The following is a 72,089-nucleotide window of genomic DNA, read 5'->3' on the forward strand; positions in this document are numbered from 1 at the left end:
AAACAAAAAAATGATATATGTGGTTATATATTTATCTCTGTATAGATATATATCTATAACAGCATTATTGCCAAATATCCATGCTTCATATGGAATATAGCCAAAGAAAGGCATTCTAGATAAAGCATAGACATGCACTGTCATATAAAGGTTTAGTTTATATTCCTTTTAATATGTTTTTGGAGGAAATATGTAGAAACAACATAAATAACTACCATGACTTGTAAGCAAGTTAATGAGAAGAAGATTGTATATCTCTCCGAATTTTATATTTGAAAGAAAAGTATATGGTAATATTAGGCAACATCCCAGAGAGAGCAGTTAATATAATACTTCCTCGTGTGTGTGTGTGTGTGTGTACAATTAATTTTTGTATTATATAAAATCATTTATAGATAAACAATAATAATCAAATATGTACAAATTATAATATGATTTTTTATGATCTTTGATAGAAAGGAAAAACATTTTTGATAATCTTAGTTTGTGCTTATACCTGAAAACATTGTATATGGGAAATAACATACATATTTTTATTTATATAGTTAGGTTGTATAAGCCATAGCTTCATACTAAATAGACTGTGATTGAGCAGAAATAAGCACCATTTTCTAACTTAAAGTTTCCGTTATTATTCTGATCAATTGGTAGGTCAATTCCCATGAATCGCCTCCAGGGAACATAAATCACTTTCATGAGGTTCCAGGGGAAGTATCACTTAATGTGCAATCAAATATATTTGTACAACAATAGGATAACATTTGAGAATGGTCAGCTTAAAGTAATAAATATGATGAAGCAACAACTTCAATTTATTTCTCATCTTTGGTAATATGAGAACAACCATAATTCTACAAAATACTCAGTGAACAAGCTCCTAAAATATTTAATATGGGGTAAGTGCCCTACTCGATATGTGTAATAATTTTCCAAGAGATACGTAGACACATAGTCTTAAAGGCATTGATTTTGAGATATCCACTTCCACATTCTATTCACTTGTGAAACTAATTCTCCTGAGAAAACTTCTGTGATGTTGTCCTTTCTCGTCTTTACAAATTCCTTTCTGTCACTTAAAAAGTAGGTATATCTCTCAGACATTTTTTGTCTTAACAAGATGCATTGCCCAGGGGTGTAAAAAACTCAAGATGCCAAAAAATGAACAATTTGAAATAGTTGTATCAATAGTGAGAAAATGAATGACTCTAATGAGCGAGTAACAAATCACCTTGTCATGTAAAATGTTACCAACTCTTTGCTTTCTACGAAATTGAAGGAGGAACTAATAAAATTGTCAGCTACTAAATCATTAAAAATAATTTTGATTATAAACCATTATGTGATTTTTGGCATATAATTCAGAAGGTGATAAAAGTAATTGAGTTATGTTGCTATAACAAAATTTCCTCAAATTCTAGCTACTTTTATTAATGAACAACATTTCTTAAGATTCACATTCATAATTTTGGAAAAAATAAAGTAAAATAATTAATGGCAGAATCTTTGTCATTGTAGAATAATAAATGAACTAATTGATGGAAAGGCCAATACATCTTATTGAAATCAAATTCCAAATTAATAATTAACATTAATATTAATAATTACTTAAAGTATATACACACATACATATATGTGTGTAGTAATGATCAGTTGCATATTGATAGTAATTGTAATGTTAACTGAATCAGAAAGTGCAATTTCAAAGTGGGAAGTCCTACAGTAATAAGAAAAAATACATATTTCTGGGATAAAATATAGAGCAGTCAGGCATACATGATATTACATTAAGATACAATTCTGTGAGTAAAATAGTATAGAAATGTAGTTTGTGGAAATTGTGAACTCTATTTAAATTATATATACTAAAATATTTTAAAACAGGAATGTAGCAATTTGTTTTAATTGTTTATTTATTTTTAATTGTCTTTTTTGAAAAGACACATAGATCACAAAAAATATTACATTAAAAAATGTAAGAGGTTCCCATATACCCCCCCCCCGACCCCCCCTCCCAGTCCTCCCACATCAACAACCTCTTTCATCATTGTGGCATATGCATTGCATTTGGTGAATACATTTTGGAGCACTGCTGCACTGCATGGATTATAGTTTACATTGTAGTTTATACTCTTCCTTAGTACATTCAGTGGGTTATTGCAAGATATATAATGTCTAGCATCTGTCCCTGCAATATCACTTAGGACAACTCCAAGTCCCAAAACTGCTGCCACATCACATCTCTTCTTCCTTCTCCCTGCCCTCAGCAACTACCGTGTCCACTGCCTCCGTATCAATGATACAATTTCTTCCAATGCTAGAGTCACAATAATTCTATAGTAGAATACCAGTAAGTCCACTCTAATTCATATTGTATTCCTCCCTCCTATGGACGCTGGGATGGTGATGTCCACTCCATCTCTAAATTGAAAGGGGACTTAGATCCCACATGGTTGATGGATGTGATTCTCCTGCTTGCAGTTGTAGGCACTCTCGGTTTCCTGGTGTGGTGGTTGACCATCTTCACCTCCCTGTTAGCTGAGCTGGGTAAGTCCAATGAACTGGAGAGTAGGAGTTGCAACTCTGCTGAGGCTCAGGGTCCAGATGGCACATGGCCAGTCCAGAGATTCAAGCCTCCTGAGTAAACATCAACCCCTGTGCCAACCACAGGTTGACTAAAAGTGACAGAAGAGGCATGTATACAAAGGTCACATATGAGTCCAACTTCATCACACTCAGGAGCACAAATTCCAGAGTAGGGCCCCCTGGCAAGGCACTGAACTCCAGAGCCATCTGCCATGACCATAGACCCTGTCTTCATAGCCCTCAGGAGCACTAGTACCTAGGGTTGTATCCACTTTGATTGTCCCTGAGATCCTGCTGAGATGTGCATAAAAGCAACCCCTCTGATGACTTCCTGACTCTTTCTGAAGTCTCTTAGCCATATAATCTCATTTGTCTTTATCATTTTCCCCTTTTATTCAAGGCCTTTTTCTAGTTGCATCACCAGCTGGTGATTGGTAGTAATGTCCTGTTGCCAGGGAGGCTCACCCCCCCAGAGTCATGTACCATGCTGGGATGATGGTGATGCATTTACATGCTAAGTTTGGTGAAAACAAGGACACAAACTGATATATGCACACCAATGTTCATAGCGGCCTTATTCACTATTGCCAAAAGTTAGAATCAACCCAAATGCCCATCAACAGGTGAATGGACAAATAAAATGTGATATATAAATACAATGGAATACTACTTGGCTGTAAGAAGGAACACAGTACAAACACATGGGATAATATGGATCAATCTTGAGGACCTTATGTTTAGTGAAGTAAGCCAGGCATTAGCAATTTTATTTTAAAATGCCAGTATCTACCTAAGTTGGACATTATATCTTAATCCATTATTTGAATTATAATACAAATGTTAGATGTTGAGTTATAACTGCATTGTTTGTAAGGTAAAAAAGTTTGAAGTTCATAAAGAAAAAGAAGTTCTGATTACATAAAGAATCTCCATTTTGCTTGTTTGTTAATTCTTAATATTTTACACTTAAAAGAAAACTTACAGATGCTTTATAATTTCTTCTGTTTGATATTCTTAGATCACATCAACAAGAAACAATAGTAATCTTTTGGACTTCCATACCTCTTGGGATAGGGAATTCATGCCACAATAGATTATTCCAACCCCATAATTCTCAATGTCACAAAACTTTTTTTTGTAATAAACCACAAGCTGTTGCTTTTAAGTCTGTTCCTTTTACAATGATATAAAATAGTTGAGTATTTCTTCTACATATGATTACTTAAAATTTGAAGATAGTTAACTGGTATCCTTGAATCTTTTCATTTCTAGGTTAAAGGACCTGAGGTTTTTCCATCATGTCCATGGTATGAATGGATGGCCAATCACCATACCACTGCCTCTTCTTCACTTTACCAGCAGCAAGTCTTCTCCTTTCCCCTCATAGAGTGGTGGTTCAGCTCCAGGTATTGTAGATCCAGCTGCAGTATTTACTGTCAGTAAATGAATGCTAGAAAATTATAGGATAACAATTTTATAAAGTCTGGTGACTGATCAAATAATAAATTTCCAAGTGAATTGCAAGTACATTTTTCTGGACAATTATAACCCATGAGTGAGCCTCTTAAAAACTTTGAAAAACATGCATATTATGTAGATTTCTATCTGGTAGAAATGATAATACCCTAAGGTTACAATTTATTGCCATGTACAACATTAACCAGATTTGTGGCTAACCTAACTTTTTATGGTGCTTATAAATACAACTTCTTCAAATTCTTTTTGAAACAAACTTGTCTCACTGAGTTCTTCATAAATAAATGAGTTTAATGAAATCTTTGACACATGTTGATTTTATATTTTTTTGAGTCATGTTTTTAACTTTTTTAAAAAGTTATTTTATTTATTTATCACCCCCCTTGTGCTTGCTTGCTGTCTACTCTCTGTGTCCATTCGCTGCACATTCTTCTGTGTCTGCTTGCCTCCCTTTCTCATGTCATCTTGCTGCGCCAACTCTCCACAGGTGCAGGTCGTTAGCTCCTCGTGGGCGCGAACCAGCTTTGCTCTCAGAAGGAGGCCCTGGAAGGGGACCCAGGGTCTCCCATATGGTAGACAGGAGCCCAATTGATTGAGCCAAATCTGCTTCCCAATGTTTTCAATATTTTAAAATTATGTCCTTACAATATGAAATTTAGAAATTTTTAAAAAACATTGCTTTGGGGTTGTGATCACCCCAGAGTAGTTTTATTCTTTCTGATCAGAACACTTGGTTAAAGAATGGCTTTCTACCATATGATTCTATATTATTCTCTTGTCTGTGCACAAAAGAGAAAGTATATTACTTATTCTAGGACAGGGGTTCTTAACCTTTTTTTGTTCCATGGACCCCTTTGCCAGTCAAGTGAAAACCATAGACCCTTTGCTAATTCCACCCTACACTATGAATTATTTAATAAATATATCACATCCCCAACACCACAAGAATGTTTTGAATTTCAATTCAAGCTCACAGACCCCTTGTTAAGAACCCCTGTTCTAGGACATAAATGATTAATAGAATACATAAATGAGAAATGCAATTTTCCAGAAGGCTATGGTTAAACTTTGGAGATTTGTTGATATGTCACTTGGAATAGTGATAAAAATATAAATATCACCTAGTATTATCATTTTTATCATTATTACCTTCACCATGATTAATATCCTTATTAAATTTTACCTTTATGATTATTTAATTAAAAAGTTAAATTCACCAAAGCTCAGAATGTAGGTGGAAATTGAATAGTTTACATCAAGAGAAAATAAAGGTTTAAAAATTCTAAAAAAACCCCACTAAGCTTAAGTTTGAAATTTTAGGAATACAAAGCATTTCCCCATATAGTATTACTTATCCTCTGAAACCACTTCATGACATAGATAATAAGTTTCCATATATTCATTTGAAAAATGGATAAGTTGCGATTTATGCAAGGTGACATAAGTAAGACTTTGTTCAAGGTTTTTCAATTACAGCTCTCAGAATTTCCAAGTGAAGATGTCTTAATACTAAGAAGTCCCTTTTTATGTTGAAAATAAATAATAGATTAACCTAAAAATGTATTGAAATTTGACACTCAGGGAAAATGAATGTTTCATTCTACTTCATTGCCCATTTGCGGTCTAAGAGTCAAGTTCCTACAAAAAACCACAGAAATCTATTTATCTAATAACCAAAGCATTTTGACTCTTAATAAAGAAAGTGTTGAATTCAGATTAGAATGAAATGATGCTCAGAATTCTGCAGAAAATATCCAACATTCATATATGAATAGAGGGACATTGCAACTATTGTAATAGGTTTGGATTATAAAAATCAAATATTGGAATTATGCAAGTTTAAGTAACCTGCAATGCCTCCTTTGAACCAGACTTTCCAAGTGCCTATAATAGTACTTCTTTTGCCATTAAAGTATATTTACAATTATTTCAATCAAATACAAAGAGATAGTACTACTATTTAGAATAATCATCCTTAACAATTTGCCGTAAGATACATATTAGAAAAAATACAACTGCAAAATTTATTTATTTAATTTAGTAAACATTTTTTACCTAGAGTTGTGAATGTTACACTTGCTGCTATTGACATTTGTTCTTTCAGTCCATCATACAGGATATAAGCAATCTCAAAGCCTTTTATTTATACAGAGATCCAATAGCATTTTTTATCCTTTATTTATCTTTTGTGTGGCTATTTTTCACAGAAAGCATGATTATGCTGAGCAGGAAAAAATAATAATTACAAATGTCAGTTAAGAGACTTTAGCCAATTAGCTTAGAGCAAAATAGTCTTTAAAATATGTTATTAAACATTTCTATCCTTAAACCAGTGATTGAAACAAGTTAAGGAGTTTATAGTCCCTTGATTCAATATTAAAGGTCACAAATGAGGATTCACAGATTAAGTGTAAAAAGAGAGGGGCCTATTATTTTTGTGAAATTTATTATCCAAAAATATTAGTTAGTGACTACCTACTCTGTCCTTTGCTTTGGTTATTTGCCAGGTACGATTTTAATTTCCCTTAAAAAAAAAAGACTCCGGGTCTTTAAAGAGCTACTTTTTAAAATGTCGGATATCATTCCAAAGAGCCAAAACTATTATAAATTCCATAAACCAGTCACAATTGTACCATCATCATTAGTAGTGTGCATTATGCTCTGTAGGATCCTACTCTTAGAACAAATTTAGAGTTGTTATATCCTGAATGAGTAATAGATACTGTCTTGATATTGAATTTAGCAAACTGTGGTTCCTTATTTCATTTCAAAAGATTTTCATTTTTTTTCTAGTTTAATAAAAGGTCATAGCATTTTATAAAGAAATAAAATGACATTGAAAGTGATGTGAAGGGCAAAATGACACAAATCAGGGATAAAAATCAAGGTGCAGACAATTTTCTAACTCTCAAGAAAATTCAGTCTAAGAATGTGATGATCAAATTTACCTATTCTATTTATATTACAAGTGTGCAGAGGTGTAAAATAATATCAATAATTTGATATACTCCAGTAAAATAAATAAAGATTGTAAACCTTATCACAAAAGGAAATAATGAGACTAAATGAGAAATGCTGGCATATACTTTACTCTCATAAAATATATGAACACCCCATTGTATTCCTTAGAAATAATGACTGGGGTGGATGGACAGATGTTTTCCAAGGCAATGAAATTCTAGTTTCATTCAAATCCTCATTTAATGTAGTAAAACCTAGCTGATTACAGCACACATGTATTTGATAACTCAATACATATTGTTTGGTTTGTTCTATAATAAATAAAGTAAGATAGTCAAATTGTGGTTATTGTACTGATGAAAAACAAAGCTTCTTTGGAATAAGGAACAAAAACAAGAGGGTTCCCAAGTCCTTGGAAATAATCTAACAGACCAAATAATATTTTGGGGCTTTAAAGTGAAACTAAAACGAGTCAGGACAAGCGTTCCGCACATACTTGTGACTGGAAAAATTTTCAACTCTTCCAGCATCACTATCTTCTTCTGTTTGTGTTTTTATTTACTTATTCCTTCATTTTTTAGCAAATACTTATCATCAAACTTCTAAATACCAGGATATTTGCTATGTTTTGTAAGTACGAGAAATAATTGGATAAGTTTCCTCTCTTCAATAAGCCTATTGAGGGAGGCAGATTTGAAAAACTGGAAAATAATACCAGTACTATTAGAAGGATATTCACATACACATGCATGTATTCATTCATCCAACCTGTTTTCATTTTGCACGTATTAGGTGGTAAAGATTTATTTGTCCTGGTGATACAGTAATACAAGAAAATACATCTACTCTCATAAAGCTTTCAGTCCAGTAAAGGAAACAGAAAATAAACAAATATGTTAAAGAATTGCATATATATTCAAATGAATTAGTTTATAACCCTTCAACCCAAGTAGGATTTAACAGCAGATATAAAAAGAGGCATATTATTTTTTGAAACAAATATAATGTTGTATGTATACATACATAAACACATATATAAATACATGCATGTGTGTAATATAAATTTTATGGAGAACAATCAGACAGAGAAAGGAGGAAAGACAGTCTTTAGCAAGATATCATTTGAGCATTTTACTGAAATGAGAGAGTTAGTCATGTGCACAAGAGAAATTTTCAGGAAATGTTTCCTTTATTACTTGCACAGAATAAAATGTCCAGAAAGGGAAAATAATTTCCTTGTCAGTTACCCAGCACAGAGGGTCCAAAAGAGCAAGGGAAGAAATTGCTTCACTGATGGTCTCCCAGGGTAACCAAAACATGCTTCAAGTCAGGATCCATAGATGGCAACTCCCATGTCCCATTTCCTATGAGAGAAGAGAGACAAATGTATACTGTTTGAGTATGTTTTTTATCCATCTGGGAGAGCAGGGGAGAGAGCCAACAACTGAGAATTCCTGTTGTGGTAAGCATCTGGGGCTGCTTGTTTCCATATTCCAGGTTTTAGGTCCAGCTGTGTCTTTTCATTAGACTTAATATCTTCCTCAGGTTGTAGAATGGCACACAATTGAAAAGGAGAACAGGTAGAGAAGGCCAATGGATAGCCGCTTAGCATGGATTTATGACTTCCCCAGAGAAAGAGCTGGGGGTAGGAGAGGCATGGGCAATGGCCACCTAACAGGTGCTCTGCGACTAGTTAGTGAATAGTTGCTTTAAAGGAAGGAATTATATCTAAGTACTATTGTAAGGTATAGCATTTATCCCAGAATCACTACAACCTATACATTTCTAAAATCTCAATCTGCACCCAATCATTTTCTTTTTCTTTCTGGTTATACAGACATCCTATATATGTCTAACCTATAAATTTTTAAAATCACAGGAATAAAAAATGCTAAATGAATTACATTTTTGAGAAGAGATCTTGAGTAAGAGCATGATAAGAAAATTTTAGTTGATAAAATTTTCCTTTGCTTGAAGAGGGAGACATATTAAAGAAGAGAATAATAGTATTTATGGTAGTATTTCCTGAAGAGTGAATCTAGCGAATAGGTACATTTCAGAAATAGAAAATGTTCTCAATAATTCTTTCAAAACATACACATTTTCAACATTTTATAAATGCTAGTATTTCCATATCTTTTCATTTTATCTATGTAGTTAGGAAAGGCAGGTTGCTTTTCCATTGAGGAAATAAGGAAATGGTTACCAAGATTTTAAATAACATGGTCAAATTCAAGGTAGGGTTTTGAGCCTAGAATTATTGATTCACAATCTGGTGTCCTTTTTATTCCTCTATGTGATTCACTTCATTGCCAAAAAAAGAGGAAACAATTAGATGTGAAAGGTGTAAGCAATGAACAAACTAAAGATCTTCATTTACAATAGATATTTATGGTAGAGCTAGGAGTGGAGAGAGAGACAGAGAGAGAGAAAGAGAAAGGGAAAGAGAAACAGAGAGAAAGATTGAAAAAAAAATACTGCTAAGATCAAAGAGAATGACTTGAAATAGACTTCATTTCAAATCATAAAATTACCGATAGAACAAATGGACCAAGCATCAAGAAAAAAAAAAAAAAGCTGAAAGTAAAAGTTAGAATACATAAATCTGAAATAAAATAATTAGCCATAATTTTAAAAGGAAGTAAAAAATTCATTCATGTTTTGGATAGCTTTTATAACACTGTTTGAAATTAGTAAAAAGTAATACCCTTACTAATGTTTTATTTGGCATATAGAAAAATCTCCTCTCTGTGTGTACCATAAAGAAGTATTATTGCCCTCAGATAGGGAACAAAAATAAATGAAGAAAATTGTGCTTTTGAGAGATATTATTTCATTAGTCAAAAAAGTTTATTTAATAATTCCCAGAAACCAAGGGGTCTTTAATCCATAATATTTTCCTATAGACTATTATTCAGAAGTGTTTATTAATTTCCCAAAGAGAAGAAAACACAGATTTGCCTTATTATGAAAATACCAATAATCCATTTTCACATATTCAGCTGTAGAAAGGTATAATTTTGAAATGAATTCATTTCTGTTTAATCACAGATGCAGAATCAATTACCATTGTATAGCATTTGGGATTTAGAAGGTGGCAGAACTGAGTTCAACTCCTGACACAATCATGGCCCTCCTCAGCAACTCCAGCAAGTCACTAAATTCTGGTGGCTTAGTTTTCCCACTGAGTAAAGTGGACGAGTAATAATAATTACTTTCTCATGTTGCAAAGATTGATTAACATGGTAGATCTAAAAGGTCTGACATATAATGGATTTTCATAACTGTTAGATGTTAACCAAAATGAATCTGAGGTTTTGATCCTAATTAGTTGGCCATAATTTAGTCATTTTTCCAAACAATAGGAAAACAGCAATGAAATTGTAGATGCCACTATTTACAGTTTGGATTTGTGCTGCTAGTAAGCAGTTAGACATTCTTTGGATGCAATTGCAGTGGAAAAAAAATAGGTTTAAGAGATGATTAGAGAGATTACAATGTAATCTTTCAATGATCCCAAAGACTGAGCTTTTACAAAAAGAGATCCCTAAAAGTGATGTGAAAGAAATGGACTGATATGGCATCAAAACTTAATAGTTTTTCTACTGTTTTACTTATTTGCAATTTCAGAAATTATAATTACTATCAACTTTACTATGGGTTAGGCATTTCATTCTATTCATCTGGAAAAGTATTTAGAAGTGCTTAAAACAGTGTACTTGGCATAATACTCTATATGTACTATATATCATATATGTGTATTTTATATATTATACATATATATACTTATCGAGAGAGAATACATTTACACATGACATATATTAGTTATATAACCACAGATTGATGAATAGACAGGTTGTGACAATGACATTTTTTCTTAATGGGAATTTTTATATAACTGGGAGAGCTTGAGTTTGAGTTTTCTGTTGTAGTCTTTGTTCACACAGAGGAATCCTTTCCACAATATTTCCTAGTAAAAAACTCCTTTTCAATATAGCATATTTCTGTTTCCTGGTTTGTAAATTGAGGCTTAGATAACTCACAATATTGAAAATCAATGAGTTTTAGATAGTGAGATAAATTTAATGGGTTTGAAAAGATAACAAGATGTACTAGTTTTCAGGTTTCTCCTGTGAATAAATCTTACCAGCGAGTAATCTAGATTAGCCTCTTAAAGCTACAAGTAGTATGGAAGCAATAGAATTAGGCAGCTAGGCTTTTTCTGCTTTAGTTTTTCTCCCATGAAGTAATATGTTCTTATCCAATATTTATTGCCAGTGAATAATTTTTCTTCACTATAAAAATTAAATATTTCATTCATTTCATTCACAATTTACATAAAATAGTATTGTGCCACAAAGTCTGAATACTCAAAAAAGTAAACTGAAAAAAAAAAAAAAAGAATCAGTGTCCCCATCCATGGATGGTACCACTGTTAAACTTTAGGTGAAGATCATTAGAATGCAAACTGTCTCTTTTACCATCACCACTTAATAAAGAAAAGGATATTTTAACACAACTCATAGGTAGTATACAATCCATGAATAAACTCTAACATTGCTTCATGAAAAATTCACCAGAGGGTGTTTTCATTGTTTGCATTTGAATCTAGCTGTAGACAAGCATCTGAGAAGAACTGGTTTAGGATTTTTTTTTCTCTTTTTCAAGGCATTGCATAATGGAAAACTTACATTAGAAATCATAGAATTATGATCACTGGAGTGGATATGCCTCAAGTGATTGGGCTCCTGTCTACCACATGGGGCATCCCAGGTTCGTTTCCCAGGGTCTCCTGGTGAAAGCGAGCTGGTCTGTGCATTTGGGGAGCTGGCCTGTGTAACTGGAGAGCTGGTGCAGCAAAATGATGCAACAAAGGAGTCACAAAGGAGGGACAATGGGACACAGAGAGAACCAGGGAGCTGAAGTGGCTCAGGCAATTGGGTACCTCTCTCTCAAGTTGAAGGTCCTGGGATGGGTTCCCAGTGCCTCCTAAAGAGAAATGAGAAGAGAAGACAAGCAGACACAGAGAACACACAGTGAATGGACACAGAGAACAAAAACATAATGGGGGTGGGGGGGTAAACAAACAAAACTGAAATCATAGAATTTCAAATGAGAACACAAAGGATGGTCATTTAAGAATCAAAGAATCCCAACAAATGAAAAAATAGTGAGTATCTAATGTTCCAGTTGCTTCTCAAAACTACCATCAAGAAATATTTTATCGTATCTTTCTACAACAAAATCTCATATCACAATCATCTGCCCTACTTGTCTTCCTGTTAAAATGAATCTCAATACTCTCTGTAAGGCCGACTTCTTCATTTGGCCCCTGAAATTACCTCCTATCTCCTCATACATTACAATTGCCACCTCTTTTCTTCAATGATATTTTCTCTTGGATCTTTGCTATCATTAAATTTAAAAAGCTCTAGACTTTTCCATCTTAAAAAATACCTTACTTCATCAAGCACATCAAGACACAGGTACACTACCAGCAAGTCTTCTCCCCAAAAGCTGTTGCCAGTTCTTGCAACTCAAGATATGAAAACTTTTCAATGGCTTCTGCTTTTAATTAGTTTAAAGCTCAAAATATTTAAACAGACTATAAGTGCCTATAAGAAATAGTCCCTATATTTTCTCCACACCAAACTTGAACCATGTCACTTCACTCACTTGCATTTACAGCCATGCTAATCTTCCAAACACTCTGGCAACCTTTCTGCCTTAAGGCCTTTGGACTTATGTTACCCTCCTTTTGGTATGCTCAATTTTCAGATCAAATGCAACTATCTGCAGAGGATAACGATACTCAGGCAACCTTCAGTATTGTCCCCTATCACTCATAATTTTATCACCTACCTCTTGAGTGAACTGTCCTCTATATATGCATGCTAACTTCATGGTAGTAAATTCTGAGCTAGTCCCCAATGAGCCCTCCCACCTGGTATTCACATCTCTAGAATGGACTCAACCTAGTATCTTGCTTCCAACCAATAGAATAGAGTAAAAGAAATGGGTCATCTCAGGCTACAAATGACTATGTTCTCTGTAATTTTAGTAGATGCTATAGTCTTCTGGTATTGCATGCTTTTATATTTATTTATTTATTTGATAAGTTGTAGGTTTACAGAAAAATCATGCATAAAATACAGGGTTACCAAATAACACCTATTATCAATACTGTGCATTATTGTGGTTTATTTGTCACAATTAATGAAAGAATATTTTTATAATTTTACTGCTACCTATAGTCCATAATCTAAAATAGGGTTCCCTGTTTGTATTGTACATCTCTATATTTGTTTTTTAATTTTTATTCTAGTAATATATATCCAATTTAATATTTTCTCATTTAACCACTTGCAAACATAAAATTCAGTCCTGTTAATTTCATTCACAATGCTGTGAGACTATCACCAGAATTCACTACCAAAAATTTACTATCAACCCAAATAGGAACTGTACAATTTAAGCATTAATTCCCTATTCCCTATGTCACCCTGGCTACTGGTAGCCTATATTTTAGATTTTGACTTTATGCATTTGTTGAATCTAGTTTTCTCGTATCAGTAAGATTATAGAATACTTGTCTTTTTGTATCTGACATTTCACTCAAAATGATACCTTCAGTGTTCATACATGTTGTTGCATTTATCAGGACTTTCATTTCTTTTTATGGCTAAATAATATTCCATCATTTTGTTTATCCATTCATTGATTGATGAACATTTGCATTGCTTCAATTTTTCGGCGAGTCTGAAAAAGCTGCTATGAATATCAGTGTGCAAATATCTCTTCAACTTCCTGCTTTCAGTTCTTTTCGATATATTCCTAGAAGAAGCATTGACAGCTTATATGGTAATTCTGTACTTATTTTTCTGAGGAACTGCCAAAATGTCTTCCACAACTGCTGCACCATTTTACATTCCCAAGAATGAAAGAGTGTTCCTATTTCTCCAAAGAAGATATACACATGAAAAGATGCTAAACATCATTAGATATTAGGGAAATGCAGATTAATACCACAATAAGATACTATTTCACCACCACTCGAATGACTACTCTTAAACAAAATGGAAAATTTCAAGTGTTGGAGGGAACATAGATTGAGTGTTTTAATAAGGCAAGCTGTCATTCAGAGAGGCCCACTTGACAAAGAACTGAGTGTGACCTCTGGCCAATGTCAGAGAAGAGCTGAATACTGCCACATGAGCACGGAAGCTGATCCTTCCCAAGCTGAACCTTGAGATGACTACAGCCCATGGCAGCCTGTGAGAGATCCTGAGGTAGAGAATCCAGCTAAGCTGTGCCTGGATTCCTGACCTGCAGAAACTGTTATATAATAAATATACATTACATTTTGAGCAACTAAATGTTGGTATAATTTATTACACAGCCATAGATAAATAAGACAGGTTCCTTTTCATTTATATTCTATCTTAAAAAAAGTACTTAGTTTCTGCCTTTATTTTTGATCCTTCCTGTAGTGTCCCATTTCAACATTTTCCTCTGAACGTTTTTAGTGAGAATTTAATATTATCGACCATCTAACCTTATATGCACATCTATTGCTAAGTTTTTGCAGTTTTAGAGACAGATGCTTGTATGTTTGGTTGGGGAGCCGACAGCATTTCAGAGGCATATGGATTGAGGAGGAAGCAGAACTCGGCATAAAAAAAATTGGAACTTCTTAAGAGTTTGGGGAGCTGTCAAAAATAGTTGTCCTTAATCACTTATTTTATTTCTGTCAGGCCATGAGACCAGATATTTTTGAAATTGGAGGCTACAATTTGAAATGATCACATCTAGTTTCAAAAGAGTTAGCGAAATGGAGATAAAAAGCAATATAAGATCTCAGATTCCTACAAATCAGTTACTCTGGTGAAAATTATAGGGATTTTTTCTTTATTAGAACTGACTCAGCTAAAGTGTGTTACTTCTTTCCTTGTGCTTCTGGCACATAGTAGGTATTCAATAAATAATTGTTGCTTGGATTAAAGCATATCTATTTAAATCTAGCTGAATAATAGTGAGATATTGTTACAGCTCTCTCATAAATTAATTAAATTTTAAAATATAATGATTTTTGTATTTGTTTTATATATGAATTTCTTATTAGATGTTGGTTCCATGATGACAAGGACAATATACATTTTTAAACACCATTTGCTTGTACCTAAAACAGGACAAAACACATTAATGTATTCAATATATATCAATTAATGTAGAAGATAAGTAATTAAATTAACTTTCTTCCAACAATTATTCTAACATTACATTTTCTTCTTAAATTACTTGAAGTATAAGCAACTATTTCAGCAACTATGTCAGGTTTTCTTAATCTCTTACTACATGTTCACTATCCTTTCGATTCAATATCCAAATTGTTACCAGGTTTCTGTTGTTTTTGTTTCATTTTAGTGTTTGTTTTAGATATGTGTGTGTATATGTATGTGTGCACGTGTACATGGGTACGTGTTGGTCTAAACTGAAATATAGTCACGGATTTCCTAATTATAATACATTGATAGTTATTTATAGAATAAAATTTGCCCAATTAACATGATATACAAAGGTCTTGTTGACAGTCAATGAAAAAATTTTTAGTGATTAGAGCCATGAGCTTCCACATCTGAATAGTATTATTTATCAATGTCATTATTTATCAAGATGAAGATACAAATACTTACCTTGATATTTGTTGAGGGGATAAAATGAGTTAATGTATAGAAAGAGAATAACTCAATATGTGATCCATAAAATCCAAGGGTAGTTGCCCTCAACAATCTCATTTTCTATCAGTCTCACTTCATTCATTCCATCTGCCACGGGAAAGTTAGGGGCATGCTAGGGCACTTCACCTCATGGAGTATTCCTTGTGTCAAGACATCTCTCTCACCTATTTACTTCCTGTTAAATTCTAAATCTTTCTTTCTTTCAGACCCAACTTGAATGATAATTGCTCTAAGTTGGTTTCTCTAATATTCCCACAATCCATACTGCATAGTATGCACCTTAATTCTATTTTTAAAATCATGTATTCCTATATATAATTATCTCTCATCTTATTATGGGGTCAGAAAAAAACATGTTTTATGTCACTTGGTTTTCTCTTTGTTTAGTACAGCACAAGGTAGTCAATTAATATCTGAGTAACTAAAGTAATCATTGAGAATCTATTTCTAGTCACTGCATTTGTGTCAGACATTTGCATATATAATAGCAACTCCAAAATAAACCATTCATCTGTTGTTCATTTTCCTTGAAACTGCTTGTATAGACAAGGGTAGCAAAAGAGGTGTGATATTTTTGTATGAGCACAGGTGATTCTCCCCCTAAAGCTTGGTTGTGTATTTTATTGACATTTTATCACATAAAAGAAATATAGGTTTCTTTACTCTAATGATATATTTTGCCTCTAATTTTGGCCTCTAATTTTATCTCCAATTAAACAGTCAAAGGAACAATTAAATTTAAGGGACTTCTTTCCTGATTAGACTACTTGGCTCCATATATCCTATCATACGGAGCACTGATATAGTCTTAGATTACTTGGTAAAATTGATAATGAATTTTGCTCCTTGAGGCTGTGTTTAATTAAATTGGCTACCCTTTTGTCTTTAGCATGGGCAGCTGGGGCACTGTACTAAAGAGGACTGATGAGTCCTATTTAAGGTAAGTCCTCAAGGGATGTGAATTCCTGCTGTCAGACAGGAATATGATTCAGATCACAAAGTTCTCCAATCTACTAAGTAGGTCAAACTCTCTAAGGGGGAATATAAAGCAATTTAGAGTTTGTTAAAATCAGAAATTATGAATTAAATTAATATATCTTATAAACTTTTAAAAATACTTCTTTGGACCACTGGTTGCAAAGAAACTTAGGCAATCTGTTATATTTAATAAGAAGACATTTGGATCAAAGAACTGTTCTGTTAGAAGAGCAAGCCATAAGTCTCAGGATTCAGGAGCTTTAAGAAAAGGACATAATCCTAAACAGGTCAAAAGAATAATGCTATAATTTTTAAAACATTAGATAGGTGATAAAAGTGTGATACCTGGTGGAAATTACATTATATTTTGTATTTTAGAGCTCTACATTCTCCATATTTATCAAATTATTTAGTGCTAAGAATAAATAAATGTGTTATGGCTTTCATTTTTTTATCATTCATAGTTTGTTTACACTTTTTCATTGTAGTACTCTACAATTAAAATCATAGGAACACATGTCAATATTTCCATGTGTTACTAATTGCCATGAGAAATGTATTAAACTACTCTAATATAAGTCAAAGTAGAAACTAAAAGTTAACAGTAACAGTTATTAAGCAAATATGAAATAGAAGACACTGTGGTATTCATTTTATATTGATTATTTTATTAAATAGTCACAGCAGTTATATATGGTAGTTATTAGTCCCACTTTAAAGATTAAAAAAAATACTGAAGCACAGAGGAAATATGTTATTTGCTCAAAATTGTGTAGCTAATCCCTGGTGAAGTGAGGATTCAAACCCTCCTAACAATAGACCCACTTAGTTATAAACTAAGAAATATTGCCTTCTTTTGGTAGTGAATTGAAAGGTTTCTTAGAATCATATATTTCAGAACTTGGGTGTCATGTCAATGATAGAATAATCCTTTCCTGTTAAATATCTCCTATGGACCAGGAGCATCAGCATAACATGGTAGATTGTGTAGAATCTCAGCCACAACCAGATACACTGAACCAGAATCTGCATTTAAAAAGATCCCCCCAAAAATGTTTTGAATGTGCATTAAATTTGAGAAGCACTGAACTTTTTGGGTCTTTCTCAACCTTAACTACACTTTAGAATTACCTGGAAAGCGTTTTATATATATATATCCCACTTCAGAATATGCATACATCATAATCTCTGGAGATATTTTTCCAATATCAATATTTCAAAATATTTCAAGGCCTTCAAGATGATTATAATATGCAGTCTGGGTTGAGAAACATAACATGGTGTAACACTCTAATACAGTGGCTCTCAGATTTTGGTGTGCAAAAGAATAAGCTGCAGGCTTTCTGACACAGCGACTGCGGGGTCATACGTCCAGTTTAGGTATAAGAATGGGGCCCCAGAATTTGTACTTCTAACATGTTCCAAGGTGATGCTGATACAAGGACCACATGTGAGAACCACTAATCTAATAGGAACTTTGACTTGATAAGAATTGTAAGTGACTAGGTACAGATGAAAATAGTGCTAGTGAATCCAGAATCTAAATAAAGGTACACCTGAGTTAAAATCTACTTCTCTCTTCTATTATCTTTGTAAACTTGGGGAAGATACTTATATTTAATCTGTTTGAGAAAATCTCCTTATCCATATAACAAAGGTAATGATGCTGGTTTCCTAGTTAATGTAAAGGATAATATAATATATAAATGTATATGTATATGTAAAGAGGATGATGTCTGATAGATATTATTTTCTTATTCTATATTGTAGCTAATTATTGACAAGACTGGAACAGAAGCTTAGGCCTCCTGACTGCCCTTCTACTTCCCAATTGTATTATCTACTATTTAAATAAAATTTGATTGCTAAGTAGGGTATTGCTTATAAATAGAAGTAGCAAAATATATGGTGAGAGAAAAGGAAAATTTAAACTTTTTTAGAGATTAAATATCCAAAATATAATCACACTGAAAAGTCTTAGGCCTAGAGATATCATTAAATTCAAATGTTTTCTCCCTCTGGCCATTTGAATATAATAATGGCCAGGAGCTCTTTCCTATAAAAAGATGCATCTGCAGAGAAACCCACAGATATGTTTACTTTGGTTCTTCTTGGATTTTATTATAAAGTTTAACCTCCATGTTTTAGGATTTGGAATTCTTTATAACATGATTCTCGCCTACCTCTCTAGACCAGTCTCCTCCCATTCCCAAGTGTTTTGTACTTTAGATTTGGCTTTCAATCCAGCTAAAACAAATAGCTTACAGTTCCTGAAATCAAAATCCTGTTTCAGAAATCAGGGCTTTTACACATAAAGTTTCTACTGTCTCTAATGCCTTTCTCTCTCCTCCTCTGTCAAACTGCTAACAACCTGTGCACATATCTAGAATGCACTTAGCACTACTTTCCTTTGAACTACTCATATTTTCTATCTTCGCCATTATGCCATAAGCTCCAAGAAGGCATATGTGCATTATTTACCTTTATATTCCCAAAGCCTCTCGCTTTATTGCAGATGCTCAATAAGCATTTACTGATAGATCATGCAGCAGTCTCCCCCAAAGTGGGATAGCCACACCAAAAATGTCAAATATAAACATACAAGTAGCACTCAGATTTGGCAAAAATGACTCGATTTTAAGAAATGCTGGTGTTGTGAACTTAATGTGACTAGCATTTTAAAAAATAGAGTAGCAACTATTTGACTTTGTAAAGGAAAACTTCCAGGGTCACAGCAATACATTTTGCTCTTAGAAATATGAATATCAATCCAATACGGAAAATAAAAAATGTTTAGTGTTATTCTCCAAACTAAAACCTTAGGATGCAAAAGTCTCCATGAAAATGATTGGGTTTACAGAGGAAGAAAGAAGGGTGGAAGAAGAACAATTGCACTTGCAAAGATGCTCTCTAATATATGCGGCTAAAACATTAAAAAATTGCATAAAAAGCTTAAAAGGTATTTAAATAAATATCCAATTTCCCTTTCTTTTATAGGAACATTACAATTAGGGCAGCCAATGAGGTTATAAGGCAAGACATATTTTGTGAAATTGCAGAGGAAGCTATGATCTTGCTGTGCCAAAATAAATAAAACCACAAGGTAAAAATAACTCAGAAGTAGAACAAGCAAGAAATGATATCATTAACAACTAACTTTGACAATTACTTTTCCTCAGGTAACGCAAGGACAGTTTGCAAAGGTTAGGATATAAGGCAAATAATTGAGAATGCTTGTAATATAAATATGATATTAAAATGTAAATAGAAATATATTTATTCCATTTTATATTATTAAAAGATATTGAAAAGTCTCCTAATATTAATAGCAGATGCTTGAAGTTTTATGAATGTAACTTTAAATAGTACCCTATTTATTTGCCTTATTTCTTGCAAAGTATCTAGAAAAGTAGTAATCCTGTGCCAAATAAATGAAATTCCCATATATCCCATTCCTTCCTCCTCCCACACTTTTCCCCATTAACAACATTTTTCATTGTTGCACTAATGTTACACTTTGTTACATTGATAAACGCACATTGAAGCATTGCTACTAACGATGATCTATAGTTTATGTTGAGCTTATACTTTGCATTGCACAATTTTACAGGTTTTGACAAAAAATATAATGGCCTGTATCCATTATTGGAATTCATTCAAAAGAATTCCAATGTCCCCAAGATGCCCCATGTTACAAGTGTTCTTCCCTTTCCTTCCCCTCAGAACTTTTGGTGGCCACTGCCTTCATATCAGTGTCATTATTTCTTCCATTTCTAGAATAACAATAAATCTACTTTAGTCAATAGTTGCATTCTTCCCTTATGTTTGTTAATTCCTCAATCTTCAGGATGTGGGGATGGTGATGCCCCCACTGTTTCTAATTGAGAGGGGATTTAGATACCATGGGGCAGATGGGTGGAACTATCTTGCTGGCAGTTGTAAATATTCTGTTTTTCGGTATGGGCATTGTCCATTATCATCCTTCTGTTAGTTGTCCTGGATGAGTCCAATGATCTTGAAAGTAGGTGTTGCAACTCTGCTGAGATTCAGGACTCATCTGCCATATGAACAGACCAAAGAGTTAAGTTTCTGGGACATATATTTAACTAGTATATTGCTATAGATTCAAATAAAAGAGGCATAAGAACCATGTATAGGGAAATTATATATGTCTAGCTCTGTTACTTGGGAAGCATATCTTCCAAAGTCAGACCCTTTAACAGGATGCCAAATTGAGATTGTCTGCCCTGCCAATAGTGTTTAGATGTCTCTAGAGTTCTCAGGAGCCCAATATTTGAGGGACTGTTTAGTGTGACTTCAATGACATCCTCCTGAGATTTGCATAAGCATAACCTCTGGAATGACTTCTTGACTTTGAAATCTTTTAGTTGTAAAAATTCATTTGCATTTAATATTTCTCCCTTTTGGTGAAGATCTTTTATCAAATGCATTTCTAGTTGGTGCTTGGTAATAATCCCTCTGTGCCAGGGAAGCTTATCCCCAGGAGTCATGTCCCAAACATATAGGAAATCCCCCTATATTTTCCATGTAACATTTATGTAATCTAAGCCTTCTTTCAAATTAAATAAAAAGGAAAAAAAGAAGAAAAAATGTATAGGGTTCCTATTTGTAATGATGGAAATATTTTGGTAGAGGATGGTGGTGATGGTAGCACAATACTGTGAACATACTTAACAGCACTGAAATATTTATTTATATATATGTAAGTATCTGAATGTGGCTAAAAGAAATTGTTAGGTTGTATGAATGAAAAATTGTTTTATAAACCCATGAAACTGCACTACACAAACTGTGAACCTTACATTAAACCATGGACTATAATTAAGAGTGTAATTATAAAAATGTGCTTTCATCAATTGTAAAAAATGTTCCACACCAATGCAAGCTGTTAACCATTTAGCAGTATACAGGAATTCTGTATTTCATGCATGATTTTTTTGTAAACACATAACTTCTCTAATAAAGAAAACAATGGAAGAAATAGTAAATGAGAAAGTATTGTTAGGTCTCTCCACTTTTGAAGCTCCTATGACAGACCTGTTTCCTAATCCCAGATATTCTTTTACAGGGGTAGTAATTTCAGAGAGGAGCAGCAGTAATGACATTAATCTTGATATAATCACCTCCTTGGGAAAGTTGAGACAAACGTCAACTCTCCTGAGATTTTTTTCATTGCTTCCTCTTAGATTTGCTCTGTGAATTGGACGTACAAAAGGCAAATCCTGCCATTCATGGAAATAATCCATAAACACTTCTTAAGTATTCCAACCTTTTATTTGCTCAATATTTGTAACTCAAATTAAGCAGAGTTTTAGAAAAGAGTTCACAAGCCAAACGTCATAGACTTTGATAATAACGAATGTTAGAGAACTTTGGTAAGACCAAACCATTTTTAGATATACAAATTATTATTCTTATTTTTTTATATATTAAAGTAATTATGCATTCAAATAATTGACTTATAATTATATGTATTCCTCAGAATACTGAAATCATCACAGTTGCTAATTTTAAAGTTCAAAAACTTATGTTTGGTCTTTTAAAAATATAACAAATAAAACAATCATGAAAATAATAGGTAATCATCTATCTAGGAGTGATTAAATATATTCTTGCTAGGAGTAGAAAGTAGAGTTTATTGTAAAGGTGTGATTTATAGACTTGCTGACAAAGTGATTTGCCAGGGAAGTAGTTCAATATTCCTTTTTTGTTTTTTTAGTTTAAGGAAAATGTCATTTAGTCAAACAGCATCAGAACTTGGTCCTGGTATTCCTCCATCAGACCACAGGATAGATAAATTTTGTTTGTTTCCCCTTCTCTGGAGAATTTTTAATCAGCATATTAATTTATAAAAATGGGAATTATCTTTTTCTCTGAGTCAAATACTTGTGTCTCAAGTATACTTTACCCTTTCATGTATAACAGTACCTGTAAAGCTGAAAGGATAATTGCAATATTGCTTATAGAATGTATTATTAGAAAAAGTGTTGTATAATCATGATCCCTTAATCCACAATATTCAATAAGTATATACTATTAGCCAGGAATCTTTAGGAGCATTAAGGATACAACTGTAAACAAAATAAAGGCCTTGGACTCATGGAACTTGCATTGTGAAGGCATACAAGGGGCATTGAAGAACATAAATAATTAAAAAAAAACAAGTAAGTAAGTGTTAGGTAAGAAGATGATAAATTATACAGAGAAAAAAAAGTCAGAGGAGGAAATTAAGGATAGTCTGGTAGAGAGATGGATGCTATTTATAGAGGCTGTTCAAGTTGACATCTGAACAGAGATCTGTTGTAAATGAGAAAGAAGCCATGTAGGTACCCAGGAAAGTGTGTTTTATGCAAGGAAACAGAAAGTGAAGATTCCCTCGGGCAAAAGTATACAGTGAGTCTAACTTGTTGGAGGAAAACAGGTAAGAGAGAGAACAGTAGGCGATGAGGAAAGATTGGTAATCAAGGAGGTAGATTTAGTACAGCCTTGTAAAGAATGTTGACTTTTTACTGAGTAAAATGGGAGGTAAAATGAGAAGAATAACATAATCTGATATATGTTTTAAAAAGACAGTTCTGGTGGCTGCATTAAGAATAGGTTGAACCAGTTAGGAGGTTGTAACAATACTCCTGGTTTGGATTAGGATGATTCAGCTGGAAGGGGTGAGAACCAGTCCAATTAATTTGCTGATGGTTTATGTATGGCATGTGAGGGAACAGGAAGATTTAAGGATTAATCAATGTATACTTTCTCCAGCCCATTGACACAGCCACTGTACCAAGACAGAATGATCGTATCCCCAGCTCCATTTTATCTCTCGCCTCCCTACTAAACCAATAAACAGTCTCTGGTTTTCCATTTTCATGTGGTTCACAAGTTCCCATTTTTACTTTATCAATCTTCAATTATGTATATATATATTATATAAAAGCAATAGCATCCTTCACAAATAATCAAGTCTTTATTGTATTTTCTCTCCTTTGACCTAAGTCATTGTTTCTTAAGACAGATCATATATTGATTGCAATCTATACGCTACAAATAATAATAAGCTTATTGCATGCATTAATTCATTAAATTTAATAAAATTTCTATATATAATTACTGTTTTTTAATACATTTACATGGAATTTATTCCTGCACTTTATAAGCTAAGAAGACAAAGTCTACGGGGTACTATATGATATTTACAGGGTCATTCAGATTGATATGACAGAGCAAAGACTGGATACTAGATCAATTCCTTTCTAGAACAAACAGCTAATTTCACTAATTGCATGCATGTATATTTTAATAACTTAAGATTAGAAGCAAACTATTTTTTCAATTATCTGAACATAACACACTGAACATAACACATACAATATAAATATCTGCTATTGATTATGTGCTAATCTAGAACTACTTACACTGCACTTTGTTAAGGTCAGAATTGTTTCAAAGCCCTAGAATGAGAGTAAATTCACAGGTATAGGATAAATGAAATGGTCCTAAGTCTCAATGTTGGGGAGGAATCAGGGTGAAGGTCACAGGTAGGGTCTATGTATATGGACTTGTGGTGTTTGTGTATGTGCATATATAAGAATGTGATTAAATAGCTTATATCAGACTCCTTACCTAGAAAATGTTATTTTGATCTTAAATGGGTAGCTTTGGTAAATATGTTTCAGTGGTTAATTTGGTTTAGCTCTTTGTATAGGCCAATCTTGATATATTTTCCTGTAATTTTCTAGTCATTATGTCCATATAGATATGCCCCATATCTGTCCCTTTCAGCCTACATATTAATAATAGTTTATTTCAGTTCTTTACAATTTTGAATGACATTGATATTGCATTGCCTTTGGAAGGAAAAGCACATAATCTACATGATCTAACAATATGATCTAATTTAGAATGGCTTTGTTCTATCTTATAGCATTCATTTGAATTCAATAGTCCTTTAAAAATGGAGCACCATTCAACATTACATAATAAGAAGCAACAGTCAACCCAAAATAGAAGTGTATATATTGTCTTCATTTTTATAATTAATCAATGGAATTGAGTATTCCATATTTCCTCTTTAAATTCAGTGCTAGTTTAAAGACATTACTCTTCAGTTTTGTATTTTATATGATAATTTACAATAGTTCATTTGTATTTCTAATCATGGTTAGGATCAGTTGTAAATTCATTATGCATATGCAGATAAATAAATAGTTGGAAAATTACCTGCACAAATCACTGTAACACTTTGTATATAGCAATTAATGGTAAGTAAAGTTCTTAAAATCCAGTTCATTTTCCACAAGAAGAAAAATTGTAGGTAATTATGAGAGCCCTTTCTAAACTATTTAAATTATCCATGATTGGCACTTAGTCTTTTGTATACAGCTCTATTTAGTTCATTTTGCATATTCTGTGTTTTAAATGTGCATGAATTTCCTCTCACAGGCACTTTAAATGAATAGGTTTTAAGAGAAATCCCGGTCTTAAACTTTAGGAAAAGAACACTAGGCCATCACAGCTGTTAGTTTGGGAATAGGCTTTATTTCCGCATGGAATAGACTCGATTTGCATGACTGGTTGAATAGGGTTTTGTTATCAAATCCTGGCTTACCTGGAAAAAAGTACGGTGTTAGCATAGCAAGCAGTCCTGGGTATGTTTGCTCCTAGAGTCTGCTGTCTGTGCCCTGTATTTGCATATCTTACAATCTCCTCCACTTTATGTCCCGAGGGCTTCTATATGTCAGAGTCAGAGTGTGACAGAAAAGGATAAGAAGGTGAAAGAATCAAAAAAAATTCTAACCTGTCCTATTTAACCCAACAAAAATAAAGTTAATATGGAGATGCATGGAAAAATGCAGTTAATATAGCTTATGGGCTGTAGTTAATAGCAATATTGTCATATTCTTCCATCAATGTCAAATAAGGTACTGTGCTAATAATGGGAGGGGGGTATGGAAAAAGTGTAGACCACAGTCAGTGCTAATAGTCTGATGATGTTCTTCCATAATTTGTAACAAATGTTCCACAACAATGTAAGGTGTTGGTGGAGAGGTGTTGTATGGGAATTCTGTGCATTATGCATGACTGTTTTGTAAGTTCACAATTTCTCTAGTAAAAAATATATATAACATAAAAAATGACAATGTTAATAATAAACTTCATGGCCATGGAGTAATAGAAAAATCAGTATCTCTGATTCCAAGCCCATTTCAGCAGCCTTCCCATGAACGCTTGATAAGTTTAATTAGACCAACAGTCTCTAAAGCATGTGTCTCAGGGAGTCACACCTATTGAATAAAGAACTAAAGTAGGGTGTTGTACAATTCTGTTCTATCTTCTTCCAATTCCTATTGAAACTAGAAACATTAAAATTTCATGTATATATGAATCCAAATGTATTAAAAATTGAGGAATAATACTTCAAATTACAACAATATGAGTAGCCCTATGAAATACAGAAATTATTTATTGATTCCATTATTTCTTTTTATAAAAAAAAACCTCTGGATTTTAAAAATACACAGACATTTTGATTTTTATTTGCAATATATTCCTGTTTTTAACCCAGAAAATATAATGAAAACTATATATCTTCTTTCTTATTTGGGAACTTCAGGGAATTTTACTGTTAAAAAAAGTTTATATCATTTGGTAAGAATAGGAATTGTTGTAACTATAGCGAGAAATCACCCTTGAATTATACTAAAATATTTAAACATATATAAATTATCATCCTATAAAGGAGTGAGAAAAATGTGAGGATGGGGAGAGAGGAGAGCAGAGAAGTTTGAAGGATAATGAGAACAGACCCTTGGAGTCCCAATAGGTATAAGAGCACTAGAGTTTATGGGGATATACCTAGGGCAAGTAAAGACTGCAAGAGATATTTTAATGAGAGACAAGATGGATGCTGTACATTTTACAGTGTATTAGGATTGATACAGTTATTTTGTGTTTGATATAATATAGGCTCAAGGTTCAGAAAACAGTATTAAAATGTGGATAGTCATGCCATCAGTCAGGCTATGAAGATTATAGTACAAGTCACAATTCTGATAGCATTCATGGAGCCAGCACCTGCAATACATAAAAAGTAGAATAGGGACTTATCAATCACAGCCATGTTATCAGATGCACCTCTGAAATTTAATATGGGCAAATGGATTTGATTTACTTTATTGGCTGTGTAATCTGTAATATGAGTATCCATTTTACCTCTGACTTTCTAAATCCTGCTGACTCATGAATACATCATGTTACAATTATTTAAAGGAGAAACCAACAGGTGTTTTCACAACTGTTCAAAATTTTCCTGCTTCTTCCAACCACACTGCTCTCCTAATTCACCACGATGACCATAATCACATACTCATTTCCACTTGGCTCGTTTGTACATCATCTTGTTTCCAGGATCTTGATCCTGGCTCTATAAACATATCTCCATCTGTCTGTCTGTCTTTCTGTCTATCTGTATATTAGTTGTGTGGCTATATTAGAGAAATTGTAGGTTTAAGGAAGAATCATGCATAAAATAGTTGCCACATACCACCCTATTAACTCCTTGTGTTAGTGTGATACATTTGTTACAACTGATAAAAGATCATGTTTATAAGTTTATAATTGTAAAACTAACTACAGTCTGTGACTTATAAATCAGTTTTAACACTAGCTTTGCCTCCATTGAGTTTTGGTGATTTTCCACTCTGTCACTAGAGCTTATCGGACTTCTGCAAGTGCTATAACTTTGTTCCAGCCTATAGTTTCTATATCCCATCTAGCACTGTGCGTGAAAACCTACATACAGTCCCTCATTCTTTAAAACCCTTTTCCTCACCCTTACCTTTGCTAACCTTGAAATGAGAAAGGAAAGTAAGGAATTTGGGAGGTAGAAAATTAAAACTTAAAGTATTAAAAGCATCTATAAAGTTAAAATACAGAAAAGATTCATATATGGAAATATTAGGAACAAAGAATTTACAAAATCTTAGGCATGATTTATACTATTCATCACTTAAACACAGACAATATGAAGCATGTAAAATATATTTTTAAATGACATTTCAAACAATGTTATCGGAAATATAAAATTTTAGTAAAGAATTGCTGAGATAGGTCAAGATCTAAGGTCCAAACTGAGATGTTGATATTATTCATCTATCTTTCTTACCTAAAATTTTGAATCATTTTATAAAATTGTAAAAGTATTTTTATGTGTAATAATAGCTAGATTGTTAATTTGTGGTCTCAGATCCACAGTATATACCTTTTATTCTATACTGTCATTTTTTTTAATTAAAATTATTTATTTTTACGAATTACATTAAAAAAATACGAGGTCCCAATCAACCCCACCGCCCCCACCCCTCACTCTCCCCACAGCAACACTCTCTCCCATCATCGTGAGACATCCATTGCACCCAGTAAGTACATCTCTGAACATCACTGCACCCCGTAGTCAATGGTCCACATCATAGCCCACACTCTCCCCCGTTCCATCCAGTGGGCCCTGGGGGGGTCTACAATGTCCTGTAATTGTCCGTGAAGCACCACCCAGGACAACTCCACATCCCGAAAACGCCTCCACATCTCATCTCTTCCTCCCATTCCCCAAACCCAGCAGCCACCATGGCTACCCTTCCCACACCCATTCCACATTTTCTCTGTGGACATTGGATTGGTTGTGTCCATTGCACATCTATGTCAAGTGGGTTCCACATGGATACTGGATGCACTCCTCCTGCTTTCAGTTGTAGACACTCTAGACACTCTAGGCTCCATGGTGTGGTGGTTGACCTTCTTCAACTCCATGTTAGCTGAGTGGGGTCAGTCCAATAAATCAAAGTGTAGGAGCTGAAGTCTGTTGAGGCTCTGGGCCTGGGTGTCTTATTATCAGTCCAGAGATTCAAATCCCCTAAATATATCTTAAACTCCAGCACCAACTACAATTCCAATAAAGTAGCATGCAAGTCTTGTGGGAAGAGATCCCCTCCGAGTTCAATTCCATCATGTAGAAACACTAGCTCCAAAGAAGGGCCATCTGCCATGGCAGTGAACCCCATCTGCCATGACCATAGAACCCGTGGGTCTCTTTATCCCTCAGAAGAACCAATACCTGGGGTTGTATCTACTTTATCTGTCTCTTAGACTCTGCTCAGTTGTGCATAAGGGCATTCCTTCTGACAACCTCCAGACTCTTTTTTAGAGACTCATAGCCTTATAATCTCATTTCTCCTTTCCATTTTCCCCCTTATATTAGGTCAAACAGCATTTTGAAGTCATGTTATTATATGTAGACAAGGATATTCTGCTGATCCGTATTGAACCTTTAATTCAAGGTCATTTTCTAGTTGTATCTTCAGCTGGTATGTGGTAGTGATCCCTCGGTGCCAGGGAGGCTCATCCCCGGGTGTCATGTCCCACGTTGGGGGGAATGCACTGCATCTACATGCTGAGTTTGGCTGTGAGAGTGGCCACATTTGAGTAACATGAAGGCTGTCAGGAGGAAACTCCCAGGCACAGTGCTACTCTAGGCCTTGTTCTTATTGCAGATGTATAGGCTCAAAAGCATAGCCATTAGTATCAGGAACCCACTGTGGGGCCCTCCTTCCTTCCTGGTTCTTGCCGTTGCCCCTGGCGGACTGCCACTGCTCCCCAGGGTCCATGACCGTGACCCCCCGGCCAGGCGCCCAGTACCCGCCCCAGCTGTTGTTTTTAATTGTTTCCACTATGAGTATATCTAGACATTACTATATACCCTGGGCATATGCCCTGTATAACTCCCTGTCAGTCATATATATCCTGTCAACAACATCCTATATCAGTATTCCTCTGCTGCCATTGTTGAACCACTCTATGATTCAAAACTTCCTGTAAAGTGAATCCCAACATAATGTCAGCTTCACAAGAGTCTTAGATCACCGAAATTCATATATACAATATACAGTACTTCCCCAGATCCACCATAAAACCTTTTCCCTTCCATAGCGATAATCTTTTAGCTTATTCATATCATATTTCCTGATACTGATGTACAGATTCCGGGACAATAGCTTTCAAACAAGGTGACATCTGTGCTTACTATGTGGTCCATACTTTAGATTGTACAGTTTTCTAAATTTTTTAGTTATCCTATGTTTTGCCTTATGGTTTACATTATTATTCTGTCATCCCCTATATGTTTCTGGTATAATATTACATGTTTTATATTCATCCTCGTGTACTCTCACAGAACTCCTCTCTTGCCCCCATATTCACCTTGGTTCCTTCCATTCCACATCCATTTTCCCCCTCCCCTTGAGGCCCACAACGCCAGCCAATCTCTATTTCCCAAGAAGCCCTGTCCAGAGATCCTTGCAGCAGTATTCAGGGCCTGACTTTCTCAACTGCCCTTACTGTCATTTAATATCAGGAAATTCCATGTTAAATCCTGAATTACCAGTTTCACTAGAAAAAATTTAAAATATCTGGTTATTATAGACCTATATTTCCATATGTCAAAAATCAAGCCGAGCAGAGGTTTTCACAGTTTCCCACAGTTCTTACTGAATTTTAAAATCAACCCTTTATTTTGTACACATGGAGTTTTCCAATTAGTATATTCTGCTCTTTTCTGTCCTTTATATTTTGACAAATTTTAAACTTATGACAAAGTTTCAATAACAGTAAAAAGTACTCCATCTTCCCATATGCATATATCTATAGAGCTGTTTCTGAATCACTTAAAAGTTATTTTTCACATTTATTTTTCCTTTTACCATATATTTCCTAAGAACAAGGAAGGGCATAGCCACAATAAAATTATTAAATCATTAAATAAAACATTTGTAGGATGCTATTATTTAACCACAGTCCATATTTATATTTTTCAGATGTCTCAATAATGTCCTTTATAATTATTTAGTTCCAGTCCAGGATCCAGTCCAAGATCATGTACTGCATTTACTTTTCACGTATGTTTATTGACTCTTCTTTGATCCTCAGCTTTTCTTTATATTTCTTGGCTTTGTCAGTTCGAAGTGCACAATCACTGCTTTTATAGAATGCCATTCAATTTCATTGTCTGGTGTTTTTACTCATGGATAGATTCACATTTATGTGGGAAAACCACATAAATGATTCTGTGTTCTTTTCATTGTAACACATTCTGAGGCACATGATGTCGGTTTGTCTTATATTGGTGATACTAGCTTAGATCATTTTATTAAAGCGGTGTCTACCAGATTTCTTTGCTATAATACTAACATGTTTTCTTTTATAATTAAGTAACTTTTTTATAAGATACTTAGAGATAATGTGTATATCTTATTTTTCATTACACATACATACTTAACACCTATTAGTGATCATCCATTGATGACTTTATAACTACATAATTGCTAATTCATTTTTAGTTGACATTCTACTGTAAGGAAAAGACCCGCCTTCCTCCCTTCCTCTTTTCCACACATCGTCGCTTCTTTATTTTTTCTTTCTTCCCTTCCTCTCTCCCTCTTTACCTTCGTCTCTTCCTCCCATTCTTCTTTCCATAATGGAATCAGAGAGTCTTAACTGATTTTGATTTACTGGGTTACAATTCATTATCATTTATTATGGTACTAAGATATTATTATGATTATGTTCCAGATTTCATCAGTGGGAACCCATTCAAGTTGGTTGCTTTACTTTTTGAAGTCACTTCATCATTCTATGAATACTGTTATTTCTGGCAGAAAAAAAAATGATAATCTAGGACCATCTTGTATTATACTTTCCCTGCTACAGCCCTTGAAGAGACCTTTTTCTAGTCCTGGATCCTCCTGCTGGACAACAGTATTTGAAGCTCTATCTTAAAACCCATTCATCTAAAGTGCCTGGGCACTAGGCATTCCTATTTTTAGTGGTAGGAATTCACTGTTTATTGACTCTTGCTGTCCCTTATGGTAACCTTAAAGGGACACAAGTGACTACTGAGTACTTGAAATGTGCACCATGTAACTGAGAAACTGAGTATTTGATTTAAATTAATTTTAGTAAACAGTAGATATAAATTTAAAAACAGACATTTTAAGTATTTTTGGAAAAATAGATATGTGAAACCTATATTTTATCAATTTTATGATATATAAATAGAATTGAAATATTTTAAAGAAAATTTGGCATTTAAATTGGGATGTGTGGAAAGTGTAAAATGCACACTGTGTTTTGAGGACTTGGTATGAAATAAAGAATACAAAATTTCTGATTAATATTTTATGTTAATTCTATGTTGAAAATATAATATTTGAATATATTAGGTTATATAAAATATATTAACATTTATCACTATATTTTTAACTTTAAAAAATTTCTACATCTAGAAAATTAAAATTCCACAAGTAGTTTACCTTATTTTTTTTTTGTACTCATTTTCTGGATCAGTACTCATCCAGACATTTTATAAAAGCACACACACACACATACATAAATACAAACATACCCATTGTTGTATATATCCTTCTATTAATACACGTGATCTACTTATATTTCTATTTTATTTTACTTATAAAGCCATGTTTTCATATCTGTATTTCCAATTCCAACTGAAAAATACAGGGTTTATTCTAATCTTTTTCCTTTCCATATGTAACTTCCATCTCCAAGAGGGATGTTTGACTCCCATTATTCACAATATATTTATTCATTTGCTTAAACTTAAAATTCAGCTAAAGTAGTTGTGAGTTGTTTAAATATACCATTTCCAAAAGGAAATTTACTAATAAATGTTCAATACTTGTTTGTAGTTTGGGGATAAAATTTACCTAATAAAATAGGCAAATATCCTGAGTAGATAACATGTTTAGATGAATCTATACATATTTGTAGTATCTCGTCATTCAAGTTTTAGAATATATACATCACAGAATGCATCCTCATGTTCATCTCCACATAATCCCTGCCCACTGCAGGCAAAAATTATTCTGCATTCTATCATAGATTAATTTTGCCTTCATGTAAGCATACTCACATAGTATGTACTTTAAGGTGCTTGTTTTCTTTTCTTCAATATAACATTTCTGAGATTCATCCATGTTGTTTTCAGTTCACTCTTTTTCATTACTGAGTAGTATTCCATTGCATGAGTATATCATAGTTTGTATATGGATTTTTATATTGATAGATATGTTTTCTTCAGTTTAGAATATTATTAATATAGCTATAAACATTCTTTTGCAAACTTTTTTGTGGAGAGACATTTTCATTTTTCTTGGGATAAACTGAGAGTGCAGTTTCTGGGTGAAGGGGTATAGGTATTGTTCAACATTATAAGAAACAGTTTTCCTAAGTTGTCCTAAAATTTTGCACTCCAAATGTGGAAATGTATGAGTTTCTGTTGATTCAAGTAATCTCCATATTTGACACTGAATTTTTAAAAATTTAGTTATTCTAATGAATGTGAAAAGTATCTCATTATGGTTTTAATTTGTATTTCCTTTATGATAGATGATGTCTGTCATATTTTCATGTGTATATTGCCATTTGTGTATCTTCATTTGTGAAAAGTGTCTCTTCATAAATTTTCTATTTTTAAATTGGAAACTGTAAATTGTATACAAGACATTAATCAGATATATGGATTGCCAATCTATAGTTAATATTGCATTCTTAAATGATGTTTTAGATGGTTTGGATGAAGTGTGTGTGTGTGTTTTGTTTTGTTTTCATTTTTACTTTGATATCCAATGCTTTTTACTGACACTTTTAAGATATCTTTCCATACTCAAGAGGTGTGAATGCATGTTTCTATTTTTTTTCCCCTAGAAGCTTTATAATTTTGGGTTTTATATTAGGACCTGTAATCCATCTTCCTTTGTGTGTTTGTGTAGTCCTAATTAGAGTCAAGGTTTATTATACCACTTATATATTTATCTAGTTATTCTAGCACCACTTAGTGAAGTCTTTCTTTCTTCAATGCATTACCTTTCTGTCTTTATCTGAAAATTAGTTGTCTATATATAGTGGGTTTATTTGTGGACACTGTATTTTATTGTTCTATTTTCCTAGTCATACAATAATACCACACTGTATTAATAAGTGTAGCTTTATAAAAAGTCTTGAAATAAAAAAATAATCACTGCAAATCTCTTTCTTCTCCTTTTCCTCTATCTTGTCTTCCTTTTTTTCTTCCTTTTTTTCTTTTTTATGAGTCCAATGATTTTGGATATAAATTTTAGAATTGGCTCTCACTTACTACCAGGAAAAAAACCTTTTGACTTTTATTTGGGTAGCATTTACTGTACAGATCATATGATAGCAATATTGAGTGTTCCAATCCATAATGAATTTGTTACATCTCTCTTCTTAATGTTTTATTTAAATTCTCTTAATGTCTTTGTAGTTTTCTGTGCAGCAGACCTGCATGTCTTTAGTTAATTTTTCAATATTTCATGTTTCTTGGCAAAATTGTACATGTATTGTATTCTTTGCTTTTCATTTCCAATTACAGATGTTTTTCAAAATACTTAGGTTTTTGCATGCTGATCTTATATTCAGTAACTTTGCTGAATTCATCTATTAGATGTCTTTTTAAATTTTTTCTTTAGACTTCTATGTAAACATATATCATTTATAATTTAAATTTACTTCGTTCTTAGTTATTTTAAAATTTATGTCCTTTGCTAGACATAAATTTTCAAATTATGCATAGCTAGAACTTATATTACAATATTAACTGAAAGTAATAAGAGAAGATATCTTATCATTTCTCCAAATCTCAGGCAAAAATTTACTCACTCTTTCACTGTTTAGTATGATAGCTGAAGCTATTATTATGTGGTCTTCTATAACATTGGATAATTTTCCTTCTATTACTAGTTTGTTAAGAGGTTTCTATTGATGGGTGTTGAAACTTCTCAAAAAAAATTTTTTTTCATTTACTGAGATGCTCTCGTAACACATCTATATTTTGTTAATTTGGCGAACTACAATAAAAACTTTTCAAATGTAGAAACAATCATGCAGTTTTTGCATAATTCCCCCTTAGTCATGATCTATTATTCATTTTACATAATTCTGGTTTCTATTTTCTAATATTATATTGATAAATTATTCATCTATCTTTATAAGGGAAACAAAATTTTAATTTTCATTATGTGCAATGCTTTTTCATTTCTTATTTTTTTTATTTTAAAGAAGCTTTAGATTACAAAAATATTATATAAAAAAATATAGGCAATTCCCATATGCCCCACTCCTGCCCTCCCGCACTTTCCCACATTGACATCTTTCATTAGTGTGGTACATTTGCTATAATTGCTGAACACATATTGAAGCATTGTTACTAACCATTGTCTATAATTTACATTATAGTTCATACTTTTCCCCACACAATTTTATAGGTTATGACAAAATATTAAATGGCCTGCATCCATTATCACGATGTCATGCAGAACAATTCCAATTCCCCAAAAAATGTCTTAGGTTACAACTTTTCTCCCTTCTCTCTCCCCTCAGAACCTCTGGTGACCACCACTTTATATCATTGTTACAACTTCTTCCATCACTAGAATAATAATAAGTCTACTTAGTCATAGTAGCATTCCTCCCTTATGTTGCTTCATTCCCCAATCTTGAGGATTTGGGATGTTGGTGCCTCCTCTGCTTCTGACTGAGAGGGAGGTTAGATCGTATGTGGCAGATGGATGGATTGTCTTGCTTGCTGTTGTCGATACTCTGTTTTTTTAGGATGGGTGTTGTTCATCATCAACCTTTTGTTAGTTATCCTGGATGAGTCCAATGAACTGGAGAGTAGGTGTTGCAACACTGCTGAGATTCATGATCAACCGGCCTATGAACAGATGGAAAATTTAAATCCAGGGACATATATTTAACACGTATAGTGCTAATTATAGGTTCAAACAAAATGGTTAGAAGAGCCATGTGTAGGGAAATTATAAATGAAGCTAACTCTGTTACACTGGGGAGCATAAACTCCAAAGGCCCTCTGGCAGGGTGCCAAATTCCTCAGACTGTCTTCACTGTCGATAGTGTCTAGATGTCTCTGGAGCCCTCAGGAACCCAGCTGTTTGAAAATGTGTAAGCATAACCTCTGGAAGGACAAGTTTGATAACACAGTTATACTTATCTCAAGATGAGTTGGGAAGAGTTTTTCCTAAGCTTACACTTTGCATGTTATATCTTCTTTGTTCCTTTTGCTTTCTATCTGTGTTTTTACAGTTAAAACACAACTCTTATAAACAGAATTGGATCTTTTTTATTCATTGTGAGAATATCAATTTTTTCATTTATCAATGATAAATCATTGATGAATGATTTACGTACAACGAACTGCATCCACTTAAAGCATATAATTTGATGAATTTTGGTTGTTGTATATTTCATTAAATGACTACACAATCATATAGACAGAGAGGTTTTTATTTCATTTACTTTTAATATAATTATGGATAAGATAGGAATTAGACCTACAATTTTGCTTTGTTTTCCTTTGTATTATCTTTTCCTGATCCTGTTTCTTCTTTCTTGCCTTCTTTTTTCTTAAATATTTTTTAGTATTCCAATTTACTTGAATATATTAAATTCTATTTTCTTTTCTATTAGTAATTACTACAGAAAATGCAATATAAACCTTTAATTTATTCACAATCTATTCAATGTTTTATATCAGTTAATATAAAATACTTTAAGTTGCAGAAAAGAGTTTTATTTATTCTACCTGCATTTTTATGATAATTTTGTTATCTGTTAATGCTGTGAACATCCCACATAAAAGGTTTTATTTTTCTTTTTAACAATCAAATATCTTTTAAAGAATTTAAGAGGTTTATAAAATGAGAGCCTTTTATTTCACCCACATACTTATCCTTTCTGGCTTTTATTCATTCGTGTAGAGTCATATTCATTCGTGTAGAGTCTGGTGCTATATTCCTTAAGTCTTAAACTCCCCTTAGGTTTTTGTATGCTTGTGGTTCACAAATTCAGCTTTCCTTTACCTCAGAATGTCTTTATTTATCCTTTGTCTTTGAAAGACATTGTTAGTGCATATAAATTTTGTACTTAACAAATTATCTTTTTTTCTTTCCTTTTGGGCTTTACTGTTTGGAATGAGAAGTCACTTATATTTTGCACAGTTTTCCCCCTGCATGCAGTGTACCCATTTTTTTTTTTTTTTTACTGTTTTCAGGATTTTCCTTTTTTTATCTCTAAAGGAAATATAAGGCTCTTCTCCCTATCTCTTTCCTTATTCCACCTTCAAGACTGATGGTAATGGTGCAGTTGGAATCAAATGTGCTTTTAATAGGAGAAGTAAATGTGGTAATAATCAGATTGGGCAAGACAATAACTGTTTCTATCATAAGGTTAGAATATTTTCACTCTCTTCTCATAGCTTTCATTATAGCAAGACCCCTCTGACAGTGCCTTTCAGCCTCCCTGGTGTTCTTGTCAGGATTCAATCTGAATATAAATTAAAAAGGCATAATGTATACTCAAATGTTAAGTCTGGTGTGGAAATCATTGATCTGTGACTGAATCACAATTCTGATAAAAACTCAAAGTCATATAAGGATTATAAACAAGTTACAGATCAACTTTCTAAAATATTGCAAAACTATGAAATGAGAGTTATTCTTATTGCACAGTTAAGGAAGATGAAACTCTGAAACAGGAATTAAACTTTTTCTTTCAAGGCTTAGATAGTGAATATATTAGGCCTGTTATTGTAGCACAAAAGCAGCCAAGTAAAATGGTTTTATGTGAATAAATGAAAGTGGCTGTGCTCCAATGCGATTTTATTTATGGATATTGAAATTTAAATTTCACTAATTTTACGTCATGAAATGTTATTATCTTTTCACTTTTATCAATTATTTAAAAATGTAAAATACATCTTAGCTTAGCCATACAAAACCAACAGCAGGCTGAATTTGGACTGTGGGTCATAGTTTTCCAATGCCTGATCTAAAAGAATAAATCACTTGCCTAAGTACATGTAACTAGTTCAATCCAGTTTTGTTCATCATCTTTCAGATTACAAAAGTAATTTTCTTCTCAAATAATTTCAACATGATCCCACCAAATCCAAGTATTTCTTCTCTCTTTGAGAAGCACTAATTTAAATGCTTTCTAAAAAAATTTGTTTCAAGAAGATAGAAGTTCCATTATATAAGAGAGAGAGAATCTCCAAATGTTTTTAATATTGTTTTATCCTCCTTCAAAATAATATCAAGTTGTGTACATATATTGCTTACATTTTTCCTGCCCTCTTTCTGAAGATGAAATTCTTCAATTACCTGGCTGTGTAAAATCCAATAATTGACAGAGTTCACTTGTGAAGAATAAGGTTACTTTCTAAAGAAGTGAACTGACTATTTTTATTTCCTCTCTCATGGCAGAAAATGTTAGTCTATGACTATATCCACACATTTTTTTCCTGTATTTTAGACATTGATTGCTGGAAGAATTCTTTTGTGGGAGCATAAAAATAACCAAAGGGGCTGTTTACAAAGGATTTGTAGACATAATATATTCTTCTTTACCAAAAATAAACAGATTTTTTTACTACAGTGACTCATTACTCTTGTTTGTTAGGTATTTTTGCTTTGCCTCCTGTCACATAATTGCATTTATTCCTTGTTTTCCTGTAGTTGGAGGTACCATGTGGCTTTCTAGTAAATGAGTTAGGAGGGGACAGTGAAGCGTGTCACTTCTGGGTTGTTCAATAAATTGGTTCTGTAACACCCTCTGGGGTGCCCTTTTCCCTTTACCAGAGCAAGTGGAAATGTTCTAGACTGTAGTATTTAACTCAGATCCCACAGTGAGAATGATATCAACATGGCAAGATGCCCCTCAACCAACTGGTCATTGATGTGCAGATGTGTCGATACATAGAGTGAGTTAGGATAAGACTAAGATGTGAAATTTATTTAGTACTGTAGCATAAATTGGACTTTCCTAACTGATATATCTATGCTGATTAAGGGCCAATCTGTGGGCCATTTCTGTGGGAAAGGAAGCCATTTTTATAGGCCTATCAGAACTTGCATAGAGGTTTTTACTAAGCATGTCTGTTTGTAAGGTTTACTTTTCAAATGAATATGTAAGAAAATATTTATCTTGTCTACTACTATCCCTAGCCAAGAGTCTATATGATGTATTTTTCCATAGATTATTATATTAGTTTTTTAAGACTGCCATAACAAAGTCTTACAAACTGGGTGGCTTAAAACAACAGGAGTTTATTGCTGTAAATTTCTGAGCCAGAAGTCTGGAAGCAAGGTGTCTGCAGGGCCATGCCTACTCTCAAAGGGGAAAATTCATTCCATGCCTCTCTCCTGGCTTCTCATGAATGGCCAGCAGTCCCTTGGTTTGTGGCACCATAACTCAATCTCTGCCTCCTTCATATGGTCATTTCTTTCCCTGTCTTTCTCTGTGTCTAAATATTCTCTGCCTATAAGAAGACTAGTCATGTTGGATTGAAGGCCTACCCTGATCCACTTTGTCCTCATTTTAACAACATCTTCAAAGATCCTATTTCCAAATGGGTTCACATTCATGGGACTAGCAGTTAAGACTTGAACATATCCTTTTGGAAGACACAATTCAATCCATAACAATTACTGGGAGTGGGACAGATTCTGCTATAATGTCTATTTTCTTATGCTAGCCAGAGCAAAGGAATATGCATCAGATTACAAGATTTTGCTGATATTTGATCTCAAGAGTTAAACTTCTGATAATTTTCTTTGTTGTTTTGTCATATTTATTAGTACCAGGCTCTTAAAATACAATTTTTGCAAATTTTTGCAAATTATAAGAAATATAAATATGTAGGGTGTCAGCTGAGATACTCAATCATTTGAAATTCAAATGAAAATGTTTCCCATTCCATAAGTCATGGGAAATCTAATGTCCCTTACAATATGCCTACTCATTTTGAGGATGTTCAATTATTGGGGGAGACTTCCATGGGGTATATAACATTTAATATTACTATTGAGAAATTCCTTGTTGCTTTGTGTTTTAACTTTATTTTTAAGCACCTGTACAACATATACAGTTGAGTAAAAGTAAAAAATAAATCTCAAAAAAAGTTCTCTTTTTCTATAATATACTATTGATGAAATCATAGGTAAAAAAAGAAAGTCCCTCAACCAGCAGAGTAAATTTAAAGGCAGACCAAAAAATGTAGATACATAATTGCTGTAAAGTAAAAAGGAGAATAAGTTATACTTCATCCTGTAACTTGAGTATTACAACTCAGGGCAGTAGGTTTTCAAGTGGTGAATGGTTTTCATTTGTTTATTTATTCAATTTTGAAGTATACAAAAGTGGCTAGAGATTTTCTTTTTTTATATGAATGTTTTTAGATCTTACAGAATGCTGTTAGATTATTTAAAGAACTTAAACAGTTTTGAAATGAGATAATGCCAGAGTTAAATCCCTATGACTAGTCAGGTGTGAATTCTATAAGAATCCAAAGTCAAAATAGCACGTAATTCTTATATATATATATATATATATATATAAATTATATATATATATATAATTACTTTTTCTATTTTTAAAGAATATTTAGATTACATAAATGTTACATAAAAGATATAAGAGATTCCTATATGGCCCACTCCTTTATCCTCCTAAACTTTCCCACATTAACAACACCCTTCATTAGCGTGGTACATTTCTTACAATTGATGAACCCATATTGAAGCACTGCCAATAACCATGGGCTGCAGTTTACATTACAGTTTTCTCTTCATCCCACACAACTTTGTAAGTTATGACAAAATATACAATGGCCTGTATCTGTCACTGCCATGTCATGCAGGACAAATCCAACGTCCCAAAAATGCCCCCATATTACACCTACTCTTCTTCTCCCATCCCTCAGAATCTCTAGTGGCCGCTGCCTTTATCATCAATGATAGGTGTTCTTCTATTGCTAGGATAGAAGTCTAGAGTAGAAAAATAATAAGTCCACTTTAGTCTATTGTTTCTTCCCCGATCGTGAGATTTTGGGATGATGATGCCCACTCTGTTTCTAATTGAGAGGGTGCTTAGATTCCATGGGGCAGATGGATGGAGCTATCTTACTTGTAGTTGCAGACACTCTTTGTTCCTTGGAATGGGCACTGTCCATCATCATCACCTTATTAGTTGCCCTGGGTGAACCCGATGAACTGTAGAGTAGGTGTTACAACTCTGCTGAAATTCAGGGCTCAAGTGGCACATCGACAGACCAAAGATTTAAGTTTCTGGGACATGTATTTATCTAGTGCTAATTATTGGTTCAAAATAAAAGGAGCAGAAGAGCCATGTGTAGAGATCCTATAAATGAGTCTAACTGTTACACTGGGGAGCATAAATTCCAAACTAGGGCCCACTGACAGGGCACCAAATTCCTGAACTGTCCACTGCTTATAGTTTCTGGATATCTCTAGAGCCTGCAGGAGTCCAACTATCTGAGGTACTGTTTACTGCAGCTATCAATGATATCCTGCTGAAATTTGCATAAGCATAACCTCTAGAATGATCTCTTGACTCATTTTGAACTCCTCTAGTCATAAAAACTAATTTTATTTACCATTTCCCCTTTTTGGTCAAGGTCCCTTTCCAGATGCATTGCTAGTTGGCTCTTGGTAACAATCCCTTGGTGCCAGAGAGGTTCATCCCCAGGAGTTATGGTCCATGCTGCGGGAAAGGTAGTGTATTTATATGTTGAGTTTGGCTTTGAAATAGGCCACATTTGAGCAACAAGAGGATCTCAGGAGGTAATTCTTAGGCAGTACATAATACTAAACTAAATTTCAACTTCACAAGAAAAGGTTCATAAGCACAACCCTCAATGTCAAGGGCCTGTCATAATGGCCTGTCCTCTTTCACTAGACCTTGCCCTTGCACTCAGGGAATTCTTAATGTTTTATTAGAGAATGTAGCGAACTCTCCAGGATGAGAATTCAATATTCTTTTGGTTATTGTGAGGATCTCTACCCATCGAGACAATGCCCCATGAACACCTGAACATACTCATATGTCTTAAAGGTAGCCCCCCCCCATGCATCCCATATCACTGACATGCTATAGCACAAAATTCTTTACGAGCTGTGAACTCTTTAGATTGGGTGCTAAAATAGTACACTTGACAGTACAGTAAACTCAAGTGAAGAAGAAAACCAGTGAATCTGTAGCAAAATTTAGCTAAATACTTGGATAATAAATGTAAAATTATATCACTATACATTATAGATCCTTCCTTCAAATCATTTTAAATGCCATTTACAAAATATTATTACACTTTCAAGCATATCTTTTTTCTACTTAATAATATATCTATTAAATAAAACTTTAATTATATGTTTTATTTCCTCTGACAGGTTTACATTTTATCACATACCATGAAAAGACACTCATGGTTGGCAAAATTAGAATTTCAGTCACAATATATCTAATAGAAAATATGTTTTTAGGTTGCGATTGCAACCTATCTTAGTCACTTTGAATATAATGCAAAATAAACCTGTATACAGATATTAAGCCAAAAATAGCAAGAAAATTATTTTAATGTATGAGTTCTTAGGAATCACTACTTGAAAGAAAAATGAAAAAAAAATTCAGATTTTTAAAAATAATAACAAAGAATAGTATCATCTTGTGTAAGTGAGAAATAAACAAAAAATAATTCCAAGCATCTGCTAGAAAAGTGAGATTGATTTTTAAAAATAATAAGGATAACATTGAAAGTACTGTTTTTTTACATTCATAAATCTTTGAAAAGACAAATAGAAAATAATTAAAGAAAAATTATAGATATGTATTTGATATAAGAGTAATTACTTATTAATTTAAACAGAATATTATGAAATGATATTGACTTTCTTTCATAACAAGTTACCCAGGATGTCATTATACCAATAAATAATATTCCTCAATGTATCTAACTTTTGAACAAATGTATTGCATGAAAGAAAATCACCCTTACCAATGAATGCTTTCCACCCTAATCAGTGGACTCTATTCTAAAAAGGACAAAGAAAAGATATTTTCCAGTAATCAATTCATCTTTACATTGGTTATATCCAGGATACCTAGCAAAATAGTTTATAAGTAATCAAGGGATTAAAATGTGCATTCATATCTGAAAAGGTATATCTATTCTCTTAACTTCCTTTGTTACATGGAAGAACAGGCATTTTTGTTGAGAGAAGAGAGAGAATATTGTGTTACCATCTATTATACCCTAAAAAGTCCACTTTTCAGGGAAAAATGATGGCAAGGAGAAGCAGTACTAATGAAGGTGGAGTCTTCTTCATAATTTGATGTAAACTTATCAGGACACAAATGAAAAGGACATGTGATAATTGGGAGAAAAGATAGCAAACCCTTGAATCCATAGACTGTGCAAATTGACAAGATAAAAGAGACTAAAATGTGATTGGTTGAGTGGAGTTTAATGGGCTTGCAGAAATTTGATTAAAGCCTGAAATTAGAACAAGAATTAAAACAGTAGTGGCAACTGAAACAGTAACTACCTTTGTTGATTATAAATTCAGAAATGAAGATAAAACAAGTAATTGTTTTTAAAAAACACTCCTTTCTTTCCAACCACTAAACAAACAAGGAGTTATCAGTTTTTTTGCCACATGGGAATAACTGAATATGGCTGTTCTCTTTATATAGTCATTAATAATAGTAATTGCTCCATTCTCCCCCTCCACAAAATGAAACCATATAAATGAGCAAAAATGTTTTTTACTGATTCCTGAGCTTCTTTTTCAAAACTTGTTAGCAATCTTTGGAAAAAAAGAACAATAACAATAACAACCAAACCCAAAATATTTGGTTTTTAGTCAAAAAGATACATATTACCCCAGGCATTTTAGCAAAGGTAGAAAAAGACAAACCCAGTGGAGCTGTGTGTGGCAGTTTGAAATTATTCTATGAGTCCCAAAAATAAAGGGATTATGTTTTTGAACTAATATATTCCTGTGGGTATGGTACCCTTTGATTGCATTAAATTTAGTTTAAGGACCAACTGAAATTATTCAGTTACTTGGGAAGATCGCTTTAGGGCTTTTGATTGAACTAAGTAAATTATGATTTGGGTTGAATCTCAGCCCTCTTGCTGGGTCTGATATAAATGGAGACACACAGAGAGACAGACACAGACAAAGGAAAAGGATGCTGTCATATTTGATCCTGTCATGTGAGAGGAAGGTATCCAGTTTCTCCACAGCCGAGCAGCAAGGAAAGAAGCCCTCAAGAGGCTCAAAGAGCTGAGGGCCAGGGAGAGATGAACCATATGCCTGAAAGCTGGCAGCTGAACTCAGGAACAAAGCAAAGCAGCTGAGACTGGGAGAGGAGGCCTGGAAAGGGACAAGCTCTATGCCTGGTTGCCCTCAGCTGTGGTCCAATAGATTCTGAGAGGGAAGGCAGAGACCTTGACAGAGAGACGCAGCCATATTGCTTCACCATGTGACAAAGTGACTTTGGTGAGAAAGCAAACCTACTGATGCCTTACTTTTGCAGCCATGGAACTCTAAGCTTTTATCCCAAATAAATCCCCATTATAAAAGCCAACACATTTCTGGTACTTTTCCGTGAAGATGACAGTCAAGAAAGAGTTGGGTACATGCTGATGAGGAGGGCTAACAGATATCAGAAAGTTATTTTCCTGTAGCTAATCATTATTCATGATCCACAAATATTAGGCTTTCAGGCCAGTGCTGCAATGTGTCAGTTTTAATTAGTACCACAGAGCACTGCAGAGCTACAGATCTTGTCAAACTTAAGTATTAGTTTCTCTCTATAACTCAAGTCAAAGGTAGAAAGAAATTATCTTTGGAAACAATTCATTGTTGACTATTTCCCAACAAATAAAAGGAATATTTTTCTTCACATATTTTGATGACTATTTTAAGTGAAAATATAGCTTTTTATTCATGTATTTTAAAAATGCGTGTCTATTTATAAAAGTGTTGCCCACTGGCACAAATATTGAATTAATTTTCAAGAGTAGAGTTATGCAGGTCATAAAGGAAGGACTTGGAAACCCTCAACTATTTTTTAAGAATCACATTCCTGTAACCAGCATCCTTGTACTGTTAATTTACCTCTGATCTGGGCTTCTGATTGTTGATTAAGTAGGTCAATATAGTATGGAAGAGAAATTTATTTGAATGGGAATAAGGTGTGTGGGAAAAACAAATTAAACAAATATTGATTATATTCCATAGTCTTACTTTAAAACTTTAATACTTGAGGCCATCTTAAAATATTTTTTCTTTCACCTAAAGTTGAGTGATTACACTATGTATTGATTAGAATAAAATATTACTGCTGCAGGGTTGACAAAATTCTGTTACTCCTGTCTTAGGGTTTATAGTTCACAAATGCAATGCTTAAAGATAATTCAAAATATCACATATCTTTTTCATTTATACAATAGTATAACTTGCCTGAAAAGTAACTTTTATATGTCAGATCAGAAAGTAGGAGCATATAACATTGCTGGGGGCATTGACAGTCACTATCAGAAAGAGCAGCATGTGTAAGGACACAAGGGGTAATAGAGCATTAAGCACTAAGGGACTCAAGTTTGACACTCTTAGAGCACACACAGGTCACCCTGGGTGGCCAGGGACTATTGGCTGGTTCAAAAGGTTGCCTCATGGAGAACTTTCTAACTATATTTAGCCAATTTAGTGATAATCTATAGGTCACACTATATCACCCAGTGTAACTCACCTTTCTGAGTTGCTAGCCCTGAAGAGCAGGCAGAATTGTAAGTAGGACAAAATGGCTTGTTCTTGGAAGGGATTCAGATCTCCTTTAGAAAAATATATAAGAGAGGGATATGAAGCAAGGATTCTCTCCTCCCTTAGTTTATAGAATACAGGCTCCCCTCTGAGAAGAGAAAATATAGGACACACAGGTCATATCTCATTCTAGTAACAACTAGTAGGGGTTATGTTGTTCTCCTTGCATTTGTGCTCAGATGCACAATTGAGGTTTTACTGTCTTTTTATTAGTAATCTCAGTGAAATATGAAGAAAGACTGGGAAAAGAAAGCATTTACTATACTGAATAATTTGTGACAATGATCTTCCTTCTATATGGAATTAAGCAGTATTATTCTTGGCTATTACCTGGAATCCAAAAATAATTTCAGTGTAATACACTATTCATTATAATAATATTTCCTTTGTAAGAAATTTAGAACTTACTTGGTCAGAAATAAGATAAGGTTGGACTTGACAAAAATTTTCTGAAGTTATGAAAATGATTTATTGTCCTAGAAATTTCTAGGCCATATTCTGACACAAACTATACCAAAGCATCAACAAAATAATTTACAGTTTGCTTTTTGTTAACATTTTTCCTTTGAGAATTCAATTTAAATAATTTAAATTGTCATAAGCAGTATGTTTTGGATGGAATACTATTTAAAGCAAAACTATTTTCTAATAGTTGTAGAAAAATAAAGGTTCTCAAACCAACCCTGTTATGGGGCATATAAATGCAGGTCAACATGTAAAATATTCTATGACACATCATTGATACCTTATTAAAAAGGAAAGTAAGAGAGATATTTGGGGCTTAGAGTACAGAATTTAATTTTATTTATTTCATACTTTGGGTGATTTGATTTCATTGCAGTCTTACATGTTTTTTTTTTTTTTTTTTGTCTTTTTCTAGAGGATTTCATCTTTTTAATATTGCCAAATATAATTTTATTGCAAAGAAAATATGTACCATACCATAATGATGCCATAGAATGATGATCTCTAGCCACTGACAGTGAAACTAAAAATTGTTTCTAAGCTACTGTGATAGAATCCTTAAATTGGATTCTATATCTTAAACATTTGGACTTACTTTAAATTACTCATTTTTTTAACTTTAAAAATACTGTACCTTATTGTTGGTCTTTCAGTCTATGGTTTTCTGTGACAATATGAATGAACTTTGAAAAACATGTTGAATGAAATAAGCTAGACACAAAAGGACAAATATTGTGTGCTCTCACTTATATGAAATCATTAGAGTCAGTAAACTCACAGAGTCAGAAATTAAAATATAGGTTACCAGGGGATGAAGTGGGATTAGGGGGATAGGGAGCTAAGACTTAAAGTATAGGGAGTTTCTATTTGGAATAATTGAAAAACTTTTGGTAACGATGGTGGTAATGGTAGCACAACATTGTGAATGTAATTGACAACACTAAATTGTATATTTGAATGTGGTTAAAAGGGGAAATTTTAGGTTGTATGTGTGGTACTAAGATAAAATTTTTGAAAAAAATCAATGTAACTGCACAACTCAGTGAACCCTAAATTAATCCATTGATTGTAGTTAACAGTACAATTATAATGTGCTTCTATCAACTGTAACAAACGTACTACACCAATGCAAGGTGTTAATAATAGGGCAGTATATGGGAATCCTATACTTTATGCATGATTGTTCTATAACCCACAGCAATTTCACTAATTAAAGAAAAATAAAAAAGAGACCTGCAAGCTGTAAGCTACTTACTATGAGTAAAGACACATTTGCTTCAGCTCTTACCCCAATCTTGCCTTTCCTGTTGTTTTTTTTGTCTTACCATCAAGTACCATAGAATGTGGTACCTAAATGACTTTTCTTCTCTTCACTTTTTTTTCAAAAGGCATATCTGAAAATTTCAATACTGTTTTGACAAATCATTTTAGTTTTTCTTTCATTGCACTAAACCTGATTGTTGATTACTAAAGAGTACTTTTTTTAAGTCAGAAGCAAACACTTCAGTACTTCAAATTCATTAAATAATTAATGTTTTCAACAACAGTAAAATCAGAGCTAATTACCCAATATTTCTGCACAGTGAACCCTGCACACTTACTCTGGCAATCAAGGTCATTGTTTGCATGTGCTTATTCTACAGGCACTAATGATTATTTTATACAGCATTCAGCTACTGTCTTCAGACTAGAAACAGGTTACAAAAGACAAAACACTGCTGGAAACACTTTTTGCCAAAGCATTGGAGTTCAGTGAAAATCATGCTTTTCAAAATTGCAAGTCTATTTTTATAGTTGAACAGATACTAGCATTGCAGAGAATCAATTCACTGTACTACAAAGCAATGTTAATGACCAGTTTTCTACAAGAACAAAGATATTGTTCTTCTGAAAACAGAAGCAAATACCAGTATCTTCCAAACAGAATTAATAAAATGATTTTTGGTGTATCATTCCAACTCCCATGTTTTAATTAATTCAAATGATTTTTTTCAGTCCAAGAATGGGAGAAAAATGCTAACTTGCAAACATTCTGCTATTTTCATGAAAGAAAAAGAGTCCCCCTGGGTCCATGTAAAATACCATTATTAATTTGGGTATTAATGGGAAATTCTACCATTCCTCATGTTGTAAATATTCAAAATAAAATATTTGCAGATGCTTTTGTTTTAAGAACATAAATTCTATAGACTACTTTGTTTTACCATAAGATATTTTTATATAACATATATTTATAATTTGATTTAATGTTAAAAATGATTGGGAAATTAGCAAACCATGCAATTTTTAACCAACTTTCCCAAATGATTCATTGTCTCTACAATGATTAATCTTTTCCCATCATTAATTAGTTACATATTTTGGCTTAAAATTGCATCAGGGACAATGGAATGGTACAGGAACAGCATAGAAGAAGATGTCAAAATGAAGAAATCATTACTCCTGCTGGGATATATGGAGACAACTTACCTTATTCAAAGAATAAGCATCATCCTAGAACTCATTCTACCTTGACTGTGTCATACTTATTTCTTACTAACTGAATTTTATTCGTTTTCTGGTTAAAAATGTTCAAAGCCCTTGGAGGCACATGATATATAAATATACCTTTAAGTGAGTATGGTAATAATGACAACAAAGAAAAGAAGAGCTCTTCAGAAGGCCAAAATCTATATAATCTTGAATTAGTTTTCTCTCTTGCATAAAATATAACCACAAATGTAGCAGCTTAAATGAACACACATGCATTATCTTACGGTTTGTGAGGGTCAGAATTCCGGGCACCGATTAGCTGGGCCTTCTGCTTAGTGTCACACAAGACTGCAGGGTGGTGGCCTGGCCTGGTTTCTCATCTAGCCGCTCTGCTAAAGAAACAACCACTTCGGCAACTTGTGAGGTTGTTTGTCTCATGCAGTTCCGTGCTCGTGGGATTTCTGGCAGCTTTGTTCCTGAAAGTCAGAAAATGGAAAGCCTAAGTCTCTGGACCGAGTTTGTTAGCAAGACAGAGATTTGTACCACATAACAAAATCGTGGGACTGAGAAATCCCGTCACATTTCCCAGTATCCTATTGGTTAGAAGCAAGTCAAAAGCCTTGCCCCACGTTAAAGGGGCGACGATTTTACAGGTGTGTGAATGCTAGGATAAGGAGATCATGGAGTTCATCTTAAAGTCTGTCTGCCACAAATCTTTTTCCCATCTTAATTGCTTCCCATTCAACACCTAACTTAACAAGCATTGCTGGAAAATGGAAGAAGGATCAGGAAGGAAGGGCTGACATTGAAGTTCTAACTTCTACAATAACATTTATGCAGTTTCTTAATTTAACAGTATAATCTTATTATTTATTTACATAGAATGGAAGCAAAGTCATATGGTTGAAAGAAGATCATCTTTTGGAATGCAATCATAAATGTGCAGGTAGACAAATAATAGAATATTTCATTCAGGCAGACTAAAGTTCAAAAACAAAATCTTTCTTTCTTGCATGTGTGGGAGAAATCACAAGGTAAAAGAAATGCTATTATAAGTGATTCAGAGTTTTCAATACTAACTATAGTCTTTGAAACACACCAAACAATTTCAAATTTCTTAGTTTAAAATGCGGCTTCATTTTATTGTAAAAAAAAAAGTGTGTCATATTTATATTACCCATGCAACTATATGTGAAAAGTAAATTTTAATAAATAGGACAATAACGTAAAATATTACATAATAAAATTTTAGCATTTTTCATAAGTCTAAAATGGGATTCAGACAATACCTTTCTTTAAGTTTCAAGTGAAGTTACTGCTTCTATTTTATAAAAATAAATAAAACTTTCCACTTTTTAATTCAAAAGGACAAAGCATGTGTTTTATACTAAACTAATCAAATGAAAAAATCCATCATAGTAAAATAATAATTTCCATGTTTTATTTAATGAATTTACAAAAGAAAATTTGATGATAAAAACCCAAACCTTTGCTCTCTGTCATCTGCAATACTCTCTTGCTTCCAAATAAAATAATATTAAAGAATAAAATAAGAAAATATTAGCTTAAAAATAGCTCAATTGCATTTGCCTGGTCTTATAAACCTCAATTCATGCCAATAATTAATAAAGATAATACTTGAACATTTTGAACTTTTTAAGGATAGGCTTGGCTTCTTATGGATCGTTCACTTCATGTGGCTCCCAAGATGTTCCTCATTGACATCTTATTTTCTACTTCTTCTTTCCTCTTCTTTTCTTTTCTTATTATTCAAGGAGTCTTATTGCTTGCCAATCCAGATTGCTTACATTTCTTTGAGTTCTTTCTTTAATTTGTTTATGGCTTCTAATATCCTTTCACCGTCTAACACTGCTCTTTTACTCTTTTAGTTTCTTGGCTGCTAAAGCAAATACCACATGATGGGTTGCTTAACAACAGGAATTTATTGGCTCACAATTTGAGAGAATGTTTGTGTGGTGGTTTGAAACTGTATGTACCTCAGAAAAACATGTTCTTGAATTAATCAAATCCTGTAAGTGTAAATCCATTGCCAGTAGGATCTTTTGATGAGTCTATTTCAGTTAAGGTGTGACCTGCCTCATTTAGGATAGACTTAATCCTATTACCAGAGTCCTTTAAAAAGCAGAATGACTACAGAGAGAGTGAAAGCCATGAAGCAAGAAACTGAAATCAGTGAAACTCAGAAAAGAAGGAGACAAGTATTCACCGCCATGTGTCTTAACATGTGGCAGAGAAGCCAAGGATTACTGGCACCCAGTCTTCAGGAAGAAAGCATCCTCTTGATGGTGGCTTAATTTGGACATTTTTCTGGACTCAAACTGTAAGCTAATGAAGTCCCATTATGTAAGCTAACCCATTTCATGATAATCTGTTTTGAACAACCTAGGAAACTAAAACAGCTTGCTTACTCCTGGGGTGGGAATCTTCTCGCTGGGCATCAGTCATTGGAGTCCCTGGCTTTTCTGTCATATGGCAATGCACATAGGAATGTTTTCTTCTTTCTCTTTCATGTTCCATTGACTTAAACTTCTGGCTGCTCCCTGTGGCTTCATTTCCATGTCTAATTTTCTTTGTTTATAAGGACTTCAGCCATCTTGGATTATAGCTCATCCTCATTCAAAACACCTTTTTTTTTAAACTTTATTTTTAAAGAAGTTTTAGATTACAGAAAAGTTACATCAAAAATATATAGGGGATTCTCATGTACCCCATCTCTTCCCCCCTCTCACATTTTCCCCTATTAATAACATCTTACATTAGTGTGGTACATTTGTTACAACTGATGAATAGATGTTGAAGCATTGCTTCTAACCATGGTCTATAGTTTCCATTATGGTTTACACTTAGCACTGTATAATTTTATAGATTTTTGCAAAATGTATATTGGCCTGTGTCTGTCATTGGAAAATCATGCAGAACAATTCCAATGCCCTAAAAATGCCCTGTTCCACTTATTCTTCCCTCCCCCCATCATGTGTCAAAGCCTTTGTAACCATTATCTTTATGTTAATTACAATATAAAATCTTCAAAGGTCCTATTTACAAATGTGTAAACACTATTTAAATTAAAAAACATTTCATTAATAATCCTGACTATGTGCTGGTATATATGCAGGGAGAGCTGATGAATTGGATTTATTAATCTTATCTTAAAATAGTTCTGTTGTGTAATCTAATCCCCCTCTAGCTGGGCAGTAGCCAAATTGGGGAGGAAATGGATATTTGATTAATAGTAAGATATATATATTGTATCTCATGGCAAACTCTACTAAGGATGGGTTCATGAATATGACTTAGTGAAGGACAAATTGTGTTCTTCTAACACCCTCTCTTAAGTTAATTCTTGGGATTCATATATTCAGATATTATAGAGAGTTATAGTTCTCTTCTCAGAACCAGAGTTAGATGCCAGGAGCAGACCCTGACAATTATGTTCTTACTGGCTTGCTTAGAGAAAAATGGGGGAAATTGCTTAATCAAGAATTCATAGCATCTTTCAATCCTGATTAAAGAAAACCAGATTCTCAGGTCCTGAATCATAGGAAAAACACAGGTTTTACCCCTTGAAAGGAGAAAGTAAAAGAGTGGAATTGGAGGCTTTATTCACCTTTTAGTGAGGAAAATGACAGAAGTTCAAACAGAAATTAACCCCTCCTTGGTCAGAGGCTGAAATATGGGGAAAAAACAGAATATTTCTTTCCCTAAAATGGATAGCCAATATGCTCAACATTTTGGTTCAAGAGAGTTAGAGCAATGCATTTTCATGGTGTTTTTAAGGACACAAGTCATCTAAACCTGGAATGACACATTCATAAATAGAATGATTCTAAAATTAGTTTGTCATTTTAAATTTTCTTTGCTTTTCAGCCTTCTTCATTGAACATAGTTCTTATGCCAGCAAAATTTTATTTATTTTATGGAACATTGTAAAAAAATAGATTTTATTGATGCCATCCATGATATCAGTGTATGTCTTCAGCATGTGCCAGAAGATTCCAAAAAGAGCAAGAGACTCATGCCTTTGATAGCACTGGGAAATCCCTATATCAGTTATTATGTATAGTTAAAGCTTGCTTTTTGTTTTTTTGTTTTGAATCATGGTGCTGAAAACAGAGGATTTTTAATTTCTATTCTACCCCCTTGAAATAGCACCTTTGTCTGTCTGCTTGTTGTCCCTACTTTCTGTCTTTGCCCATTGTGTCAGTTCATTGTGTCAACTTATTGCATCTGCTCATTGCATCTGCTTATTTCATCACCTCATCTTCTTTAGGAGGCACCATGAACCGAACCCGGGACCTCCCATGTAGGAGGCAGGCATCCAACAGCTTGAGCCATACCCGCTCCCCTTAACTTCTATTTTAAGTTCTTCCATTCATTAGATAAGATAGAAGTAATGACAGATTCACAATTCTAATAGTTTCCAACTGTACTAAAATTCAGGTTACTCACATTAGAATTGTGCTATATCATTGTGAATTTTCATCATAAATGACTTCAAAGACTATATCGAGGTTACTCCTAATAATAACTCAAATTCCTTTTATAAATCTGAACTTCAGAATCAAGAATATATGTGTGAGATATTTAATACATCTATAAATGTTCCATCATTTCATTTGATATTCAGCACATTTGCATTTCTGATGAGAAATTATACACAGATTCCTAGAACACCAAAAATAACCTAAATGTATGTTTTAAGTTCCTTTTCTTATCAGTTTCTGAAATAAATGTTGTATATTCCTTTAAGAAAACTGCATTTTAAGTGATTTATTAAATTGATGACAGTATTTTAATTTGTCTACGTATGGGAAAGAGTTTCATAAGAGGTACATTTCTTTTAAAATTTTAACAAGGAATTTATTTTAAATTTTTTTTCTTGTATTGTGTCCTTCAGTGGGTAATTAAAAATGTGTTGATTACCCATTTGTATGAATTCTTCATGGATTAAAATAAGACATAGTTAAGTATTTCAAAATTCATTACATAATTCACACTTTTCAACAATATTATAATCAGAGCTAATTACCAATAGTTTGCTCAGTGAACCCTATACCTTGCTCTGGGAATCAGGGTCATTGTTTGCATTTGCTTATTCTATAGGCACTAATGATCGGCCCTCAGACTATAAACTGATTACAAAAGATAAGTATAGAATCATTTTATAATGTATTGTGATTATATCAATGCAAAACTAAATAATCTGATGATTTAAAAAGCAGATACTTGTTAATCTGATTGCTTTACATTCCATAGCCATAAAAATAGAAAAATAGTTTCAGAGCATCTTCCACTTATCAAAAATGTTAATTTGGTTCATAGGTCAGAATTCCTAAGAAGGGAGTCTCTAAAGAGAAATATCTGATTTTATGAGACAATTTTGTCTGATAAAATTTTTATGAGAACAATTATCCTTAGTACAATTCTTTCTGACTCAAATTGTGTACCTATAAAAATAACAACTGTATTTTTTAAGTTCATGAAATATTTGTTTATAAAATTACTTACTGTGTTTCTCATTAGAATAATAAAATAGGATGTTTATCATATAAAGCAACCTAGACAGGAAAAATAGAAAACCAATCAGAAATAAACAAATATATACCCCAAATGACACAATGCCATTATTAAGAAGAAATTAAAGATTTGAAATTGACTTAAGAAGAAATTAACTTAAGATTTAACCAAAGTTCTTACAATTTAGGGGGTGAGAATTGATTCCCTTTCAAAAAGTGGATTAAAATAATCTCCAGAAAATTTAACAATCAAAATTTTGTTTAGAATTTCAAAGAATGAGTTAACTCCTTGAAACCTCTTAAAAGACCACCCATCCATCCAACCACTGTATGTCTTTGAGTGGGTAGCTTTTGGCCCAGGCAAAACACGACTTCTTTTCTCAGTATCTGAATTTTATTAATTTACGCTCCTTGGATGACACACCTTTAATGAAGCCTTTTATTAACCATTTAAATTACTTGGTTCCTTTCATAATAAATGTCAAGTTGGACAAATAACCATAAAAATGATTTTCAGAATTCTACTCAAATGATGCTAAGACCACCTGAAAAGAAAAAGATATTTTTTAATGTCTAAATATGGTACCTTCTAAGCTAAAGCCCTATGCCACAAAGCAACTGGGCAGATTCTCTCTACTTTGTAACTGGCTACTTTGCGTAGGTATATATATATAACTGTTTCCTCCCTCCTAATATCTACTAACGCTTAGTGCTAACAAGTTGAGATTAAAATCCATTTGTGGTGGAATCTAAGCCCCCTCTTGACATAGATGTGCAATGGACACAACCAATCCAATGTCCACAGAGAAAATGTGGCATTGGTTTGGGAAGGGTGGCCATGGTGGCTGCTGGGTGCGGGGAATGGGAGGAAGAGATGAGATGGGGAGGCGTTTTCGGGACTTGGAGTTGTCCTGGGTGGTGCTTCACGGACAACTACGGGACATTGTAGATCCCCCCAGGGCCCACTGGATGGAACGTGGGAGAGTGTGGGCTATGATGTGGACCATTGACTATGGGGTGCAGCGATGCCCAGAGATGTACTTACCAGGTGCAATGGATGTGTCACGATGATGGGAGAGAGTGTTGCTGTAGGGGGAGTGGGGGGTGGGGGCGGTGGAGTTGAATGGGACTTCATATTTTTGAGTGTGATATTTTTTAAAAAATGAATAAAAAGAAAAAAGAAAAAAAATCCATTTGTGTTTATGTCTGTGTGTGGTGTGTGTAATGAAGAATTACAAAAATGTGAATGTGTAGCATCAGAACCAAAATCTGCATTGGAGGTCGTATGGCACAGATTTGAAGAACAGTATATTGAAGTAGTGATATAGAAGACAATCCAGAAGCACTTACAGAGTAAAGAAGAGAAGGAAGAAGCCATGCCAAAGACTATGGATCATATGATTCTGTTTATATGAAATGTCCAAAAATGTTAATCTATAGGACCAGAAAATAAACTAGTGGTTGCCTGAGGGTCATGAGTAGGGAAGATTAGGATTAACTGTAAAAGGGCAAGAATGATTTTATTGGGAAGATAAAAATATTCTAAATCTGATATGTTAATGTTTAAACAACTTGGTAAATTTACTAAAACGCCTTGAATTGTACATTTAAAATGAGTGAACTCCATAATATATAAAATAAAAATCGAGTTACAAAAATGAAGGAAAGAAAGATTATAGGCATATTAAAGTAAAATAATAAATATGAAGAAAAGAAAATGTTGTTCTTACATTCAGATACCCTGTATTCAATAAAAAAAGCTAAAAGGGTAACAAATAAAAATAAAATCATAAAAGAGGAAAACTTAGTTGAAAGTATATTTGTGAATAAAAATTGAACAAGTCACTGAATACCTGAGGAATAATTGTAAATGTTTGCATTAAAATGAAAAGAAAAAAAAAAGCCTCTTTATGTGCAGAAAGAAAATATAATCAAATCTGGGACAAGGAAAACAAGGCTGGAAAACAAAGCTGGCTTTATATTCTTTTCCACCATAAAATTCCATTTTCAGAATTTTTTTTTATTCTGGAAAAAATGGATTTGTGTTTTCAGAATTTTGAAAGAAAAAGTGATTATTTTCAAATAACTCATCTAAGAATTTTTAAATATGCAAATTTCCTAGACATTTATTTGTCTTAAAAAAACTAAGTTTTTTCCAATTTACCAGAGATGAAACACAATAAAAATTCATAAACAAGTAATTTGTAAGGGATTTCATGTCTTTCTTTTACTGGGTTAGAACCAAACTCAAGTCAGTTGTTGCCAGGTACATTTGATCATCCAAAATGAAATTTTATTCTGTACTGCATCTTTTTTATATATCTATTTCTCTTCTTTTTCCCTTAGGAAATTTATTTCCTTTACCAGGACCTTCACAATGTTGCTTAATTAAATGTTCTGCCATGTTTCCTAAATATTTAGAAGACTAATGGCCTCCATCCTTTCCAATTTAAGGAAAACCAAATTATTTTCACAGTCACAACTGTTCTCCTACGATAGGTATACAAAATAGTTCATTATTTCATGCAGCAGCATAAATATATAGCATTGAGTTTATGTTTCTTATTATGAAATAACTTGTATCATGGTTTATTGCTCCTTTAAAAGATATAAAATGACTCAATTTTAGCTAAGTTGGAAAGATCAATAAATTTATCAAAGATTAATATTACCTATTTTCAGGTCATTCATAAATTTTAGTCTAACAACAATGACTAATCTGGCTTTGCATTATTTTTCCTTGAAAATAAAAAACCCACAGATGGTGAAGAATACATGAGTTCAATTATATTCACATAAGAACTATGCAAGAATTACATTAAAATATTAAAAGTAATCATTTCAGCATGATTGAGTTATACATGTTTACATGTATTTTACATAATATTTATTACTTGAATGATCCACAGTTAGGGTTGTCAGAATTAGCAAATAAAAATACAGTAAACTGAGTTAAATTTGCATTTATACTTAAAAATGAATGTTTTATTAAATGTATGTCTCAAATATTACAAGCACACTTATAGTAAAGTAAAATTTGAATTTCAAATGAGCAATATTCATTTTTATAAATAATTATTAAATTATTATAGAAACCATTGTTATCCACCATGAGAAATATTTCTTTTACTGAGAAAGATGCCATTTAGCCTAATATACTTAGCTTCTTGGATTTGAAAAGAAATGCACCAATGTGGTTCAACTGTTTTTTCTTCAGTTTCCTAGTGGCATGTCATGCTCATGTTAGGTATTTCATAATGAAAAACAAACTTGGTTTTAAAAATAATGATTTAGAAAAGGTCATCCAAGTAAATCACACTATAATTAGATCTCATTAATGAACCACAAATGTCTGTGAGACATCTAGGAACATACTCTCCCACAGTTAGTAGAAAGGTATTCAGTGCAACTATTTCCTTCATTTTTTCCCTCTCTAATAATCTTCCCTTCATCTTACTGATAATTTCCTGTTTGGATGAATAACTCTAGCATCAATGAAAAAAAATTTAAATTTATTATCATGCAAATATATCATACAAAGATAGCATTGTAGACTAGTTAGAAAAATGTACATTTCTTAACAGTTTGTGTATTATTAACTGATACTTAAGTATATTATTTGTTTGCTTGTTTGTTTTCCTTTAAATTAGAGAATTTGTGGGTTTATGGAACAATCTTGAATAAATTACTGGATTCTTATATGTCTCCCTATTATTAGCACATTGTACAAACAATATATTTAAGTGTCAGTTATATTTGTTACATTTGTTAATACTTAAAATACTTTTAACAAATTGTTCCCCCAAATTGATTATCCTAGTTTTTTATCTGCTGCTAGGCCAGGACACAAGAAGAAGAAAATTGCTGTTTGGAGTCTTTCATGTTCCAGACCCTTTGGAACTGTTCTGTACCTCATTATTAGGTCCCTGGCCCTGTTTTGATAATGTAAGCTGGGAAACTTTAAAGATAGAGAGTAAGTTGAACCAAAAATCAAAGAAGAGCAATACAATAGAACCACTAGGCAAGAGAGAGAAATTGATTATCAGTGTAAACTCACTAACATAATCAGATGCCTAGATATCAGCAAAATATTACAAGCCATACTAAGAAAGAAGAAGATATGGCCTAGCTAACGTAAGAAATAAAAAATCCTGACAAGACACAGGATTTAAGATAACTAATCAATGAAGAGCATGAAAATCTCCTGAATCAGTTCAAGGAGTTGAAGGAAAGTATGGCTAAAGAAATAAAGGAGATGACAAAGACACTGGGTGAGCATAACAAACAATTTTAAAGCCTGCAAAGAAAAGTAACAGAGCTTATGAGAAAAAAAGTCACAATGGATGAGATTAAAAATACACTAGAGGCATATAACAACAGATTTGAATGGACTGAGGACAGGATAAGTGACTTCAAAGACAGAACATCTGAATTTGATAAGACAGGAAAACAGAAAGAGAAAAGAATGAAAAAAAAAAAAATTAACACAGTCTCAAGGAATTGCATGACAATGCAAAGTGCACAAGTAAATGCATTAGATGTCCCAAAAGGAGAAGAAAATGGAAAAGGGCAGAGAGAATATTTGATGAAATAATGGCTGAAAACTTCCCAACCCTAATGAAAGACAAAAATATCAATATCCAAGAAGGACAAAACACTGCTAAGAGAATAAATATGAATAGGCCTACTCCCAGACACCTACTATTCAGAATGCCAATGCCAGAGATAGAGAGGATTCTGAAAGTAGCAAGAGAAAAGAAATGTACCACATACAAGTATACCTCAATAAGACTAAGTGCTACTCTCTCATCAGAAACCATAGATGTGAAAAGGCAGTGTTATGATATATTTAAGGTACTGAAAGGGAAAAACTGCCAGCCAAAAATTTGGCAAATTTGCCCTTTGAAAATGAGGGTGAGTCAAAAGTCTTAACAGACAAATGAAAACTGAGAGTATTTGTTACCAAAAGACCAGATTTATAAGAGAAACTAAAAGGAGTGCTGGAGCCTGAAAGGAGAAGGCAAGAGTGAGATACTTGGGAGAAGATTGTAGAAAAGATGATTTTTAGTAAGGGTAGCTAAAATGATATAAAGATAGACAATACTAAGATATGACAATAGAAAGGCAAAAAATCAAATGGACAACGTAAGTAATATATTTACAGTAATAACATTGAACATTAATGGTTTGAACTCCTCGATCAATAGACATAAACTGACAGAATGGATAAAACAAAAACAAACACACAAAAAAAACTTGAGCCATCTATTTGCTGTCACCTTAAGACACACCTTGAATGCAAGGGCACAATCAGTCTGAAAGTGAAAGGTTGGAAAAAACATCTAGATAAGTGATACTAATATCAGGTAAAATAGATTTTAAATGCTGTTATAAAAAAATGAATGAGATAAGATCATTATATATTTATAAAAGGGGCAACTCACCAAAAAGGAATAACAATCATAAATATTTACACACCTAACCTGGGTGCCCCAAAATACATGAGGCACACACTGGCAAAACTGAAAGAAGAAATAGACATCTCTAAAATAATAGTTGGAGACATCATTATTCTCAGCATTGGATAGAATAGCTACACAAAGGATAAATAAAGAAACAGAAAGCTTGAATAGTATGATAACTGAACTAGACCTAACATATGTATACAGCTTTACAGCCTAAAATATCAGGATATACATCCTTCTCAAGGGCTCAAGGACCTTCTTCAGGGAAGAACATATAGTGGGTCACAAGACAGGTCTCAATAAATTTAAAATGATTGAAGTTATACAAAGCATTTTCTCTGATCATCAGAGAATGAATGAAGCTGGAAATCCATAATGGGTGGAAAAAGGGAAAATTCACAAATATATGGAGATTAAACAACACACTCCTGAATAATCAGTTGGTCAAAGAAGAAATTGCAAGATAAATCTTTAAGTATCCTGAGGTGAATGAAAACAAGACCAGAACATATTAAAATATATTAAAACTAATCTCAAACCAAGCTTAAGAAAAGAAATTTTTAAAAATCAGAGCAGAAATAAATGATATTGAGAACAAAAAACAATAAGAGAATCAGCAAAACCAAAATTGGTTCTTTGAGAATATCAACAAAATCAACAAACCCTTACCTACATGATGAAGAAAAAAGAGAGAAACAAATAAATAAAATCATAAATGAAAGGGAGAACGTTATCACTGGCACTGCAAAAATAAGAGAGATTGTAAGAGGATACTATGAACAACTGTGTGCCAACAAACTGGACAACATCAGCAACATGGGCCAATTCCTAGAAACACAAGAACAACTCACACTGACCCTAGAAGAAATAAAATACCTCAACAAACCAATCACAAGTAGAGAAATTGAAAAAGTCATTAAAAAAAAAAAAAACCTCCCCAAATTGAAAAGCCCAGGAATGAATGGCATCACAGGTGAAATCTACCAATCATTCTAGGATAATCTAATATAAATCTTGCCTGAACTCTTCCAAAAAATTGAACAAGAAAGAAGGCTACCTAACTCATTCTATAAAGACAACATCACCCTAATACCAAAACCAGATAAAGATACTATGAAAAAGGAAAATTACAGACCAATATCACTAATGGTTATAGATGCAAAAATCCTCAACAAAATACTTTTAAACCAAATCTGAAAGCACACCCAAAGAGCAATACACCACAATCAAGTGTTCTTTATCCCAGGAATAAGGGTAGTTCGACACAAGAAAAATCATATTATTCTCTCGATTGATGCAGAAAAGGCATTTAACAAAATATGACATCTTTGTTAATTAAAACACTCAGAAAGATAGGAATAAAAGGAAATTTTCTCAACATGGTAAAGTGCTTAAATGTAAAACCCACAGATGATATTGCACTTAATGGTGAAAGATTGAATTCATTCCCACTGAGTTGGGCACAAGACAAGTATACCTGATGTCACCAGTTATTCAATATTGTGCTATACGTTCTATCTAAAGCAATTAGGCAAGGAAAGGAAATAAAGTCACCCAAATAGGAAATGAAGAAGTAAAACATTTGCTATTTGCTGATGACATGATCCTAAACCTAGAAATCCTGAAAAACCCACAACAAAGGTACTAGAATAGACAAGTTCAGCAACGTGATAAAATACAATATTAATATGCAAAAACTCAGTAGTGTTTCTATACAATAATAATGGTCAATCTAAGGAGGAAATCAGAAAATAATTACTCCATTTAAAATAGCAACTAAAATAATAAAATATTTAGGAATAAACTTAACAAAGGATATAAAGAACCTGTATTCAGAAAACCTCAGCACGTTGCTAAAACAAAACAACGAACACGGTACATGGAAAGACAGTCCAAGTTCATGGATTAGAAGACTAAATATCATTAAAATGTCAATTATATGGGAGAGAGTGTAGCTCAGCGGTTGAGTATTTACTTCCCATTTTCTAGGAAGTGCAATCCCTTGTACCTCCTGGGGGGAAAAATGGCAATTCTAGCCCCACTGATTTATAGATTCAACACAATTCCAGTAAAAATTTCAACAGGACTTTTTGTAGAAATGGAAAAGCCAACCACCAAATTTATTAGCTAAGGTACAGGGCCCTGAATGTTCAAAAATGTTGTTTAAAAGAATAAAGTTGGAGGACTCTCACTTCCTGACTTTAAATCATATTACTTAGCTACAGTGGTAAAGACCAGCCTGGTTCTAGGATTAAGATAGACATATTGACCAAGGGAACTGAACTGAGAATTCAGAACTAGACCACCACATCCATGGTCAAATGATTTTTTACAAGGCTGTCAAACCCACACAGCTGGGTCAAATTGCTCTATTGAACAAAATGTGCTGAGAGAAGTGGATATCCAAAGCTAAAAGAAAGAAAGAGGACATCTAACTCACACCTTATACAAAAATTAACTCAAAATGGATCAAGGAACTAAATATGAAATTTATCATATAAAAGTAAATCATAAAAGTTCTAGAAGAAAATTTAGGGAAATCTCTTCTAGATATTGTGGTAGGAGGCAGTTTCTTAAACTTTACACCCAATGCATGAGTAATAAAATAAAGAAATAGATAAATGGGACCTGCCATTTATCTATTTAAACACTTTTATACTTCCAATGACTTTGTTAAGAATGTGAAAATGCAGACTACTCAAGGGGAGAACATTTTTGGAATATCTGATATTGGTTTCATCCCCCATGTTATTTAAAGAGATCATACAACTCCATGATAAAAAGACAAGTAACCCAATTTAAAAATGAGCAAACTTTTGAACAAATATTTTTCTAAAGAAAAACTACAAATGGCCAAAAAATCATGTGAAAAGACGCTTCACATCTATAGCTATTAGGAAATGCAGATCAAAACTACATTGAAATGCTATTTCATACCTTACAGAATGGCCATTATTAAAAAATAAAAAAAGGAAACTACAAGTTCAGGAGAGGATGTGGAGAAATAGGAACACTCTTTCACTGTTGGTGAGAATGGAAAATGATGCAGCATCTGTGGAAGACAATTTGGCATTTCCTCAGGAAAGTAAATACGGAGCTGCCATATGATCTGGAGTTCTAGGAATATATTCAGGAGAACTGCAGGCAAGAACACAAGAAGATATTTGCACACAAATGTTCGTAGTAGCATTATTCACAATTGCTGAAAGATGTAAACAACTTAAGTGTCCATTAACTGATGACAAAATGTAATATATACATACAATGGAATACTATTCAGCTGTAAGAAGAAATGAGATCAGGATGCATATGACAACATGGAACAACCTTGAGGACATTATGTTGAGTGAAATAAGTCAGATACAAAAGGACCTATACTGTATGGTCTCACTAATATGAACTCAATATTATGAATAAACTCACAGACTTACACTGTAGAGTATATGTTACTAGGAGATAGAATGTGAGTTGAGAATGGGCAGCTGATGCTGAATATACATAGGATATTTAATAAAGGTGGCTTTTAAATGTGTGGAAATAGAGTTGATGGTAACACATTATAGTGAGTATAACTAACACAACTAGCACTGCCTATTTATACATGTGAATGTGGCTGAAAAGGATAGTTTAAGGAGAATAAGGTCAATTGAAAGAAGCTAGAGGATATACTAGGGACCATATAACATAGTGATTTCAGTGGTGGATGATGATTGTGGTTAATAGAACAATTACAATAATGTTCCTCTATTACAAGGTGTTGAGAATATGGAGAAAATTAGAAAAAGAAACTAATGAAATGTGTTCACTATAGTTAATAGTAATATTGTAATATTTTTACAACAATGACAAAGAAGATACTATATTAATGCTAAGCATCAGTAATGGGAGAGGTATAGGTGGGTATGGGATCTTTCCTTTTGGTGTAAGGAAAACATTCTGAAATGGACTGAGGTGATGACAGCACAACTCTGATGAAACTGAGAGCCACTGAGTGTACACTTTGGATGCATTGTACTAGGCAGAAGACCATATAACACAGTGTACTCCATGGTGGATGATTGACTGTAGCTAATAGTACATATATGACAAGGTTGTTTCAGGAAATATAGCAAATATACAGTACTAATACATGGTATTAATAATAGGATGATTGGTGAGAAGAATACACCAAATATAAGCTGTGAACTACATATAGCAGTACAATCATGACAATGTTCTTTCATCAATTATTACAAATCTGATACCACAATGTAGGGGGTCTGGTGGTGGGGCATTGCATCAGAATCCTGTATGGTATGCATAGTTGATTCATAAACTCACAACCTCTCAAATAAAAAAATAAAAACAGCAAACAAAAACACAAAATGGAGTAGTGGATAAAGTTAAGATAAAGCTAAGTAGTCTTAAGCTAAGTAGTCAAACACACACAGTTTAATAATTTTAAATAAAAATGGAGAAAAAACTTCCAATAAACAAATGTGCTACATCTCGTTTTGGAAGTTACCAGCTATTAGAAAAGGGAAGACCTTTTATTTTAAAAAAGTTCCATAATTTAATATACATTCATAAGCACAGTGTAAAAGGACAAGTTAATTTTAAATTTAAATTTAAAAATACTTTATAACATAATTTGGATAAAAGTTTTCTAATTTTCATAGGGAAAGAATAGATGGCAAAAATATCTCAGAAAATAGAACAGGAAAATATTTATGGCTAGATGACTCTATTTTAGTTTCACATTTTTAAAAATTCAAAAAGTTAAACTAAGTTATAATTTTGTTGGCAGGGTACAATGGCAAAGTGTTTGAGTTAAAGCTGTTTCAGTTTCCCAGCAAGTAAGATAAATACCATACACTGGCTCATGACTTTTAGGCAAGGAGAAGTTCTAACATCTAAGGGTCAGCAAGGCAGTGATTTCTCCCTGAAGATCGTTTTTTCTGGGGTTGACTGCTGGCATCCCTTAGTCTTTGGCTTTTCTGTCCTTGGCAACATCTTCTTTATCTTCTGGGTTTTGTTGACTTACAGCTTCTGGCTGCTCCCTGAGGCTTCTCCTTTTATGTCCAATTCCCTTTGCTTACAAGGACTTCAGCCATATTGAATTAAGACCCACCCTCATTCAGTTCAGTGACTCCTTAACTAATAACATCTTCACAGATTCTATTTTAAAATGGTTCCATCATCAGGGGTTAGGACCTGAACTTATCTTTTGTGGAGGACATGATTCAATTCCCCCAAAAAGACTTGTTTTATTTCAGTTTCTTTCATTTGGATCATGAAAATAGCATTTATTTTTCTGCTTTCATTATATTAGACAGCATATTTATTCTCGACTGTTATTTTTAAGAGAATAAATCAGAATAATTATATAATATTTAAAGTTTAATTCTGTTGTTGTTGGTATTGTTGTTGTTTACCTTTGGAGCCATGCATATACATGAAAACTAAAGAAGCATAAATTTTATCTTCCAATATAAAATCCATGAAGCAATAATTTTACATTAAGCAAATTAAGTTTACTAAGTGTTTATCAGAGACCTCTCTGCAGAGAAGACCTAAATGCAAAAGATAACATTTTTACCTTCAACATATGGATGGGTTATCATCACTATAAACAAAGAAGGGAAGATGGCTTAATCTGAGAAGGCATCTGTCAAAAAAAAACCCAACTTTGCCTTGAAACCAGGAGTCATTCTCCGTAAGATAGACTTCCTTATGTGTACATATCCAGAAACTACAGCTTGTACAATACTGGTATAAAAATGTCAGTTAAATCATGTTATTTTTCTCATCAACAAATGCCTACTAAACATACTTATGTCAGAGCTTCGGAGGGACAGAGACAATTGTTTCAAAAATGATGTTTGACCTGAACGAATTGGTGGCCATACAATTAAAAGGAATAATTTATATTCCATTATATTATTCTTTTTACTCTTTCATGCTCCTAACATCTTTGAAAAGGCTAGAGAAGAGTATATTTTGAAATTTATGTTTCTTTATCCTCTAAATATACTTCTCCCATGTTTTGTAATTGTTAGAATGGCTTTCATCTACATATTGAAAAGTGGGCATATTGCCAGTTTAGGAAAACTCTTTGTGGACTCTTACTCCATTATTATGGAACTTTTGAAAGAGTGCCTGGCTACTGCAGAATGGATAGTGTCTTTCCATGAAAAGAAGAATCAATAAAGACTACAGAAAAGGAAAAAGGCAAAGTACTGTAGGTTCTTAAATGAAAATTGATTTCCTCCATTGACCATGGAACAAGCTCATCAGTAACACTGCATTTACAGGGAATCTAATTGTTTCTTCTCAAGGTAGGGTTTGAATTTGGAGGGGAAGTATAAGAGGAAAATCAATCCTCTGTTATCACAAGTAGCTTAGTCACAGCATACTGATTCAAGAAAATGCAATTGTTTAAGAGACCATGTAACCATTCAATGAATTGCCTCAGAAAATTAGCTGCATTTCTCAGAAATATATGGTTCCAATTGTATTTTTTCTTCATATGTTTTTGACCACTAGGGGTGCTCTTAATCTCTCTCAGCCCCATAGTCAATGAAACACACACAAAAAAACTGAATTTAGAATTCACTAGTAAAATAAGCAAAGTCATCCAATTTGCGAACCATCCCGATGGTTCCTTTACATATGCAAGGAACAACAAGTTGTTTATTCACATAACACATAAACATAATAACTTTGCAGAACTGACCAAAGTAGACAATTCCTTGGTTACATGGTACTTATATTCTATTTTATAGATGTGTGGTGGTGTGGTGGAATTGGTGGGAGAGCTAGATTTTATTCTATAAGTATGGGTCATCCACATAATAAACAAATAAAAATTAATGAAAAAATTAACTTCCCATAAAGATAAATGGTGAGATCTGACATTGAAGCAGAGAATCCAAGGCTAAGGAAATAGCAAGTGAAAGTGATTACCATGGTCAAAGACAGAAAGAACAAAGATCAATATGGTTGTATCTGAGTAAGTCATAAGAGTATTACATGTTGATTCAGGAGGGTCATGCAGGCACTAAATCATGTATGACCATGGTGAGCATGGTAAGCAGCTTGGGTCTCATTGAAAGTAAGATTGGAAATCTTTGGTGGATTTTAGGCAGGGAAATGTCATTTGATTTACATTGTTTAAAAGCCCAGGCTGGTTGATGTATGAACAATAAACTGCAGTGGAATCAGTATTCAGGCCTTGGAGTACAGAGAAGTTATGGCTTTGGCTTAGACTGTGGTGATAAAGGCTGTTGTTTTGAGACTATTGTGTTTTCCCTTATATCTTTTTTAATTTAGAAATCTCAAATGGGGAAGTTGTACAGCAGTAGTGAGTCATAAAAGAATACCCAAAAGTAAGGCATCAAGCCTTCCAAAATCTCGCAATCAATCTCACATTTATCGAATACTATGTTGCTGAACATTCTTTATTTAAAATTAAAATGTAAACTTGTATTCCTCTACCTATTTCTTCTGTCCCCACCACACCCACCATTTACCCAGGCAAAATTCATTTATATTTTGAGCTTATTGTTAATAATTTTATAATCAATGATTAGTCAAAGACTCATTTTTGGCATGGTGGAAGGAACACTGACTTAAAGAAAATGGTTCCCAGTCTTAATCATTGTTGATTGCGTGACCTTGGGAAGTTCTTAAACATTCCAGGTCTTATGTTCTAATATGTAAAATTAGGAAGTCTGTAATATCCCATGCTCTGCTCTAAGTGTTTTTAGGCATTTTACTTCAATCCATGAAACCATTCTATGATTTAGGTATTATTATTATTCACACTTAGCAGATAAGATAAACTGAGTTATTCAGAAATGCCCAATTAAGGTCCCTAGCTAGTAAGCCTAGGTTTGAAAGCACAAAATTTACCTGATTACAGACACCACACTCTTAAAAACTATGCTATACCATTAATAGAATAACATACTGTAGGCAGTTAATAAAGACTAATTACCTCTTTCATTGTATTCTGCACTTCTTCTCCAAATGAACTTATAATAATTGTATATGTACTAATTTAAATAAGAAAGTGTATAATATTTCAATAGCTTGTCCTAAATTAGTATCTCTCCTATCCAATTTGTCTTCTCCCCACAAATCTTGAACAAGCTACCTTCAATTATTACAAATAAATCTATTTACTGTAGCTCTCTCTTTACCATTTTCACAATAAGAATGGAATCCAAATCTCTTAGCTGCTGCTTCCAAAATAAAATACAATGCATGATGTATTTAGAAATTTCAGAGCAAATGACAGAATTTTCTATTTGACAGAGCAACTGATACATAATAATTCTTTTCTGAGAACTCACTTTCAAATTATCATAAATAATTTTTAATAGAAGAAAATAAGAGAAAAATGCTACAAATAAAAATAATCTGAGCACTCACACGCCTGAAAATTTACAGTAAGTCACCATCTATTCAGATGTTGTACTATTCACGGATGGGCTAAGTAGCTGAAATAAACATGAAACAAGTAGTAGATAGAGTATTGGCACTGCAGAATACTGACAACAGCATCAGAGATTTGTATTGATTCAGAAGTACTGAAGTTGGGCTTCGCATAGACCATAGACTATGTCTATGTATACAAACATGTAATATGCATGTGTTTCCTGGGTTCAAGGAAAGTGCCATGATTTTGTTGAACTTTTTTCACATATATTTTTCATTTAATTTCGCTTTCATGACAGCCTTGAGAAATAGGTAATGGTATTGATGGTGGAGATAATAGTATTATTAGTAATGGGAATAGTAGTAGTAGAACTATTTTCTAGGAGTAGAAACTAAAAATGAGATATTAGTAAATTACCTCAAGCCATACAGCTGGTAAAGGACAGTATTAAATCCTAAACTCAGTTCCTCATATTCTAAATTTCTGAATTTTCCACTGTAAAATTGCTTTCAACTACAGCAGTATAATAAATCCAATTGTTTTTAGTGCATGTCGATATTTGAAAGGGACATTTATTTCTGAAAAATACATTTTTAGTTTGGATTTTATATAATACATTCATTCTATTTGATTATACAAATATTCTAAATAGAATGTTGTCCTTTATATACCTAAGAGGAATAAAAGTTATGCATAAAATTTTAAAGAGCAAATATATCCAAGTTAGATAATTTTAATGCAATTGATCCCCATTTACATTTAATTGATTCCTAGATATTTGATACTATTCTTGATTTTTGGAGTATTGAACCTGAGGTATTTATTGAGACCATAGAGGAGCAGTCAGCAAATAGAGGTTTGATCATTTGCTCTACTTTTATCCCATCTATAATTAGAAATAATATAAATATAAATACATAATACCCCTAAAATGCAGATTTGTATCACTGTCTTCCAAATTCAAAAATATAATTATTGTGATTAACTTAAATGTTTATCAGAAATGATTATTCAGGAGCTGCTTCCTGCTGGTTAGGGGCAGTAGTCCATGCCTGACAGGGTGTGGAACTCTCTGGTGATTCTATGGAGGTTGAGGGAACTGGGTCTGGCATCGTGGTTGGAACTGGATGAAATCCCTGCTTGACTAAGATCTTGTTCTGGAAGGTGCTGATTCTGGAAAAAATAAACTTACTTAGATGAAGATATATGGTCTCTCTAAAAGGATAAAGAAGATGGCATTAAACATGCCCAAAAGGGGGCTTGCCATGACATACTGGACCTGCCAAAAACTTAGAGTTGCAATAAGAATGGAATTAAGAATGCTTATTGAACAACCACATCGCAAATATTGTACTAAATAGTTTTCACCTATTTCTTTTATTACTAAAAAATATCCCTGCAAAGTATTGAAACATTTTCCAGAGGAGTAAACTGAAATTGGAGGAGGAAGATTAAATAACTACACTTGAGTTGTGCTACTAGTAATTTTCATAGCTCATATTTCATCATACCTAGTATCTCCCTCTTACAAGGAAACAAGTAATAGTTTTTGAGATCACTTAACTCATCGCAGTAGCTAAATGACAAAAAAGGATATTAGCACCAGCTGTTTAATAAATATTTTTCAGGAGAACTCACTGCTACCAAGAGTCATTTCATATTAACTTCCAAATAGTTATAACATGGTAATGACTTTTGAGTTCAACAAACCTGATCTCAATAAACCTCTAGTATCCTGAAGAGGCCAAAGGTCCATATCTCATTATTGTTTCACCTTGATCCATTTTGTGTTCTTGTGACACCAACTCATCACTATTTCTTCATTTTATATTTTATTGTAATGGTGTATATTATAAACTCTTTCTACATTTCCATTGTAAGTAGTTACAAATCCTTAAGATAAACACTTGAGCACAGCAAGAATGAGAAAAGGATTGCCTGCCAGCATGATATTGGAGAAGTCTTGAACTAATATTATATATCAGATATTCAGTGTTTCTAAAATGCATAATTTATAGCAAAGTTCAATATAAGAGAAATAAAAAAGAACGTTTTTACTATTGATAATATTCCTAATCTCTATAAAATTAATAGAAGACTCATAGTCACTCCAGGCAGCAGAAGTAAGAAGGCATAACAATCATACTTTTAAAGGTAAAGTTTTATAAAGCTCATTACAATTACATATGTGGTCCAGGGACAAGATCCATCTAGATTTCCTCCCTGTTATAACTTTAACAGTAGGTCTCCAAAAGTATGCCAAATGAAAAACCTTAGACCTTGCTATTTTCAAAGCCTCAAATTGGAAATAAAGGAGAGGAAATCCTATATCTCAAATCTGATTTTTAAATCTTCAACATTTTTTACAATTTAATATTATTTTCTAAAACGACAACTTTTATCATAAAAGTTGCTCTTTAACTGGACATTATGATTCATATTATATCGACTAAGTTTTCAGTAAATTGGACTATTAAGCAAATGTTTCAGTGATTTTCCTCTAGGTCCCATTAGCAATTAGATTTGACTTCTAAAAAATATTTTAGCAATTCAACAGCTTAAGAGCCAATATCTTTGTTTTATCAGTAACAAGTTTCAAGCAGTAGATTTATGCACTGTGCCAATAAAACTAAGGCATTGCATTAAGTCCCAGTTTGGACTTACAGGACAACAAATTCTACTTTTGACCACCATCAGACATGTTAGTAAGGGTTGCAGTACATATAGTTCTGATTCTCAGGATGTAAAAGACCAGGGAAGAAAGTGTGGATAAATTACAAGCAAGCTCCACCAATTTGAGGAAAACAATTCCAGTTCTTTTCTAGTTTTAGAAGTACATTTTTTTTTGTTCATTCATCTAATGATGTTCTTGGTCTCTGGGACCTAAATGTTAGATACCTTGAAAAAAGAAAGTAATATAAAAAAAACATGCCATTTAAATCCTACAAATACTAATACCAATGAATCAGTGGAAAAAATCACAACTTTCAGGGATTTGTAGTAAATGTGAATCCAGTATGAAATTATAGTGTCTAAGAGGTCTGATATGGCTGGCAATGTTAAAGCCAGCACTTCTGATTAAACCTAGTAAGATGTGTAGAATCACCATAAATTAAAAATAATCCATCCATTGTAAAATAGAACCCTAGCCTGAATCTAAAGATAAGAGATCCTATCCTTGGGTTAAAAATAACTGGAAAGATTACTCCTGAGTGTGATGGAGTTGGACTCAGATGTGACCTTTCTACACATGCCTCTTCTGTCACTTTTACTGGACCTGTGGTTGGTGCTAGGGTTGGTGTATGCTCAGGAAACTTGAATCTCTGGACTGTCCATGTGCCAGCTGGGCCCTGAGCCTTAGCAGAGTTGCAACACCTACTCTCCAGTTCTTTGGATTTACCTGGATCAGTTAACAGGGGGGTGAGGATGGTCAGCCACCACACCAGGGACCCAAGAGAATCTACAGCTGCAAGCAAGAGAATCCCATCCATCAGCCATGTGGGATCTAAGCCCCTTCTCAGTTTAGAGGTGGAGTGAACATTGCCATCTCAGGGTCCTCAGGATGGAGGAATAAAATATGAACTAGAGTGGACTTACTGGTATTCTACTATAGAATTATTGCAACTCTAACAATGGAAGAAATTGTATCATTGATGGGGAGACACTGGCCTCGGGAGTTGTGGAGGGCAAGGAGAGGGAATAAGAGGTGTGATATGGGAGCATTTTTGGGACTTGGGGTTGTCCTGAATGATATTGCAGGGACAGATGCAGGACATTATATATCCTGCAATAACCCACTGAACGGACAGGGAGAGAGTGTAAACTACAATGTAAACTATAATCCATGCAGAGTAGCAGTGTTCCAAAATGTATTCATCAAATGCAATGAATGTGCCACACTGATGAAAGAGGTTGTTGATGTGGGAGAAGTGGCGGTGGGGTGGGGAGTGGGGTATATGGAAACCTCTTATATTTCTTAATGTAACATTTGTGTGCTCTATATATCTTTAAAAAAAGATAATAAAAAAATTGTTAAAAAAAAAAAAGACGGGAAAGAACCAAACACAAAGTAATGCCTAATTTAGTCACGATAGAAGAAAGAAGTGGTCCTTGTCATGCTCCTTGCCTCTCACAACTACCAATGCTTTCTGCTGGGATCCTGGCAATGGGCAGTCAAGCCAAATTCACAA

The 72,089-nt window shown here is 33.3% G+C and overlaps 1 long non-coding RNA gene across 1 annotated transcript; it reads right to left on the reverse strand.

The window, feature by feature from the left end:
- Nucleotides 1-8,188: 8,188 nt before the first annotated feature.
- On the reverse strand, nt 8,189-49,024 carry LOC139440146 (uncharacterized). The gene is made up of 2 exons (XR_011650245.1): nt 48,760-49,024; nt 8,189-8,384 (listed from the first exon to the last, which is right to left on the reverse strand). It is a non-coding gene; the product is annotated as an uncharacterized lncRNA (long non-coding RNA).
- Between the last annotated feature and the right edge of the window lie 23,065 nt (nt 49,025-72,089).

This window comes from Dasypus novemcinctus, chromosome 1, assembly GCF_030445035.2.
Source record: "Dasypus novemcinctus isolate mDasNov1 chromosome 1, mDasNov1.1.hap2, whole genome shotgun sequence".
Classification (NCBI taxonomy): Eukaryota; Metazoa; Chordata; class Mammalia; order Cingulata; family Dasypodidae; genus Dasypus; species Dasypus novemcinctus.